At 40.7% G+C, this 72,089-nt stretch overlaps 2 protein-coding genes across 5 annotated transcripts in view; both read left to right on the top strand.

The window, feature by feature from the left end:
• COL25A1 (collagen type XXV alpha 1 chain) overlaps positions 1–10,318 on the top strand; it is a 459,511-nt gene extending 449,193 nt beyond the window's left edge. Inside the window, exons 37-38 of the mRNA XM_073892101.1 lie at positions 1,009–1,047; positions 5,065–10,318. Of these exons, the coding sequence (XP_073748202.1) occupies positions 1,009–1,047; positions 5,065–5,067 (42 nt within the window). The 3' untranslated portion in view covers positions 5,068–10,318. The remainder of the gene's footprint in view (positions 1–1,008; positions 1,048–5,064) is intronic.
• A 27,647-nt stretch (positions 10,319–37,965) lies between these two features.
• On the top strand, positions 37,966–58,138 carry ETNPPL (ethanolamine-phosphate phospho-lyase). 4 transcript variants are annotated; one of them, XM_073892098.1, is made up of 15 exons: positions 37,966–38,184; positions 41,397–41,515; positions 41,783–41,942; positions 43,793–43,867; positions 46,572–46,662; positions 47,601–47,717; positions 50,066–50,148; positions 50,753–50,978; positions 51,889–52,043; positions 52,696–52,785; positions 53,217–53,347; positions 54,761–54,828; positions 55,961–56,069; positions 56,569–56,668; positions 57,213–58,138. In XM_073892098.1, exons 1-14 carry the CDS (start codon positions 37,994–37,996, stop codon positions 56,634–56,636), a joined length of 1,683 nt encoding a protein of 560 aa, XP_073748199.1. In that variant the 5' UTR covers positions 37,966–37,993; the 3' UTR covers positions 56,637–56,668; positions 57,213–58,138. The 4 variants fall into 4 exon arrangements, with proteins under 4 accessions (XP_073748199.1, XP_073748198.1, XP_073748200.1 ...); XM_073892100.1 differs by adding an exon at positions 39,583–39,777 and having other exon boundaries at positions 38,050–38,184; positions 56,569–58,129; XM_073892097.1 differs by having other exon boundaries at positions 37,967–38,184; positions 56,569–58,129.
• Positions 58,139–72,089: the final 13,951 nt, after the last annotated feature.

Genomic DNA, 72,089 nt, shown 5'->3' with positions numbered 1-72,089 from the left:
GTATAAAAGAAAACTTTAGAGTGGTTTTATACTTCTTGATTGTTATACTTGGTCTGCATGTTCTTATATTATTCTTCAGTGCTAAGCATGATTCTTTAAAGACTTTCTTAAGGCTTTTAAGAGATTATATTTATAGGAAAAAATGTATTTGGTAAATAATTATAATTAAAAAATCTCAATATGAGTCTTATTTGCTTGTCATTAGTAGTAAATAATACCTTACAATCATTTTGTTAGAGGAAAACACAAGCATGCCTCATAATATATCGAGTCTTCCTGCCTTATTTCTATCATTTGTATCTGAAGAGTGCTTGCACTTTAAATGAAAGTAAATTGTGCGATATTTTAAGAATCCTTTGTTGAATCAGAATTGGTTAACCGACTTCTAAAGACTTTTTAATTAAAAAATTGATAAATGCTATGGATAACATCTTACTATAAAGATATAGATGGACTGCCTGTCTTTTAATTCAATTAATAAAATGCGTTCTACTATATTGGCTTTTAGTATGGAAAAATAAAAGATACTGGCATGTGAAGGGCTATGAACTTCAGATAGAAATGGTTCATCATTGATTATTCATCATTATCATGCATTCAACCATAGACCACAGTGACCAGGAAGAGAAGTTGTTTTTGTTTATTTAATAAAGATAATTGTGAAATGTGTTTTAACGAAATTAAGAGGAATAGTACAGACTTATTATCTAAAGGTGGAACTGGGTAGGCCCCTATGCTTTGTAAACTACTTTTTCAAAATTAGGCGTAATTTTTTCTATATGTATTTTCAAAATGTGTTCTCACACTAGAAAGCATTTGAATTTTCTTCCTTTTAACTAACGTTGGGTATTCTATTGGGACTTGATAATTAGAAAAAAAAAAAAAAAACCCAAGATTACAGGCACCTAAAGGGTAGAAATCCATTTTTTAAGCTTGTGAGCATGTGAATTGTGAAGTATGTTCACTTTTGTGGAGCCTGAAGAATTCTTACTCTTCTTTTTAAAATAGGGGCCAGATGGATTACCCATGCCTGGCTGTTGGCAAAAGGTAGGCTTTATGGAATTATTTCTAAAAGAAGCATTTCCCCTATCTCTTCCCCTGGCTTGATTTTTTCCATTTAGAATAGACCTTTTGAATTTGACATTCCTGAAAGTTGTTTGGGCATTAAAAAGCAAAAGATTCTGTCTCTAGAATATCTTTTGATTAATATATTTACTGCTGATTTCCTCCTAAACTGATGAGTGAAAATAGTTCTTAACAAACACTCTAACTTGGAAACCTTCCTTATCTAATCCTTTTTGTGGAATGGAAAGGGGCAGTGCATCTTGACAATGGTTTGCTTACATAATAAACTCCTTGTCCTCCTACTATTTAAAACTACTCTTAATTGTGGTTCTTTTTCTATTTATGCCCAGTTACGTAGGCAAACATGCAAATACGTGGTAGAACCCTGTCAATATTAATCACAAAGCTGAGAAAGCAGAAAGTGTAAGCATGATTTTTTTTTCTTCAGTGATGATTTATTTAGGAGAATCTGTTTATATTTAAGCTGGTGTTTTTTATGGTATCCATTTATTCTAGCCTCTTCATATGGCTACCCATGGTCACTGTGTATATGTTCAGTATGGAAGGGAACTTCACAGAAAACCTTCTCTGGACAAAGACTGTATGAGGAGCCCTTTCATACAGGGGATAGCATTTTACTTAATCCTCATGATAACCCTAGAGGGTATTATTGTCCTGAATGATGCCGATGAAGAAACCGAAGTCCAGAGAAGTTAAGTCACTTCCAAGGGCAAGAGCTAGGACCCAAACAGAACGAGAAGTGGGCGGTGGAAAGCAATGGCAGGACCTGAAGCAGGGAAGAGGCCTGTAGGTGCTGTCCTAGTCCAAGAATACCAACCCTTTACACACTAACTTTGAGAACTTAATCAGAAAGAACTGTGCATATATGCTACTGACGGATAAAGGAACTCCACGGATGGAAAAATGAGCTAGGGGGAAGTATCATGCTGCTTTGACCATTTTGAAGTTTTTTTCTCTAATGCCTTGTGGCTTATTGAGTAACTTTTGACAGGCATGCCTCATTGGCAAAACTATACAGAACTCCAGGATTGCAGAGAGATGGAGAGAAACTTGACTCTCCTCAATGTGTCTCATCTCCTCAGCTCCGTTGGTGAGGAGATCCTGTGTAACTCACTCTCCCGCTTAGCTGTACCCCCCACTTCACCTCCACCCCCCCACCCCCACCCCCGGCCAGGGAAAGAAAACCTTCTCTGTCAGGAGTGTCATTTATATTTAGCAGCTCCACATACTCACTTTCAGCCTGTCAAAGAATTAGCTCAATCACAGCTGGGCTCAGGGGGTTCTCAGGAAGGTGGGCCTATCATCATATTCTTCTTCACCTGAGGAAAGTATCCTTTCACCTTCAGAATCCCTGTTTTCAGAATCTTGAATACCATCCTGAGCTGGAATTACCATTTACTCTTTAACCGTTGACCTGTAATCTAATACTGTAATGATTTTTTAATACAGTCCTAGGTACACTTCACATAGAGGGAGATGTTGAAAGGCTTACTTTATCCAGCCTTCTGACATAACTCAGAACTTGGGTTTACATAATTATTGGCTGCTTCTAAATCACTTCCTTTTTGTGAGGGCCTAGTAATCATGGCACCAAGCAAAGGACTCATCTTTTTGGTTCATGAAATGGCCAAACCTGGTAGTAATATGAATAGCATTAGAAAATCAGAAATTTCCCTTTTAAGAACTCATTTTTCCACAGAATAGACACTATGTTCTACCTAGGATTAAGGACTTCTTTAACAACTTTTTTTTTTTTTTTGAGAGAGAGAGAGAGAGAGAGGGAGTACGTGGGAAAGAGGGAGAGCAGGAGAGAAAGAATCTCAGGCAGGCTCCATGCCCAGTGCAGAGCCTGATATGGGGCTAGATCTCACAACCCTGAGATCATGACCTGAGCCGAAATCAAGAGTTGGATGCTTAACCAACTCAGCCACCCAGGCGCCACTCTAACATCTTCTTATACAAAGAACTCAATAAGAAAACTTCAGTACAGCTTACCACATCCCCAACACACCCAAATGCAGATCATTGTGCGCAACCTTGTCTAACACCTCCTCACTCCAAAAAAAAAGAAGAAGAAGGCGGGGAAGAGGAGGAAGAAGAAAAAGAAGAGGAGGAAGAAGAAAGAAACAATTAGAAAAAGAAAATGTTCTAAAATCTCTTATGTGGTCAACTTAGCTATCTCAAATTATTTTTTAAGTGATATTTTTTTAAAGAAGGCTAGCCAATTATTTTAGTTAGTCCTGTTTTACATGGACTACCCTTTTAAACACTGTTAAAGTTATTAGCCTCTAGAGCACAGTGGTAAATGTTTGAAAATTCAGAATGTGGTAGCAACGTAAATTACTGTGATTAATTGAGAGTATCCTTGGTCATGATATTCTAATACTAATACTTTCATGCAAAACTGTTTGGTGTTTGTTTAAATGGCTTTTCTTTCTAGATATAGTTCTGTTTTCTAAATTTTGAAGAATAATGATGTAGCAGTTCACAGTGTAATTTGTACAGTGAATAAATGGCAGAATTTATGATTAAGAAAGTACTTTCAGGGGGTGCCTGGGTGGCTCAGTCAGTTAAGCGTCTGCCTTCAGCTCAGGTCGTGATCCCAGGGTCCTGGGACGGAGCCCCATGTCGGGCTCCCTGCTCAGTGGGGAGTCTGATTCTCCCTCTGCCCTTCACCCAACTCTTGTGCTCGCTCTCTCTCCCTCTCTCTCTCAAATAAATAAATAAAATCTTTAAAAAAGTACTTACAGGCTATTAAAGTTATCCTTCCTCATCCAGAGATTAAAAACTATGTAATAGGAAAAAGACCTATAGGCTTCATATTTTTTATTCATCAGATTCCTTTATTTATTTTTCATATTTTTTAATGTTTTACTAACTTTATTTTGTGAGGTAGGGCTGACAGGTTTGCAGCAAAACCTTCCTAAAGCAAGGTGACAGATTTTTTTTTTAGTTAAGTTTTAAAATCTGGAAGAAGAAAACAAAGAATCTTTAAAATTCTGTAGATTTTTTTACAAAACACTGTACTCAAAAAAATACATCTCTTTAAATTTTGAGTTTGGGGCAAAGAATACTTCCATAGTCACATTCTCTGGTGTTGCCATGACATGCAGAAACATTGAGTGAACGCCATCTTCGAAGATCACAAATACCTGGCCTCTTAATCCCACCTGCTATAGCATCTGTTCTTCCTGGAGAGAGAAAAACAAATGTTTTTAATTAATGAACTGGGCATTCTACTTTTCTCAATGGGTTTTGTTTTGTTTTGTTGGGTTTGTTTTTTTTTTTTTTGTAAAAGTCAAGTCCCCAAGATCTGCAATATAAGTTTATATCTCAAAGATCATTGTCCCTCAGTTCTCTCAGACTTAACTTTAGTTCTAGGAAAACCTTAATAGTTATGGAGGTTCAAAACGAGCAACAAGAGATTTATGGTACCTTAGATCACCGTGGAACCTCCAGTAGAGCTCGAAGACCTGAGAGCAGGCAGGTTTATAGTGCACACCATCCGCGTGGAGCAGGGCTTGCAAAAGGCCAGAGGAAATCAGAGCCAAAGGAGAGTAGTATTATAGTCAGGTTGGGTGAAGTAAACAGTACCACCGAGGGCAGAGTCCTCAGCCTCTTCCCCAGTGGCTTTTAATGTTTGGAGAAGATTATGTAAGTATAGGACATGTATCTTAATTATGGTACATATGTGATAAAATCCTAATTTTCTGCTTTCCCAGAATCATTACTGAGAAACAGACCATAAACTTCTCAGTGGCAAAAGAAAAATGTGGGTTGAACCCAGGATGGAAATTTTAATAACACCCTGGAGTTTTAGAAAAGTAATACTTGGGACACACATCACTCAGCTTATTAATTAAAAAAAAAAAAACATTCAGGGTTCTACCAGTTTTCTTAAAATAAATGTTAATTTGGAATTTTTATTCTAGACCACTAATCCTATGTATGTCTTTTCTGTTGTTTGTTTTTCTGCAGTGATGAATCTAACCTTCCGAGCATGAAGTTGTATATATAAGGGTCCACTTTTTATATTTATAGTTGAAAATCGAATTGCAGATTTTACAAGTCTGAGATATGTTTACATATAGCTGCTTCTTCCTGTTTGCAGTAGTACACATGTCCATCTTTTCTCCACTTACATCTGAAATTGGGCAATATGTGAAACCAGTGAGAAGCCTGCAAAAAAAATATAAATCAGTATCTCTTTATCTTATGTGAAGATATGTATTTAAATGGACACATCAGTGATACAGAATGATTGTTCTTGCTCTTTTCTGACTTTGGGCTTGTTAATTGCATGGACAAAAAGTGCCATGAAATAGTTTACATGAAATTGTGACCAAATATGGACTCAAAACTATGAAAATGTACTATACTAACTAACTGATTTTAGGGTTTATCCTCGCATCCCTACTCACCTTCACTGTTAGCATTGATTTGTGCCCACACCACCCACTGAAACTGACTAAAAAAGCATGACCGTGTGCCAAGCCTGCTTGTCATTCAGATGCTAGCATGCCGCTTAGTGAGTCCTTTGATCACATCTGAGCTTTTATTTCTTTTGTCATCTCAAGGGGGTTACACCATGGCTTATTGCCAAAAAGAGATAAGGTGGCGGAGAGCATACACACAAATGGTCTTGTATTTTGAGGGAGTTGCAGTCCCAACTGCAGACCTTCAGCTTCCAGTATTGCGGGCTCACATGGCCACCTTGGTTGAAATATCAAGGGGTTGAGCTGGTTGCCGCCACCATTTTTCCTTGGGCTGCCCTTGACAGTGAAGATAAGGGAAGAGGACCGGTTTGGCATCCTGCACTGTCTCTCCTGTGACCAAGTAGGAAAGAGGTTTACACATGGCGGGCACCCAGAACAACAGACTTTAAAAAAAAATAAACTGTATTCCAACAAGTGTTAATATGGGTGCTTTTGGAAACTGACAGAGGCATATAGCATTTCTTTTGGATAGGAGATTCTTGGAATGGCAGCCCCTGTTCCCGCAGACAAAGGATGCGTACATCCCACCAAAGAGAAGGGGTACCACTCCCGAGAATAGATTGGCTGAAATATCCTCTTCTGAAATTGTAGGGGAGCTTACCCTACAACCTCTATTGAAGCTGATGCTCTCCTTCCTTCCAAGATCCAACGCATTTCGAACATTTTCTACAAAGTTCTAGAAACAGAAAGATATTTTTCATCCTTTTTTTATGCTTTTCTTTTCTAGTCCCGGGGAATATTAAGAAAAGATTTGTTTCAGTTTTTGTCACATTTGTTTAGAACAATTTTTTTAAAGTCTTCAAATCCTAATAACTTGGTAGCAATAGTCAAGATGACGTTTTACTAACTTCTCTCTTGTTTTGAATAATTGAAGAGACTATAAAGGAAACTCCACTTTCAGTTCAGTCATTGTAAAGCATCAAAGTTAAGCAATTTCTTGAGTACTTTTTGACTTTTTTTTCATATGATGACTGTAACTTACATAGTGATCATCAGTTAAGTCAAGATTTGGTCACATTTGATAGTATTAACTCTTTTCTATTTCTTATCATTCTATTTAGATCTAAGTTTTGTCCATATTTAGATTTCTTTATCTTTTTTTACATTTCTAAATGTTTGTCTTATGCACAGACCAAATCTGTGTGTCAGAAAGCTGTGAAATATAGTTGGCATAGAGTATTTTTTCACCTATTTGCTCAAAACTTACTTAATTGTATTAGACTGAGCATTTCTTTGCACAGTAAAGAGTTGGTAATATGTTTTGAAATGCTTATTCTGAGTGGAAGGGTTACATTAGGAGAAACACCATCAAAGAGGAGTAGTCTCTCTTTCAGCCCATAGGACAATATACTTTCTCTCCTGACTTAATGCCATTTTGTGGGAAAATTTCTAGTTCCATTCATAAATTTCCACCACCAGAGGGGAAATTAGCTCATCACTGGCTTGTGGTGACAACAGTTAAGATATGACTATAAGACAAAGATCCTAAGATGCTTGTGATCTCTTTCATATTGTATAACCAAATGTTCAATTATACAAAATGCCTTCTTTTTATTTCTAATAAGTTTTTGAGATTGGAAAGATGTCCAAATTATTAGATCAATCTAATTGGTAACATTTCTAGTAACATTCCACACTTGAAGCCAGTTCAGCATTTTTAAAACGATAGAGGGCCTTCCTTTTCCAACCATCTCTTGTTTCACGTGGTTAGGAAAAAGTATTGTTCAATGTCTGAAGCAATTTGTCTTACATGGTTTGGAAACATGAACCAAAGCAGGTAGAACTACTGTCTCTTCAGGAAAACAAACAGCAGTGTCTTGAGAAAAATCTGGTGGCTATATTTCTTTCTATCTTTCTTTCTACTCCTCTAGTAGAAAGAGGTATTGAGATGAATCACTATTGAAAACTTGCACAGCTTCAAAACAAAATACCTCAACATCAAAGAGAAACACTTTATACACACAAAAAAAATTTTTTTGAACATAGCCCTTTAAGAATACTCTTCTGTCCTATGTGTGTACTGGGTTTTTTGCTCTACAACTGATATGACAACATTGATTTTTATTCTATGAGCAAACGAAGCTGTAGACTCCTGTTACATTTATTTCCTTGGGAAAAACAAAGAGATGATAGTACTTCTCCTTGTTCCGTGGAATTATTAGGTCTTAACCACCATGGATAATCTTAAACTTTTGGTTACTAAAATATTTCCAGCCATCTATTTTGTCATCAATATAGAGAATCCTCAAATAATTGCTGAATGAACTAATAACGTATATCTGCTGATATATGTGTTGGCAGATATCTATTTTTCTTTAAGATTTCAACCCTTAATTTGTATTATTGGGTAGAGGATTGAGAAAAAAATACATGAACGATACATTGGAAGTAAGTCAAGAGCTACTTCTATTTCTGATAAGCATCCTTTAAGGATGCCAAATTGGTATGTGTTTTAGCTTTGAAATTGTTTTCCATTCATGTTGGTGCTAATGCATTTTTTTTTCTTTATGAACAATGCAACTCTACTATGGATAATTTCATTTTTCTGTTTAATAGCATTCCTAAACTGTTAGTGTGTGATTTTATTTTTAAAGTTCATGAATTTGCTGTAATATGGTTCAATGACCAGTCTTTCCTAATGTAAAACAAAACAGTGTACCTATAGATGATGTGTGTTTACTTGGATCATGGATCCTTTTATTTCATGTTCATTTCATGTACCATATGCCTTTATCAACTTTCTTCCTCATATTTTAGCTTATTTCATTTGATTAAGTCTGACAAAACCAATGTTAGAGAAGTCTAACACATTCATAGAGTACCTGACACACAAATACGCCCCAATTTTTTTTCTAGCTTTCATTTTCCTTATGAGAAGCTGTCTTGGAGGATTTTTCTTTCTTGTTTGATTTTATAGAAAACATAAGAATATCTAGGATGTCTACCAAAAACAAAAAATTCTGTTCTTGAATTTACTTTCTGTGCATGATGTTCTGATGGGACAGCAAGAACATATGCATCCATAGTTCACGTTACAGGTCCTCTGTCTACAACGCATACATATATCTGCTAGTTTGGAAAATGCTCAAAACAGCGTTCAAGACCTATGGAAAAATTGTCCGGTATCTTATGTTTTTATCACTTAAAAAAATGTGCTTAATTTTCCAAGCTTTTTTTATGTTACTGTTGTACCATAAAAAGCTAATACTGCTTTTCATCCTTTCTTTTTTGCCACTATATATTATCTTACCCAGAAATAAGTTATGCTTGAATGGTGGGCAGTGTTTTAATCTTCTAATAAGCAATCATAGGAACATACAGAGATTGATATTTGAAATCTTGTTTTTCTCTATGTCTTCATAGCCAAGTTACACTAATAATTAATGTTACTAAAGTGAACTTTTTAAATTTCTACCAAAACAAACAAAAAAACCTCTGCTATCTCTGAAAAATCAAATCCATAGCAATCTAATCTTGTGTTCTCAAAAATAATAATTAAGAACAAGCACATGTGATTCTGGCAATTAAAAAATCATTTCTAGTGGAATTAACATACCTAAAATTATTTTAAAATGTAAGGACCTTCCATCCCTACTTTTTCCCACTTTGTGGACATATCTTCATATTGGCTAGATTTACTTTATGCCATTAGCAGAGATAAGCTTCCAACTTAAACTTTTGGTGGATTTTGTTTTGCTAATCCAATATTGAAACATTTTAATGGCATTTCTGATTTTTTAAATGTGTTTAATGCATAAGATTCCCTATGCTGCTTTATTGACAGAACTGTCCTTTGGGGAATAGGAAGACTTTTGCAACCTGACCTGTTATGTTTGATTTATCAATAAATTACCAACATTTCTCAAAATGTGGTAGATATTCTCACGTATTTCAGAAATATTAATAAATTGGATTCACAAACGAATGTCTTACCTATTGTTGACATTTATGTGAATATTCTTTATACTGTTGTAAATGTTTCATGCAACTTAATAACATTTTAAAAAGATGTATGTATCTGATTTTCCATTAGAAAATATTATATTTTTATTTGTATTTTTTACATTTTAAAGTTCATCTCTACGTGCAGCTATTTTTATATTGCCAAAAAATCACATAAATACAAAATAAGAGGAAAATGCAAAAAAAAAATATTTTGGCAAGCATTACACTGCATATTTTTCTTAACATTTTGTGGGCCAGTCTCATGTAATTGATTATTCTAAGAATGTGTTGTGTCTTATCACTGTAAATATGGCACAAACCTGATTTTCTCAATAGTGTACATAATTGAAAGATTGAATTCTCCCTGTTTGACTTCTTATTTCAATTTTGTTATAATTTCTCCAGCTGACAGTGCTGAATCAAAAGACATGTGCGGTTTTTGATGTGCAGTTTGGAGATAATTGCATTGTGTTCAGTTTCTAATTTGTTTTTATTTGCTTTTTTAACTTGTTTTCAGGGTTCCTAGTTTGTGAGAAGTTGATCTTCAGAATTATTTTTACACTATTTATGACTTATTTTCATAATGTAAAAAGTGTGTAATTATTACAATATTAATCCAAACTATGGTAATGAATTGTATTGTTATAAAGCTTTATTAATGTTCATGAACACCTGGGCCTGTTTTCTCTGATTTAAACACAGTCCATAAAAAATTTTGTTCTATTCTTCTACCATACTGTAATGTCACCATTCAGCTTAGTGCACATAACTAGCTATGGTGATTTTCTATTAAAAACAACAACAACAACAACAACTAGCACTTTCTGTTTATCAGGTTATGCCTCTAGGTCGGGCTTCCCTTCAAAACTCACTTTTTTTCCCAGGATTCTCCATTTTGGTGAATTAAGATTCCATATACCAACTGACTCTTAGCTCTACCACATCGAATCAATCATTGTGTGAGTAAAATGCAGTACATAGTAATCACTTAAATGTATTGAATAATGAATGACTGAGTGCCTCCACTAAAATCACCAGTTGTTTCCCAGTCCTGAGTAAAAGAGCATACTTCCCAGTCCTTGCCTTTCCTGCCCTCACCAGCACCACCAGATGTAGTTGTCCAAGCTGTCCTCTTAAACACCCTGCTCTTTAGTCCCCAGGTCCCTCTCCTCGTCATTTCCTCCTGTTTTTCTTCCTCATTTTCCTTTGCCAGTTCTACCTCCTCTCCCTGCTTGTTAAATCGTGACCCTCAGAACTCTGACCTGCATCCTTTCTTTGCTTTTGCTCTTCTCTGACACACTCTAGGAAAGCCTGTTCATTCCCATGAAATCCAAGTTTTTATCTCCATCACAGATTTCCTTCCAACTTCCAGACCAACTGTGATGGGCATGTACCCACATAGCTTATCACCTTCACCTACACACCTGGTTCTCTTCCAGACTTAATATTAGAGTGAACATATGATCCCCACCTGCCATCTAAGCAAACATGGTAGAAACTTCCGAATCATTCTGGACACTGCCTACTTCTTGTCACCGACCCGTTCCCTCACATAGCATCTAATCCATTACCAATCCCTTCAATTCTACCTCCTAAATGTCTCTCAGATCCGCTTCCCCCTTTTTTTATCCCCATTACTATTGCCTTGGTTCATCTCCCCTCCCCCCACTTTTCCCTTGGACTTTTAGAAAAGCCTCTAGTTGGCCTCCCTGCCTCTAATAACCACCTCCTCTCCACCTCAAACTCTGTAACACCCTGAAGGCGATGATTCAAAGAAAGCAAATATGGCCATGTCTTATTTACTTGTGAGTTCATCCTCCCATTTCATTTCACATAGAATTTGAGGCAAATTAAAAGAATGCTTATAAAGTAAAATATGTAAGTTTAAAAATAACCAAGAAAACTATGTCTAAACCAAGTTCAAGATCACAAAGAAAGTTGTGATGAAAAGGTAGAAGGTTTAAAATTTTATGGCTCTGAGCTTCACAGTGTTCATGGAAAAGAAGAAATAAATCAGTAACATGTTTACATCATCCATAAAGTGAAAATATACCACAGTACTTTCTCAAAGAATCAAAGCTGATTGGTAAGAAATTACTTATGTGAGATTTCTTATACAAAATCCTGTCTTTTAGGGCATCCCTATAATGAACATAACAGCAGATTTTTATAATGTTCCTCAATGTAAGCCAAGTGTACGTGCCAAAAACCAACTTCACTGAGAACAGCTCTTCAGGAGAATATGAATCATGCCATTTGCTTGCTTAAAATCTTCCAGTAGTCCCCCATTATCATGCAGATACTTACTTTGGTATACAACAAGAGCCTTTTGGGCTCACGCTCTACCTCACTTTATAACATCATGTCTTGCTGGTCAGAAACTCTCACCCAAAGGTTTTCCATCTTAAACTATTTGAAGATCCCTTTGGCTGCTCCCTAGGCCAGAAATTGTCTTCCTTCCCACCCCACTATCCATCTAAAAGACTTGCTCTTCCAACACTCAATACACACATCAACTTACTAAAAACCCCTTCCTGCCAACTTTAGATGCTCCATCCTCTCTGCTCCAATAATTTTACTTGTCACTGTTAAACCACATATCCAATTGTTAATAAGTATATGTTTGTCTGTCTCCTCCACTAGATGGTGAGCCAAACATGAACCCAACTCATAGGAGGTTCCCAATAAAAAAAAATTTTTTTTTAAGTAGGCTCCACACCCAATGTGGAGCCCAATGCAGGGCTCAAAACTCATGACCCTGAGGTCAAGACCTGAGCTGAGATCAAGAGTCAGACACGTAACCGACTGAGCCACCCAGGGACCCCCCCAATAAATATTTTTAAATGAATGACAAAAGTTGCAACAACAACAAAACTCACTCGGACTTACCAATTTTATCAATATACACATTGAGTAAAGCAGTCCACACAGCGAATTCTTAGCATTCCAAGTAGTTCTTAAACTAAAGATTCTTAAAACAAAGAAAAAATCTTTTTCAAGTCTAAATTAAAAATATGTATGAAGTAGGTTCAGTGTCATCTAATAAGTGGCTAGGAAGGATTCAAAGTTTAAAGTGGAGAGGATTTGAATAACCTCTCCGGAGATTAGGAGCAAACAGCAGGAAACACATGATTGCTGAGGGTTAAGGAGCAGGCAGTGAAGCTGGGAACCATGGTTTTGTTATGGGACCATGTGAACTTCTGTGCGGTACGCTTGGTTTGTCATTTAAATATCAAATGTTTACCTTCTAAGTCTTCTTTCTCTCAATTTGTGTTTCTTATCTTTCCATTGCCTCTCCATATTAGGAAGCTAGATCTAGTTCAGGAACTCTCAAACTTCAGCATTCATCATACTCCCCTGGAAAGTTTCTGAAAACACACATTGCTGGCCCCGCCCCCTGAGTTTCTGAATCAATAGGTCTGACACTGGACTTCAGAATTTATATTTCTAACAATGTCCTCGGTAGTGATAATGCTTTTGGTCCAGGGTCCACTCTTTGAGAAGGACTGTTAGTCTAGTCTATCTTAATGGAATGTTGGTGGCATTAATATGAGGGTCGCAACCTTCCTTTTGTTGTGAACCATTTTTGGAAATTTTCTCTCATCATCAATATCAACTAAAACTCAGCTTGCTCTTCAGCAATTCTCTCAAGTAGAAGATGCTAATTCTCCAACAGTCCTCACATACCTTTAGGATGGAAAGAAAGTTGAGCATCCACAATGCTCCTCATTACCAGTAAAAGACAATCCTCCATCCATATGATACAAAGCCCTACTTCTTTGAGGCTCATATGACCATCTTTTCCCCACACTCTACTTTTCCTCAATACAGTGTCTGCTGGCCCCTAGGCATTCCCCTACATTCACTGAAGACTTTGCACCCTGTTCATGGTGATCTTCTTCACTGTTTGTGCTGCTATCACCACAGGTGACTTCAATGTCAACATGGGCTGTGCAACCCACACATTAGTCCATTATCTCCTCAGATCTCATTTTTAATGACTTTTTGCACCTTCAGTTCTGCCACCCCCTCCTCTGACACACTGATTTTGTCAATTCCTGGAATTATTCCATCTCTGGGGATAATATATTGAAACATCTCACTCTGAGCCCTCTCTCTTACCCTGCCAGAACTTCCCACCCCAAAACTCCCACCATATCTGTTCTGGAATCCTACACAACTTCCGTTCCCTTTATCTCTCAGCCCCCCCTCCCTTCTAGGTCCCACACAAGTCCACTGCCTCTCTTCTTGAATTTAGGTTACACAATTCAAATTTTCATCTGCACTGATGCCGATAACTCCGTTATCTAATTGTTCTTCCATTCGCTCACTTGAGAAAAGCCAACTCCTATAATAACCCATCTGTCCATCTTCTCTATTTCTTTACCTGGTGTAGTTTGCTTAGTGCCATGGGAGAAAATCACATGGCAATACAGATTGTTCTCACCATAAATTCAAAGTCTTCAAATTCACCTGTGCATTCAACAACTACCAACAACGAACAATCTGTGTTTCCCTAGTGAAGATGGGTAATTCAAACGTCTCTCCTTCTTCTCTAATCACCCTTCTTGCTCTCTGTGTCTGGTCTTGCATGCACAGAAGAAAAACAATCCACAAAAGAGACTCCCTCAAATCCTTCCACCAAGACTGAAAATGTGCCCGTATCTTTACCGTTAATCTCTTTCTTCACTTCTATTATGATAGAAAATAATGTCACTCTTCCCACTTAAGGCTAACCTCTGTTCCAAATGCTCCATTTCCACCCCAGGCTTTGCAGGCCTCTTGTTCTGTTACACCAACTTATTATCTTCAGACTCTATCCCAATCACATTTAAATATATTCACGTATCTTCTATTTTTATAAAAGCTTTTCCTCAACGCCATGTACCCATTTAGCTGCTGCCCTCTCTCTTTGCTGCCTCCCCTTCAGAGCTTGGAGGTTGGTTATATACCCAGCCTACCCACTTCTTCACCGCCCATTAACTCCTCAATCCACCAATAAGCTCTGCCCCACCAGTCCACCTAACTACACTATCCTGTAGTAAACTTCTACAGTCCTACAAATTAAGTTACCGTCGATATGCCCCAGTTTCTCTCCAAACTCCAGTTTTGATTGCATCTGCATACTTCCAGATGTGCACCTCAAACTCAGTATGCGCAGAACCGAACTTGCCCTTTGCCTCCTGTGTTCTCCCTCCTGTGCTCCATATCTCAGGGAGTGGGATCGCCACTCACATTGTTGGCAACACCAAAACTTACCCGTGATATCTGACTCAACCGTCTCCCTCACCATCCCAGTTGCTCCCCATGGCCAACTGATTCTCCTGGCTCAATATATATAGACCTATCATCTTCATAGCATTTCTGTGGTGAGAACCAGGTAACTTGTATCTCTTACCGGTATTACTTTTAGTAGCAAATCTTATAATACACTTGATCCTTGAACAATGCATGACTTAGAGGTACCAACCTCCGGATAGTGGAAAATCTGTGAATTACTTTTGACTTCTCCAAAATTCAACTACTAATAGCCTACTGTTCACCAGAAGGCTTACCAATAACATAAACACCTAGCACATATTTTGTATGTTATATATCTTATACACTGTGTATATACACAATAAAGGAAGCTAAAGAAAAGGAAATGTTAAGAAAATTTTAATGAAAAGAAAATATATTTACAGTTCTGTATTTATATTTTAAAAATTCCACATGTAAGTTGACTCACGCAGTTCAAATCTGTGTTGTTCAAGGATCAACTGAAGTTGGTCTTACCTTACACAATAGCCAGAATGATCTTTCCCTGCTTAAAACTCTTTAAATGGAAACTTTCCTTCTCTCAGAATAAATTTCAGACTTCCTGTTTTGATTTACAAGGTCCTCTATACTCAGCCCATATCTATTTCTCCAGGCCTACCCCTCATCATTCTCTCCCTTGCACTTTATCTAGACAGCCTGTACTTATTTTTCAGTTCTTCAACCAGGCTCTTCTCTATCACTTCCAGGTCTTATCTCTGCCACTTCTTCATCCTTTTTTATTTTTAAACTAAAAATCCACTTTATCTCCCTAACTCCTGACAATTTTTCAAGTCTCAATTTAGACATTGCTAGCTCTGGGGAAACTTCTTTAGATCCTCAGATCTTGATTAGGCATCTCTCCTCTCTGCTCCCCTTGCATCTTGTATGTCATTTATCATAGCACTTTTGACATGGTTTTGCTTGATAAAGAGAGAGGTATATCTTTGTTGTTTGCTCTTATGTCCTTCATTCCAGCACGATGCCTGGCATATAGTTGACACTCAATAAATATTTGTTGAATAAACATATGAGTGAAAGCAACTACCCAAAGGCATGCAGAACAAGCTATCCAAGGATAATATAAATAACTGAGTGTGAGACTATGCAATACAACAGTAAGCATATAATTCATGTTAAAATTGCTGTGACTATCCCATTGTTCCAAACATGATAACAAGGAATCCCTTGTTACAAAGGACATCATTCTATATGCATTTTCCTCTTTCTATTCTCTTTCTAATTATAGTATCAACACTAAATAGTGACAGCAAAAAAGACTTAGAGGAACTATTCCTCACTCTTTTTGGTCCAAATTATATTCTCCAGAAAACAGATGTCCTATAAAGTAGTAGGGGGTATTCCACAAATAAGGTCATTAAATGTAAGAATATGATCTGAAATGTCTAGGAAAGGGATAAAAGATACAATTTCCATAGAACAGTTTGGACACTGTTGCTGTACAGCATTATTTGACCTATTCACTCAAAACCTGCCATAGCTCAGGTATGCAGGCTATGCTTCTGTCACAAGAGTTCTTCCAAAGAGTGACTCTATGCAAAGCTGTCTCCAGTGGTAACACCTCATTATTTGGCACCCTTTTCCACTCCCCATTGCTATCTTCAATCCCCTCTCATATCTTCACCCTAAAATGTACTAGGATTCATTTCTCAGCTTGGATTGGAACTTGATTTCAGTGTTGACCCAAATCCATCATTCAAGGGCAATGACAAGATCCAAGAGTAATAAAGTTTCATTTGGGAAATGTGTTTCAGCAGAGTACATAATAGGCAATCAACCAGAAATGAACTTCTCTTGCTAAATTATGAGTTTGTCTTGCAAATTAAAGGGGAGGTTAGAACATGAGAAAAAGGAAAGAAGATGAGCCATATTTATATTGAGCCAATATATCAAATCACTGATTGAAAAAGTAGGAATACTGAAATGGTCAGATTGTGGAAGAAATAGTTGTTGACTCCGCCTGTGGCTGAAACATTGATAGATGGACAAAGTAGCAAATATCTTAGGCATGTTGGGGTTCAATAACTATGGAGTTTCCTGGACAATTTTGCCTCCATTCAGAAAATAAACACAGTCACACACAAAAGCAAGTGATAGTGGGAAAACTGGGGAAAGATGTTTGACAAGAGAATTTATCATTGGACAAATTTTAGCCACATATTTTGCACTATTTGCTGTTTTAAACTTACTACCCATAATTTACAGTGCATAACTTACTGCCATATTAGCTCTCACTTCTCTTCTTTCATTCATCTAACAATTTTGGTGCTGCTCTGAGAACGCCACCACAACAAAGGTATCTTTCCTACTTTCAGGGCTAAAGGATTTATTAATTTTGAAAAAACTGTTTTCCTCCCTAGTTCATCAACTTTCCCAAAAATACAAGAAAGGGAAGAAAGCCTAATTATATTATGCTCTTGATAGAAAAAAAAGGGGGAGAAATATAAAACATTAAAAAGGGGAAATTAAGATATAGCACTCGATGAAAGTCAATAGGTACTCCTGATAAAAATTGAAATGGAATGGAGTTCCTTAACCTGATACAGTAAACATCTGTCTTTTCTAAAAACCACTTATTAAGGTATGATTGACATACAAAAAGCTGCATATAGGGGCGCCTGGGTGGCTCAGTTGGTTAAGCATCTGCCTTCGGCTCAGGTCATGATCCCAAGGTCCTGGGATCGAGCCCCACGTTGGGCTCCTTGCTCAGCAGGGAGCCTGCTTCTCCCTCTCCCACTCCCCCTGCTTGTGTTCCCTCTCTCACTGTCTCTCTCTCTGTCAAATAAATAAATAAAATCTTTTTTTAAAAAAGCTGCATATATCTAATGTTTACAACCTGATTAGTTTGGAGATACATATACATTCATGAAGCCATCACCACAATCTACAAACATCTTTCTTAATAGCAAAAAGTTGAAACATTCCCTTTAAAATCAAGACAAGAAATGGATATTTAATATCACCACTTTTATTAAATATTGTATTGAAAGTGTCATTCAATACAATATTTTATTAAATATTGTATTGAAAATGCAATCAGAAAGGAAAAATAAAGTTAAAGGGTTGAAAAGAAAGAAACAAAACTGCCTGTATTCATTTTCTATGACCGCTGTAACAAATTACCAAAAGTTAGTGGCTTGAAACAACACAAATATATTATCTTACAGTTCCATATTTCAGAACTCCTAAATGGATCTCCCTGGGCTAAAATCAAGTTGCTGGCAGGGCATCATTCCTCTCTGAAGACTCTAGGGGAGAATCAATATCCTTGCCTTTTCCAGCTTCTAGTGGCTGCCTGCATTCCTTGGCTCCTTCTTCTGTCTTCAAAACCAGCAACATCAAACCAGGTCCTTCTGATGTTGCCACTTCTCTGGTTCTCCCACTTCTGCCTCCCTCTCCTTCTTTTAAGGACACTTGTGATTACGTTTATCTCACTTGGATAATCTAGGATAATCTCGTTAGTTTAAGGTTAGCTGATTAGCAAACTTAATTTTTTTCTTCCACTTTAATTCTCTCTCAGCATATAGCACACCATATCCATAGTTTCTAGGAACTAAGACATAGACATCTTTGCGGGGCGGGGGGGGTCATTATTCCGCTTACCACACTGCCATTATTCACAGGTTATTTGATTGTGTATATAGATAAACCTAAAGAAACTACAAATTATCAGATTTTGTAGTATTGACATGTTCTGAAAATTTTAAGTAGTTAACAGCATTGATATTTTTAGATAAAGCAAAAATGCTATTCACACCCCATGTTTCACATGCTATACTACTAAGAATACTTGAAATTCTTCACATTATGCTAATACTTAAATATGCATTGACTTCTATTTATCTTCAAAATATTATGGTGTGTGGTTTTTATTGTTTTTATTGATTTAAACTGGGAAGCTGTTTCTGATTGTATTGTTTTGTTTTAAGCTATCTGAAGATTTCCTAAGAGAGCGTGTGACAGGATACTACTATTATATACTGGCACACTGACTCCTCATAACACTGAAAAATAACTATTAGTCTCCTTCTTCCAAAAATAAAAAAAGCTGAGACTTAGAGAAGTCGGATCACCGGTTATCCAGCCAATAAGTGACTGAGCAAGGATTTCAATGCAGGACAAATGTTACAGCCCTGGAAAGCTCTACCACCTTCCAGCTTCACTGCTCTGCCCTCTGGCAGGGACTCGGTGCTTTTACCATTTCCTCCAACTCTGAGATGACAAGACTCCTTATGTGACGAAGGACAATAATCATTCCATTAATAATTAATTATAATTACACTAAGCTAATTAATAATAAATTAATTCCACTGATAAGTACTCTTTACGCCCCTAGCTATTCTTTTCTTCTCTTCAGAACAAAAGCTCTGCATATCTTTTATCATAGTGGAAAGTTTGCAGTGATAAGAAGGTTTCATTCTATAATGGGAACATGAGCCATTTGTTCTTAAAAACTTAATGCTTTTTCTTGAATTTCAGTGACTATTTTACTGTCCCAAAACCTTCTGTATACCCCATGTACACAGGCCTAAGCACCAGTCATGAAAGGAAAGCTAATATGGGATCTATGTAGTTTTCTTCTTGTGTCTCCGGCTCTACTGAGGTATAATTGACAAATAAAAGTGTATACATTTTACATGCACAATGTGATGTTTCGGTGTGCATGTAGATTGTGAAATGATCGCTACCATCAAGCTAATTAACATTTCCATCACCTCACATGGTGGCCATTTCATGTGTGTGAAAGTGGTGAAAATACCTAAGATCTACTCTTTCGGCACATTTCAAGTATACAACCCCATGGCTTTTCTGGGCCTTACTGTACCAGTATCATTGAAATAAAATATATTTTGTTCCACCAAAAAAAAATTCAAGTATACAGTATAGTATTGACTACAGTCACCATGCTGCACACTAGATCTCCAGAACTTATTCATTCTGCTTAATTGAAACTTTGTGCCCCTTGACCAACATCTCCCCATTTCCCTCAACCCCCAGCCCCTGACAAGCACCATTTTACTCTCAGCTTTTAAGAGTTCACCTGTTTTAGATTCCACATATAGTGAAATCATGTAGTATTTGTCCTTCTGTATCTGGCTTCTTTCACTTAGCATGACATCTTCCGGGTTCAACCATGTTTTCCAAATGGCAGGGTTTCTTTCCTTTTTAAGGCTGAATAATATTACATGATGTATATTTTTTCTTCATCCATTCATCCACTGACAACACTTAGGTTATTTCCGTATCTTGGCTACTGTGAATAATACCACAGTAGTTTTCTTCTAATACCTTGAGTTCAAAAAGAGTGAATGTCACCACCTCCCAAGACACTTAGCAAGTTTCCTTGCGTAAAGATAGTGAACTATTAACAGGAGAGAGATACGGGACTCACAGGAAGGAGCAATTAGAGGGAAGGAATCAAAAGACAGCTGTAGTAAGAGCCATTAAAACAGAGGCATTTTGCGATATTTTCACAGTCCAGTTCAATCGCTGGACGAGCTAGAACTCCAAGGGTTTTTCTCAGGCAGTTCCACATGCCAGAACACTTATATAACCCTGATGCTTTGTGCTACAAGCCTGGCACAATGCGGCATATTATAATTTTAGCAAAGACAAAGAGATTATTAACACCTAGCTTAGGATAATGGGCTTTTCATGACCAGTCTCTTCCTGTTTAAGTTCAATAGCGCAGAACTTTATTGACACTCAGTAAAAGTAAACTCAGAAAAATATCATCACAGAGCACTGCAGCACTCTTTCTTCTGTCATATAACTCCCTAGCAACTCCGCATATAGTTACGTTCTCTTAAAGATACTGACTCTTAAGATACTTGACTAAAATCTATTTAGCTCCGAATTACAGCAACAAGTCAATAAGTAACGCAGGTGATGCTTCCTCCACAGAGGTGATGACCCTTCCTCATATGCCCTTGAGCTGCTTTCTAATACCAGTGATAGGTTTGCAATGAACCAAGAAAATGCTCTTATTCAAGGTCCTTTGAGGCAACTGGCATGAATTTAAGCAATCCACCAATATGTCCAAACCTAACTAGTTCCTTGGCTTTATCTAGCATGGGCACGGTGTGATCAAACTCCAATCGATTAGTTCAGCTCAACAAACAGGTGGAGAGGGCAGCTACCAAGCTCTGAAAGTAAGACACAAAAGAATTCAGGATCTATGCAGGTAAAGAGGTAATAGTGATAGCTGCCATTTAATGAGCGCTTACCACACATTATTATGCTAACTCATCGTACATAATATCTCATTTAATACTAACGACCACCCTGTGTGTTAGACACTTTATTGTTCTCATTTTACACGTTAGAAAACTGAAGCTCAGAGAAGTTAAGTGATTTCTCCAGGTTCACACAGCTAGAAAGTAGCAGAGCCAGAATTGGAAACGAAGCGCTCTGATTCTACACTTTCACTCACAGTGTTGAAACTAATGGCCTTGCTGTCAGTGCCAAGTCTGAGCGGTGTTCAGGGTACAGTGTGGCACAAGGGAGGGCTATTTGGCCTAACCAGCTCCATTTCTCACCCTACAACTCAAAAATGGTAAAAAGGGATGCAGTTGGCTTCATGGGAGGAGGTAACAAATCTACCCAGGACCTGGAAGGTTTTGCAAATATCAGTTCCCAGTATCTGAAATTGATCCATATGGGAACTGGAGGGTGAACTTTACCTTCCTAAGACCATAACCCAAATCAAAATTCATGATACTCACTAAAAATGTTTTCTGTGGCCTCCATCGCATGTATCAAATCCCACAGTAAATCAGGTCATGGTCTCTTGATGAGTTTCCCCAAAACTAGCCATAATTCATGACACCTTTCCTTCCATATGATACCATCTAGTTCTTGTCATAGTAAATCTGAGAGCAGAAAGAAGCCAGTTATAGTGGCTAGCCTGACACAAACTTCAAATGTAACTCGAAACCCAGACATCAAATGCCAGCTTATATGTAAATATTGTATATAAATATTTGTGTGTGTGTGTGTGTGTGTGTGTGTGTGTGTCCACACATGCACATGCATGCTTTGGGGTCTCAACCAAAACCAGTCCTGAGGTATAGAAGCAGTTGATCCATATTCCAAAATATACAAGGATAAAATTAAGATAGAAAACAATAAAAAACAAGTCTCACTACATGATTAAGGTGCTAGTTTTGTTATATTTACTATACTCAGAGAATATTCAGTCATTCACACTAAAATCACAAATGAGAGGTATGAATCAGATAATGAAAAGGGATGCCTAAATTTAGCTAATGCTGAAAATATTCTGAGTTAGAGCACATAACTGCAATGTATCATGTGAGGCTGGTCATTATAATAAAAGCTTCCATTACATAGCCTTCCCTGGTTCACAGCACTGTCCTGTAGAGTAACTCTTAAGAATAATTACATTTGAATTCACCTTGCACTTGCCTTCTAAAGAGCTGAGGGCACCTTCACATATAAAATGGAAGCAAGCAGAACCTCCCTGGGAAAAGAAACAGAGCGTCAGTGAAATGTAAGCAGGAATTCTTTGCAGTGGATTTCAGGACACTAATGAATACAACATTCTGACATTCAGAAATCCAAATCTGATTCATAGAGAAGTAGGGAGATGAGAGGTAAAAAAAGATGAATGGTTGCTGGGGATCATGCGGGGCACCACTAAGAAAACATACAGAAAAAAACTGGCCTCTTGACAGGTTCAAAGTGTTCCTCGCTTCTGGTTGTCTCAGGAGTTCCGTGGTGGTGGATGCATTTCCTCCTGTGGCTTCACGTGGTCTCCCCTCTCCACGGGTCTCCACATGTCCCTTTCTCACACTCACTCAGATTAGATTAGGGCCCAACCTACTGCCCTCATCTCAACCTAATCATCTGCAAAGACTACTTCCAAATAAAATCACATCCACAAGGACTGCAAACATCCTTTAGGGGTACAAAATTCATCCCCTAACAGGGGGATAGAACAGAAAAAGGTAAGTCGAATACAAGTATAGCAGGTATCACCCTGGGAGCTTGGCTTTTCCAGCCCGACCATGGACCATGGTAGCCAGCACACTCCTGTGAAAGTTGGAGTAATGTTCTGGGAGGAACATGGACAGTCCAAAAATAAAGGGCTTGGCATACAGCGTATTGTTTGTTTCTGGCAGATGCTTTTTAAAAAGAGGGGGTTTCATAATAAAGACACTTCAGTTTTGGTATCCTATGAGGTTGTTTATTAAGAACAGATGCTTGGGGCACCCGGGTGGCTCAGTGGGTTAAGTGCCTGACTCTTGATCTCAGCTCACGAGTTGATCTCTGGTTATGAGTTCAGGCCCAGTGTTGGGCTCCACGCTGGGTGTAGAGCCTACTCAAAGAAGAAGGGGTGGGGGAGAGGGGGAGGGAAAAACAAAGAAGAAGAAGAAGAAGAGGAAAAGATTCTTATATAGCTGACATAGGAATTTACTTCTTCTTCAGACTTCACCAAAGTCTACAAGCCAACAACCGGAACAAAGAGATAAATAACTCACAACTTTGCATAGTAATCACGAAAGACAGTTTTTCAACTATGAAAAAGTCTATGTGTAAACCCAGTTTAGTTTCTGAGCCCACTCATGTAGCATTTATTCCATAAGAGTAATATGTCAAAATGGGTTTTCCTCATCCAAGTTTCTCATATATATTAAATTTTTGAATGCAAAAAAAACACATAAGAGACAAAAAGAAGGCAAAACAGTAAGAATAGTATATAATTTTAATATTTTTGCACTTTTTTGTTTAATGAGCCTACTAAACTTTAATTTTTTAATGAAGTTATAACTTTGTTTCATAAAGTTATAACTTCAGTGTAAATTAGAAACCCTTAAATTGGGGGTATTCTGCAATGAACAAAATAATTTTGTATCTCAAAATATTTAGAGTCTCAAATATTTGATAACAAGAGCACTGGGCTTATTATAAGGGAATAACTGGTATGCACAAAAGATCAAGACATATTTATGTAAAGTGTAATAGTGTATTAGGTACATGGAGGCAAATGGAGTGGACTTTACTCCTCCTTCAGTAAAGGTGTCCAACGCTTCATTTGATTCAAGATTTCAAAGTAGTTATTCTTCTGAATATGAAACTGAAGTTTTCCCATAATTTGTCTATGCTTCTTTAGCATTCCCCCAGTCTTTCCTCCTGTATTAACAAGTCCCAGACTAAGAAAAAATTAAATCCAATTTTGAGTTTCTAAAGAGTTTTCTACCTTATTCATACTTGACTTCCCATCAACACTATGCTTAATCTATAAAGTTTATTTCAACCTAACGTAGAATTCTGAGGGATAAAGGCATTTCTTCCAGCACATCTCACCAATAGAGGGCAGACCCTGAATGCCCAGAAAAGTGATGTATCCTTAAATGCCCTTGAACCAGTTTCCTCATAAACTCACAGATGAATGAAGAATTACAGCTGCAAGTTTTTCTGATTATGTTAGTGACCCCTAATGTAATTCACTTATCTGAAATGTAGTCCTTTATAAACACTTCTTTCTCAAATAATGTCCTCTTGTTTTAAGAAAACAGTACCAACAAGCAAGCAAATAAGCAAACAAAATGTTTCTACAAGTCCCAAATCTAAATAACACAAGAATTAGTACAAAATCTTAGGTATGCAACTAGCAGGTTTTCCCAGTAAATCCAAGGGAAGAGGTGTGTGCAATGAAATCCAAAAATCTGTGTGCTAATTAACATAAAGATGTATATTTCAATTTAAAATAAACTCTAAACAAAATATTTGCCCCCAAAAAGCCCACGTATTCGAAAACGAATGGAAAGAATTTGCCTGAATATTAATGAATTCATTGATTTTTAAAAATTAAATGAATTATGTAAGTGCTTTTAAAAAAAACACTAATAGTACATTTTATAGCCATTTTTATTGGACAGCAAACTCAAGCAATTCAATTAACATAACATTATTTATGTTCAGAAAGTGAAATTTGTTTAATATTTTTCTCTGTATTTCTTGATCTAGCTTCCCTGCCCACACACTTTTTTCAAATCAAAAACACTTTAGCACGCATCATATATAAACCTCCAGAATAAGATGACTATAAGGAGGCTCCTGCCCTCAAGCCATTTGCAATCTATGTAAACAAAATCAACCCACTGGAATGCCCCGGTCAGCATAAAATAAATTCTATAATGATGGCACAAAGAAAGTGTTGTGGGGGAAACCAAGAAGAAATATTAAATGGTTCTTGAACTCATGGGTCTTAAGCAGAAGAAAAGTGCTTTCATATTATCGTCATGGTTTTTAAGTCCTGAATCAGGCTTTTCTTAGCAAGTGGGGACATTCTCAAGAGTTTAGCAGAGATTCTGGTACACTTGCCAATCAGTCTGTTTCTACATGTAAACTTTTATATAAAAATTTTATATAAGAAAGGGATAAAAGTACAAACTTCCAGTTATAAAATAACTAAGTCACGGAGATGTAACGTACAACACGGTGACTATAGTTTATAATACTGTATTGTATACTTAAACGTTGTTAAGAGAGTAGATCTTAAACGTCCTTATCATAAGAAAAAAATTTTCATAATGACCTATGGTGACAGATGTCAGCTAGATTTATTGTGGTGATCATTTTGCGATATATACAAATATTGAATCATTGTGCCGTACACCCGAAACTAATATAATGTTATATGTCAATTATATCTCAATTTTAAAAATTCAGTTATTTGAGTGTAAGCTGTGTTAATTTTACTAATTCATAAAGAATTGGGTAATATAAAAATAACTGCATTTGTCAGGTCAAAAAAACAAAGAGAGAAAAGAAAATGTCTTCTCTGACACAATCCCGCCACAGGGTCATTGTGTGATCTTGGGCAAGTCACCCCATCTCTCTGGGCCTCAGTTTTGTCATATTAGTGTCAAAGAGTTGAAAAAATATGGGGACAACTCGTATGGAAGAAAATAAAATTTCTGCCTCATAGCATATAGAAAAGTAACTTCCATGTGGATTAGTGATGTACATGTAAAATAGTAAAACTCTTAAACTTTAAAAGAAACAAAGCTCTAGAAATAGTACAGTAACATAGCATACTCCATAGTACTATAGTATAGTGCTGCTATAGGATAGGAGTATAATCACATAGTGGAATCCTATACAGCAGTTAACATTAATTCACTAGCTCTACATGTAAAAACATGGCTAAATCTCAAAAACATAATACTGAGGAAAAGCAGAAATTACAGAATTATATGTATTGGATGGTGGCATTGATATATAGTTGAACACAAAGCAATACTAGATTGTTATGGATGAGGAATAAAGCAAATATAAAAGCTGGGTTGTAAAGACAGTCTTGGAGCTCAGGATAGGAGTTACTTCCGGGAGCGAGAGAAAGGACTGAGGGGGGCAGGGTTGGAACAAAGGAGGCTTCGACTGTATGGTAACACTTAATACAAGGAAGGAAGGAAGGAGGGAAGGAGGGAAGAAAAAGACAGGAAGAAGAAAGGGAGAGCAACACATTACTGTCAGACACTGTACCACCAGAGCAGGGACCTGTCCTGGAATGGACTGGAGTCCTAGGGCTGGTCTCTGAAACCATGGGTGGCTCTGGGCCCTGGTGACCCCCAAAGTCAGAAGAATTTGAAAGGCGTTTTCCCAGCAAATGGAACATCCAATAGTTCTGCTCAAACTTACGAACACTCTAGGACAAGAGTAGAGTTAGACTAAAGCAAAGAGCATGAACTTTCTCCCTCAACCTCAACTAATTATTAGCTGTGTTTACTGAGGTACAAAAGAGAAAGTGGATCGAGAATTCAGAAAAAAAAAAAAAAACCCAGACATTTGGAAATAAAGTGTATTTACATTCATTCCTGAGCTTGAAATCAAGGATCTATAATATGTTGCCTTATATGAAGTCCCTTCTACACTCTCCAAAGTCATCCAAATTAAAGCACATGGATAGTTTAACTTCACATCATAATCCCCCCCAAATCTGTTTTTCTGCTTCAGATCATTTACGGTGGCTAATAATTAGCAAAATTTGACTAATATACATTTTATAGCCTTTCTTGTATCCAGGACCTTGCCCAAATGTCTCAACACTGTAAATGGAAAAGATGAGCTGCCTAAGATCACCTGCATCATTCCCAAGGGAAGAAAAACAAGTTCTAAGCAAGCCTGAGTATTTATTTCTATAAACATTTGTATCAACTTATTACAAAATAACATATCTTTTTAAATATTTCCCAATTTAAAAATCATTTCACATCAATTATGTCAGCTGAATTTTACAGAAGCAATAAAAGCAAGCTTAGGAAAGTGAACCCTTGGCTCTAAGTCCCCCCTAGAAAGTAAGGCGTAGGGACTGGAATCCAGCTCCAGGCAGAGGGATTTCAGATGTCTGACAAGATCCTTCCCCAAGCTGCAGCTGTCTGCTGGGGAGTCGGGAGTCCCAGCACTACTATCAGGGGATTCAGAACGATCGAATTCAAGATCACAACAGGGTGCAGGGTGGCAACTTTTCATGGCTGGGGAATACAACCAGCCCCTTGCGCTCAACCTTTCCCAGTGATTCAGCACTACTGGATTTAATTATTTCCTGAAGGAGGGCTGAGAAAGAGTCTGGTTTGGAGCCTGAAATCATTCTTACTGCCTAGCAAGTAAGCAGTAAGAAATGGCACTTACAGAGCATTTACCATATTGTCAGGATGATATAGGTAATTTACATACCCTCCTCCCAGAATCAGCTGCTCTATTTCAACTGAGGAAACCAAAGAGAAAAATAAGATGATTTGCCTGTGATCATATGCATAAGTTCAGAGCCAGGACTTGAACCCAGATCCCCTGCCATAAAAGCCCTAACTCTCCCCCCGAGCTGTGCCTGTGCTCCCTGTGGGAGGGTGCCCCAAAGTCAGCGCTAAAGAGTTCTGCTCCACAGGGACAAGGGGTGGAAAGCCTACTTTTCCAGAACCTGCTTTTATTTTTTAGCTTGTTTCAATTTATTTATTTATTTATTTGAGAGAGGGAGAGAGCACAGATGGACAGTGAGCAGGACAAGACGACTCCCCGCGGAGCAGGGAGCCCGACGTGGGGCTCGATCCCAAGACCCCGGGATCATGACCCGAACCGAAGGCAGACGCTTAACCGACTGAGGCACCCAGGTGCCCCTTTATTTAGTTTTTTTTAAAGACTTGAGAGAGAAAGAGAGCGTGTGAGTAGGACGAGGGGCAGAGGGAGAGAGAGAAGCAGAGAAGCAGACTCCCCACTGAGTAGGGATCCCCATCTGGGGCTCCATCTCACAACTCTGAGATCATGACCTGAGCTGAAATCAAGAGTCTGATGCTTGACCACTGAGCCACCCAGGCACCTCCACTTTATTTTTTTATTATTAGTTTCAGAGGTAGAATTTAGTGATTCATCAGTTGCCTATAACACCAGTGTTCATTACATCAAGTGCCCTCCTTAATGCCTGTCACCCAACTACCCCCACCCACCTCCCCTCCAGCAACCCTGTTTGTTTCCTAGAGTTAAGGGTCTCTTATGGTTTGCCTCCCTCTCTATTTTCATTTTTATTTTTCCTTCCCTTCCCCTATGTTCATCTGTTTTGTCTCTTAAATTTTTAAATTCCCCATATCAGTGAAATCATATAGTATTTGTCTTTCTCTGACTGACTTATTTCACTTAGCATAATACCTTCTAGTTCCATCCACGTCATTGCAAATGGCAAGATTTCATTCTTTTTGATGCTGCATAATATTCCATTATATATATATGTATATATATATATATATATATATATATATATATATATATATATACACACACACCACATCTTCTTTATGCGTTCATACAAAGATGAAGAGAAAATCCTGAAAGCAGCTTGGGGATAAGAGGTCCTTAACCTACAAGGGTAGACACATAAGGGGGCAGCAGACCTGTCCACAGAGACCTGGCAGGCCAGAAGGAACTGGCATGACATTCAACATGCTAAATGGGAAAACATGCAGCCAAGAATACTTTATCCAACAAGCCCGTCATTCAGAATAGAAGGAGAGATAAAGAGTTTCCAGGACAAACAAAAACTAAAGGAATCTGTGATCATGAAACCAGCCCTGCAAGAAATACTTAAGGGGATCCTTTGAGCAGATAGAGCCCCCAAATAACAAAGACCAGAAAGCAACAATCTATAGGAAGAGTGACTTTACAGAACCTGCTTTTTAAACCCCTTTATTTAGTATGGCATTCAAAATTCTGGAGTGTGGATCTTATGCTGCAAATAACGATGGAAAGTCGTTAACAATCAACCTAAAGCAATACTAAGAAAATGACTGTACATGGGAGAAAACTGACGAGCATTAAGTCAGAGCATCCTCTCGCAGGGAGAGGCTGAACACTGGCCATTCAATTTACAAGGAGATTGTTGAAGTTCAAGGAAAAACAGAAAGCATATTTCTTAGAACTGATGGCATCTTTTTGCAAATAAAATATACTTATATATCAACAGCATTTAAAATCTCCATAGCCAGAAGTCTTTACACAGGATAAAGTAAGGGGAGAGAGGTTTAAGGCTTCTATGAACCTTCATCACTGATGTTTGCAATCATTTGGTTCTCTTTTCGTTAACACTTCTGGGGAAAAGAGGTGTTGGTAGCATAGGAATTCCCCGATCTTTATTTCTATAAAATTAACAGCAGAAGTCAGCAATTAATATTCTACCAAGACCAGACATTTTATATATGTAATAATAATAAAAATAGTAATGGTGTTAGCACTTACTAAACACTTGCTGTGATGTCAGGCACTATTCTAAATGCTTTACTGTATTATCTCATTTGATCCTCCCAATGACCTACTATTTGCCCTATTTTCCATAAGAGGAGGTTGAATAACTCACCCAGAACTCATGCAGCCAACAAATGGTGGAATCAAGCAATCTGACTCCAGGCCCTGAGCTCTAACCCAAACCATTTAATTTGAGCATCTCCAGGGTGCCTGGGTGGCTCAGTCCATTAAGTGTCTGACTCTTGATCTCGGCTCAGGTCTTGATCTCAGGGCCATAAGTTGAAGCCCAACAGTGGGGTCCTTGCTGGGTGGGCATGGAGCCTACTTAATAAAAAGAGAGAGATGATCATTTGAATGGCCCCATAATCCTGTATCCTGTAAGATCCTTTTTATGGCTAACAAAATTGCCCCTCAAGTGGGTTAAGCCGTTGAAACAGAGCTCAGCTTCAAATTCAGGTCAGTCTATCTCCAAAACCTTCTACCCCAGTTTCCCTAAAAAGAAATGAGGTCGCAAAGGCGGAGACAAGAAGAGACAGGTCTGGGGAACAAGCCCTATGGACGCCTCCCAGAGGTCAGTGGGGTTTCTCCCGCCCCTCGAAATCTAGACAACCGTGTCTACAAACCCCTCTGCGCTTCTCGGGAGGAGCCCCAGGAGTGGTCAGGGGTGCTGTTCCGTCCCGGCCGTCTTGGCCTCCAGGGTCTTGTCTCTGCTGACCGCTATTCCCGTTCTCCCCTGTGCGCCCAGTTCTGGAATCCCGCCCTGTCCCCATGAGTTCCACAGTGGTCCCAGGTGCATGTACCAGACAGCCCTGTTCTTCTGCTTAAAATCAGAAAGGTTTCCAGACCTTTTCTCCCACCCCAGCTTCCCATCAGGATATTCATCTCTCTCTTCTTCACCCTCGGGTCCTCTCTCCTTGAGCCCCCGTCTCCGGGGCAAGGATTCCTTCCCCTTTTCCAGGTACAGCCATTTAGTCTCAGGGCCCCGTCTATATAAGATCCCCTCCTGAGGGCTGTAATGTCATATCTAGAAACCTTCTCAAGGGGTTTTTGCTTCCCCAGCGGAGGTGCAACTCTGGCTTTGACAGTGGCAATCACACCCAGCTACCAAGCTGACCGCAGGACTTTGTCATCGGGAAACTATGGGCTGGGGAGTAATGTCAAGGCTACAGACATTGCATGTCAGGAAAACCTCAGGACACTTCTCTTTTCACAAGTTTATAATGCCAAACATCTAACAGCCCATTAGACACTGCTTTATCTCTATTGCTAAAATTAAACATACATCTTATATAACTTTGGCTGCGACTGACCTGGAATCTTGTTGGCCAAGCACTTGGCAGCCACGTGGCTCCCGGGCCTGCCAGTTTCCAGGGACGCCAATCCTGGCAGCCCGCCTAGAAGCCTCGGGGCTCCTGGGTCCCATGCCTAATCTTGCAGGGTCACCCGAATGGTGACTCAAGAAGCTTACTGACGTTTCTGGACTTTTTTCACATAAGGGCAAGCTAACACATCAGCTGAACGCTGTCTCAGGTGGTCTTAATGATTGTCTTTCCATGTCACTATGACCCCCCCAACATAGATTTTCTCCAGGAAATGCAGCTGATGCTATAAGGCTCCACCAACCCTGCCAGGAGCCATGGTAACCCTCTATCAGCAGAACCAGACTGGCAGTGTGAAGAATCTTGTCCTCACTCCACCCCAAAGCAGCCCTGTGGCCTGGAGCCAAGCCTATGACCCAAGCCTCCATTCCTTTCTCTGATAATGGAGATAATAATTTGTTAGCTATAACTGCTGTTACACCGGTAAGCAAATATGATCTTTACTTTAAAAGTATTTATTGAGTACCTACTATGTGCCGGGCCCTGGACTAGACACAAGGGATACAGCGGGAAAAGGTCAGACCCAGGCTCCGGCCCATGGAACTTTCATTTTAGGGAGGAAAAACAGACCTTCAACACACAATGATACAGCTCATTTATTAATTAGTTACAATTGTGACAAGTTCTCCCGAGGGAAAGTATGGGATCCTGTGGAAATACCAGAGATGGGTTGGCTGGAGTAGATTTCCTAAGGGGATGCGTGGGGGGGGGGGGGGGGGGCGGTGGCTGACAGTGAGCAAGCATTGCTGAGGCTGAGGCTTGAGTGAAGGGGGAGCCCCACCTCGTGCTCCCTCCCTCATTTGCTATAATATTTTCAACGTTCAGATTACCTATATTGGTGTTTTTTAAAATGTGTTCCTTGAAACAGGAGTTTTTGGAGCACTGATAGATATAGAGCTGCCAAGAGAAGCGAGAAGTGGGCACTCTTTGACTGCAGAAGCTTCCAGGGGCAGCTGCAACAGAGATCAATGGAATGGAACATTGGTTTTGTTCTACATTCTGGAAGCGTCCTGCAGAGCAATGCACCTCCCCAGCCCAGAAGTAGTTGAACTTGGGACTTTGTCACTTGCCCCCAACTCCTGCCAGCTCTTTGGAGGAAAACAGCAAGACTTCACATGGATTATGTCCTTAGAAAACTCTTTTCGGTCCTGGCATAGTTGCATATTATCCAGTTGGAGTGAGAAGGAACCTGTTTGCAGTCTGTCCAGTTATCCTCTCTATCAATTCGCCCAAGACACATTTGTATTCATTTACGGGGAAGCACACAGGAAAATGTGACTCGACCGGGCAGTTAGAATCTGGAGCTTATATACCATCTTTTCTTTTTTCTAAGATTTTATTTATTTATTTGAGAGAGAGAGAAAGATAGTGAGAGAGAGCATGAGCAGAGGCAGGGGAGAGGGAGAGATGTGGGGCTCGATCCCATGACCCTGGGATCATGACCCGAGCCGAAGGCAGACACTTAACCGACTGAGCCACCCAGGCACCCATACCATCTTTTTATTTTTTTATTTTTATTTTTTTAAAGATTTTTAAATTTATTTTTTAACAGAGAGAGAGACAGAGAGAGAGGGAACACAAGCAGGGGGAGTGGGAGAGAGAGAAGAAAGCTTCCCACTGAGCAGGGAGCCTGATGCAGGGCTCGATCCCAGGACCCTGGGATCATGACCTGAGCCGAAGGCAGACGCTTAACGACTGAGTCACCCAGGAGCCCCCATACCATCTTTTTAAAATAAGATTTATTTATTTATCTGAGAGAGAGAGAGAGGGTGGAGGGGCAGAGGGAGAGGGAGAAAGAGTCTTAAGCAGACTCTTCATTGAGCATGGAGCCCAGTCCCACAACCCTGAGATCACAACTTGAGTCAAAACCAAGAGTCGGTCACTTAACCAAGTGTACCACCCAGGCGCCCCAGAGCTTATATACCATCTTAATGGGAGAAAGGGAAGGGGAGAAAGAGTATTTATGGGAAAACATTTAGGAAAGCTAAATGGGCCCCTAGGAGAATAGATGGTACATATGGTAGTTTTGGGACTGTGTCACTTCAGGTGGTCTCGTATCCAGATGGTAAGATTGCTTCCCTGCTTGTGAATACGAAGAGATGATTTATGACAGTTGAGTTTTTGTGGGGGTGGGGCGGTTGGGGGGGCAGACTCTGCTGTTAGACAGATAAAGGGAGTTCAGGGAAAAGCCCCTTCCTGCCTCCATTGATTCTCAAATGCCCACAGCTCAAAATAATTTTTATGCCCCAGTGGCATATTCTGAACTCTTTCACCGCTAGAAACAAACTCACTAGAAATAAACTGAGGCCATATTCTAGATCCTCGTCTGCATCTAGAGCATCACAAAGTACAAGTTCCAGCACCTGCCTCTTGAGCGCTTACGTGGTTTCCGGGCCGACTACTGTTCCAGTAAGTGTAAGATGAGCCTTGGATATTTAAAATATCACCTTACTCCATTACCACATACACCCTTGGAAGACTCCCCCTGCTACACTCAAGCACAAGTCTGGAAGACTCCTGAGGGCTAAGTTTGGGGGGAAACCTCAGGATGGAACAAGGAGAGGAATAGGTTTATACGAGCCTGACGCGCTGTTGGCATACAGTAGGAACACACACACACACACATTGTGAGTGGTCGAATGGCTCCATTAAAGTGGTGTTGAAGTCCCAGTGGTGGAAGGGCCTGTCAGGTTCTTCCTGCTGTGAACTAGGGGCTGTGCGCACAATTATACACACATGCTGACATCAGGGTGGACTCTCAGGGGAAGTTAAGATGTGTGATCTGCACTCTCATGCAAGGTCTATTGGGGCAAAGGAGACCCTCTGTGGATATCAGGTGTCATGCCAGAAAAACATCACACCCAGCATTTGTCCCAGATGATGTATGACTTCAGGATAGACAAATCTCCATGAAGGGCAAGGTAGGTCAGGGCAGGACAGAGTAACAGGAATGAGTGAGGAACTAGTCAAATGCCCACATTCCATCTTGAGTATTGTATAATAAGCTGGAGAGCCTCTGCTGTTGTGGACGTAGAGTTCACTCACCTTTGCATGCTTCTCACTGACAAGAAAATTAAAACCTGCCACTTAGACTCTTTTAATCCGACTATTGAGTGGAATTCTGATTATCCCAAGCTTGTGCGTGCTGTGTCTTCTCATTTCAGTCATGCAGGGGTTGGTTTGTTTGGCCAAGCCTAGATGGTTGAGTAATCTGTGGTCTTGAGGTCAGAACTCACTCAATAGGGTGATCCAATCAATAGGATCTTGACCAAAACTGAACAAACATCTACTTCTGGGAGGAAAGGCACTCCAGCCCCCACTCTTACCAAATAGTCATATGATAGAGAAGTACACGAGAAAATATACTCCCCCAAAAATACCTTAGAATTTGTTTTTTGACAAAACACTGTAGAGCGTGAACTGTTGACTTTTATCCATCTTTATGTTGGTGCTATTATATGTCTGCTCTTTCTTTGAAGACTGTCCTTGGTACTTCGTTAATATCATACATCCCACATTGTGAAATAAGTAAAACAATGGGGAAGTCATTTTTTTTGCAATGGTAATTTGCTTTCCCATAAAAGATAATGAATCTGAGCATTTTTCTCCTAAAGAAATGGTTGAAACGTAAGTTGGCCATCAACTGGCAAATAGAGGGAACAGTTTCGAGGGCTATACGGCCGGTAAGAACTTTCATCTTCAAAATAAGGTATTAAGTCTTTAAATAAGTCTTTGCCGTTTCAGACAGTCAGTCAGTCAGTTAACAAATATTTATCAGTCTACCATAGGTCAAGCGCTGCGGTAGGGCTGAGGTACACTGATGAACAAGGCAGATAAAGACCAAAGAGGGGATTTAGACAGAGGAACAGGGCAGAGATTCGTGTTTTCAATTCACTGAGAATTATGTGAGGCAGAGTAGTCAAGAATGACCTCTCTGATGCAGTCTTTGAAGTCATTAAGGACAAGGAATACCGGTGTGGGCCGGGGGGAGGCCAAAATGAACCTGGATAGGAACGCTGGAAGTCATTGCTAGGTTTTAAGAAGGGAAAGGACAGAATTGTGCCCGCACAGGGTGGGAAGCGGGAAGCAAGGGAATGCGTCTGCATATATCTTGGAGGAGACGCAGAAGGCTTCCATACGGTGGGAGTAGATAGAGTGGGAGCAGATAGATTTAGCATATATTTTGAAGTGGAGTCAACAGGGCTTAAAAATAATTTAACATGGGGATGGAGTTGAGAAAAAGAGAGGAATTATCCAGGACGCCTATGTTTCTGGCTTAGGATCATTTCCCTTAGTTTATTTCCTTTAAGGCCCTTACCACAATTAAAGAGACTTAAGCTGTCACCTCGTTAATTTATTTTGTTTATGTGTTTATTCTGTCCATCTAGAATAATCCTGTCCAATAGAAAAGTAATGCAAGGGGTGCCTGGGTGGCTCAGTCATTAAGCGTCTGCCTTCGGCTCAGGTCATGATCCCAGGGTCCTGGGATCGAGCCCCGCATCGGGCTCCCTGCTCTGGGGGAAGCCTGCTTCTCCCTCTCCCACTCCCCCTGCTCGTGTTCCCTCTCTCACTGTGTCTCTCTCTGTCAAATAAATAAAATCTTTAAAAAAAGAAAAAAGAAAAAAAAGAAAAGTAATGCAAGCCACAGATGTAATTTTAAATTTGCTAGTAATTACATTAAAAAAGGTGAAATTAATATTAATGATATATTTTGCTTGATTCAATATATCTAGAATATTTTTTCCAACAAGTAACCAGTATAACACCTAATGAGAAATTTTACAGGTGTTTTTTTTTTTGTATTAAGTCATCAAAATACAGTGTTTATTTTACACTGAGAACACATCTCAATTCAGATTACCACATTTTAAGTCCTTAAGAATCACCCGTGGCTAGTGGCCATATGCTGGATAGTGCATACCTAGTATGAGCCACCGAGGGTGCATCCATTCAGTCTAGTTCACTGTTATTTCCTGCAACTGAAACATTCAGGGGCATACAGTGAGCACTTGATATATTTTGAATGAGTCCATAAATGCCTGGTTTGGGGGGCCCTATCGGAGGCAGTCATTTTGGGGGTGGGGATCAAAGCTTTCATTTTGGATTCGTTCAGTCGGAGATATCTGTGAAGCATCTAAGTAGAGAAGTCAAAAAAAGAAGTAGATATGAGAGTCTGGGACTGAGAAGATCTGGGTGGAGAGGTAAATTTGGCACCTTGATGGGTCCTCAATCCATAGGAATCATGGTGGATTACCTTGGGAAAGAGCACAGAGAAAAGAAAGGGCCTAAGACCTTACCCTCAGAGATACCAACATTTCAATGTTAAGTGACAGAAGAAGAAAATCAGGGAAGTGCGGTGGTGCCAAGAAATCAGAAGAGTAAGGGCTTTAAGGAGAAAGGAGTGGTCAACTGCTGAGAGATCAGGTATTTAAAAAAAAAAAAAAAAAAGGTAGGCGCATTGAGATCCTAACAATGATCCTGCCACACATTCTACAATCATGATCTCTTTTAAGCCCTCCTTATAATGCTTTGAGTCAAAGAGAGTTTTTTGGGTTTTTTTGTTGTTGTTTTGTTTTGTTTTGTTTTTAGTATAAAGAAATTTGGTCTCCAAAAGGTCAAGAAGCCCAACTAATTTATGGAAGAACCAGATCTAGGCCCTAAGACTCTTGGTCCAGCAATATTTACAGAACATATTTTAAAGCACTGGGAATAACAAGAAACCATGAAGGTTTATAGAAAAAGCATGACTTATCTGTGACTTCACCAGGTTTAGGTGTTTTGAGAATAAATGTACATTTGACATCATCTTTCAAGTATGGAACTAGACCAAGATTACATGATCGGGATTTCTTGTAAGTTTCCAAGCGCCTTCTGCCCTTCATTCATAACACCTAGAATTCTTACCACACTGTTCCTCATAGGACTCGGTTTCTCAACTTATCTTAGGCAATGCAGTAATACTGCTTCTGCAGTGCATTAATGTAAATTAATAACTTCATTCAGGAGAAAGATAGTCTGCAGTTTTCAAGTGTGTTGTTATAAGTAAATTAAGCTTTCTTTGCTGCCTTTCAAAACACAGAAAGAATGAAATGATCTAGTTTAAACTCTATGGCTAAGTAGTTGCATGACCTTGAATAAGACTACCTTTCCTGTGCCTCACTGTTCTTATCTATGGAACAGGGGAGTTCAGTCAGAGGATGTCTAGTTCTTAAAATAACATGCTTAATGTTATAGTTAATTAGGGTTAACTTTGTCCAGATATTGAACTTCCAATTTAATCAGTGTGTGAAGATCATCCCAAAGGAAGTCAAGAAACCTAGGAATGAATTCCAAGGGCACCACCAGGTAGACATGTAATCACGGGACAGGGAATAACCTCACTTTCCCCGTATGTTAATGGCATGATAAATCTGATCATCTCTCAGGGTTGTTTCAAGGACTGAACCAGGTAAGGTATGTTTTATCATCTCTAAAGTAGAGAAATTAGAAGTGTAAGTACTGTTAAAGTGGATCTTTGAAACACTGTATACATTATCACTCCCAGCAAGTACCAGACTCAGTCCCCTGTTACTTATCATTAGGGCCATTACTTTTGTTGAGTTACAGGTTATGGTATTGAAATATGCTCAGTGTGAGAAAGGAGAAAACTGTAGAGTCTGGGTATCTCCAGAGAGCGCCCATCTCTGAACGTTTACAAGAACATAATGGGATACACCAAAAAGAAACGAGAAAGAAAGGGGGAAGGAAGGAATTCGCGAGCGGAAGAGAAAGGCAAGGCCACGTTAGGGAAATAAAAGGCGAGTCCGGAGAAGTAGCAAGGATTAGGAGGGGAAATGGGAAGGGCAGGGCAGGAACGGGAGCCAGTTAGACCAAGGACAAGGGTGGTGGCGAACGAGTGGCCAGTCCGGCGACTTGCCAAAGCAGGCGCCCGGCGGAGGAGGGGAACGGGAGGGTGGGGCTTGGCGAAGGGCAAAGGCAGGGCAAGACTTAAAAGGGGATGACCCCAGCTAGTTGATGCCACCGGTGACTTCCAACGCCCAGGGCAAGGGGACCCCACGAGGGAGCACGGCGGAGGCAGCCCGCGGGCTGGCGAGGCAGGCGCGCACACGCGAGAGGGAGCCCCGGGGAGCGCCCGGCAGCCGCGCCGCCATGTGCGAGCTGTACAGCAAGCCGGACACCCTGGCGCTGAGGAGGAAGCACATCGGGTGAGGGCTCCGAAGCCGCGAGGAAAGGCGCAGAGGGGGCAATAACTAGCGCAGGGGGCGGGGAGCTGAAGCGGGGCAGGTGGCCGGCGAGCGGGAACGCGCCGGGGCTGTGGCCGGCGGGGCGCGTGCGAGACGCCACCGCCCACCCGCGCCGCACCTGCGCACGCGCGCCGCCGCCCGCCCGCCGCGCCTCCGCCCGCGCTGTCCTCGCGCTCCGCCGCCCGCCGTCCAGTGGGGGCTGCGGGCGGCGAGAAGAGCTGACCCACGAGGGTTAATCGCCCCAGGAGGGGAACTCCAGTCCGGGGACGGGCGCTGCGAGGGAAGATGGGTAGCTCTCCGCCGAATGCCACCAACTCGAACGTTTCCCCAAACTATGAACTCAAAAATATTTTTGACAATGGCTATGAAAACGAACTAATTCTGACAGCTTTTGCTTAAAGTGAACTTTTTCTTCTTGCATGCTTGGTTAGATAAAGGGTTAATCCAGGCAGTTAAAAAAAAAGAAAAAAAGAAAATCCTTAAAACCACTTTCTTGGGGCGCCTGGGTGGCTCAGTGTGTGGGATGTCTGCCTTCAGCGCAGTCATGATCCCAGCCCGCATCGCATGGGCCTCCCGGCTCAGCGGGGAGCCTGCTTCTCCCTCTGCCTCTGCCTGCCACTCTCCCTGTTTGTGCTCTTTCTCTCTCTCTCTTGCTCTCTCTCTGTGTCAAATAAATAAAATCTTAAAAAAAAAAAAAAAACCAAAAACCCACCACTTTCTTAAGGGTAAAATGCCACTTACCCACCTTGGTCTCCCAAGCTGTGCCCTCATTACAATTAAAAAGTGCCGTGTTCTCTCCTGTCTACTTTTGTTTTGCCCGTGTTATAAACGCCTGGGTGAAATACTGGTAAGCGTACAGAAAGCGTACAGAACTGAACGTTAAGTCTGACCTGGGCTCTGGTCCTAGTACGGTATCTCGTTACCGGTGTGACCTCTGTCAAATTACTTTAATTTCCTCTTCTGTGGAAGTAGGAATAGTTTTCTGCTTCACGGGAGCGAGCAAGTGAGATTAGTAAGCGGGATCTGGTTTTTAAAAAGGCACATGTAAGTATCAATGATGATTGTGGCCACTGGCAAAGGCCTGCAATAGTCACACTTAATTAACAAGCAGTGTCGCTGGTGAACAGAGAGAGGACTGGGGGGCATAAAAAAGAAAATAACTGGTATCCTCTCCTGAGAAATGCTGGGCGGCTCCTCCTACTCATCTCCTGGTCTCAACCCGGGAGGTTTCTAGATGGGCTTTTAGGAGACCGGTTGGAACTTTCTCATCCCTGCGTAGGGAAAGCCAAAATGATCTGATCCCTCCCTCATTACCCAGTCACCCCTTGTCCTTTTCTAATCACCACTCCTTTCTGTTAGTTTTCAATCCCACGTAGTTAGATTCCAGTGCAAACCCAGTGACTTCTAACGTGAACTGAAGAAATTCTGTGAAAGGAGGAATGTAGCCATGGACAGCCTGAAAGAATTTTACCTGAAGTCTGAGTGGCGAGGTGGAAAGTACCCTTAGCAAGGGAAGGTGAAGTCTGCAGTTAACAGCCCACATTCATGACAAAGGTTTTCTTTGGCTTTTAACTCAGTGGTATAAACTAACAGCTGGGATTGAACCAATAAGAAATTCTCATTAAATATTGTTTTGATTTTAACTGATGATGCTTAATCTGAGGCAATTTTAAATTAAGATTACATATACACAATAATTAAAATACTTTCTAAACAGTTGCTTATCAATTTAATATACAAGCATCCAGTTACCCTCCAAAATAACTCCAATGCATGTGACATTTTTTTCTGTGTGTGCATGCAAAATCACCAGAATAAAAATAATATATTCCAGGGATGCCTAAGTGGCTCAGTGGGTTAAGCATCTGCCTTCCGCTCAGGTCATGATCCCAGGGTCCTGGGATCGAGCCCCGCATTAGGCTCCTTGCTCAGTGGGGAGCCGGCTTCTCCCTCTGCCTGGCGCTCCCCCCTACTTGTGCTCTCTCTCTCTCTAACAAATAAATAAAATCTTTAAATAATAATAATAATAATATATTCCATTTTAGTTTCTACGTGTCCATAGGACCAACATCAGAAAACTTTGTGATGTTTCTATGTTGCTAAAATTTATATTCCAGACATTCATCCAAATAACCAACAATATGGATGACTTTTTATTATGTTCAAAATAATGGATTAAGAGGTTAGAAGAATAATTGGATTTCATTATTTAAGAATGGAAAAATCCATTTGATACAGGACAAATACCACTCAAAAGACTTGAAAATGGTCTCCTATAAAATCTTTTGTAGTATTTATTACCAGTTTATTTGCATTTAGCTTTCAGTGCTATTCATTTCTTTATCAATTAGATTAGAAAGAGAGAGAGAAAGCAAGCAAGCACTGTCTTGGGCTGTGGTATAGGATAGTCTATTTTCTTTTTTTTTTTTTAAGGATTTTATTTATTTGACAGAGAGACACAGCGAGAGAGGGTACAGAAGCAGGGGGAGTGGGAGAGGGAGAAGCAGGCCTCCCGCGGAGCAGGGAGCCCGATGCGGGGCTCGATCCCAGGACTCTGGGATCATGACCTGAGCCGAAGGCAGACGCCTAATGACTGAGCCACCCAGGCGCCCCTAGGATAGTCTATTTTCAAATTCTGGTTTTTTTCATTTACTGGCTGTGTAATCTTGAACAAGTTTCTTGATTTTTCTGTGTCTCAGTTTCCTCACCTATAAAAATGAGAATGATAATAACTTCTATTTCATAAGATTATTGGGAGGATTAAATGAAATGATTTTGTAATATTTGTCAGTTCCTGACACATAGTAAACCTCGAAAAAAAAAAGTTTGTTTTGTTTTCTGGTAGAACAAAACTTCCCAGAAGAAAATTAGTTATTGGTTTGTGTAATTAGAGTTTTCAGAGTTGATCCATGTGCCTCTAAACAGAGTTGTCAAATCATGGCAAATTTAATATAACAAACATATGAAATGTGAGGAGTGTCACCAATGGGGGGGGTTAAGGTAAAAGGTTCCGGGCTAATATGAAATTAAAAAAAAAATAACGTATGTCACCCAGGTTGTGTTTTCCCTTTCCTTTATGTAACTGTAATTTTCCACTGATCATGACCCTCCTTGAGAAGGAAAAACACTGAGCAGTCCTTCCAGACCAAAGTGTTTCCTTTCATTATTTCTAGACCCTCATGCAAAGTTTTCTTTGCTGCGGATCCCATCAAAATAGTGCGAGCCCAGCGGCAGTACATGTTTGACGAGACAGGTGAACAGTACCTCGACTGCATCAACAACGTTGCCCACGGTAAATGTCCTGTCTCTGTAGTGCTGGGAAGGGTACATTTGTGGAGTAGGGCAGACACAGCACCACTGATATTTGCCCCAGGAGGTGCAGTAGCTGCTGTTCCTTGGCTGGATGGGGCCAGTAGTCCTAGCCCGGCAAAGTTACAGCGCAGTGTGGGAGAGAAAGAAACTCAGCCTTTTTTTTTTTTTCCCTTGCTTCAGAATCCCCATCACTCCGGGAATTTAGAATTGTAATTCCTTTTTGGGGTTTTTGTCTTCTGAATTTTAGTGGGACACTGTCACCCAGACGTGGTCAAGGCTGCCCTGGAACAGATGGAACTGCTAAACACAAATTCTCGATTCCTCCACGACAATATTGTGGAGTATGCCAGGCGCCTTGCAGCAACCCTGCCGGAGAAACTCTCTGTTTGCTATTTTACAAATTCAGGGTATGTTTCCAGGTTTCCCACCCACCCCCATTCCCACCAATCTTTTTTTTTTTTTTTTTTTTTTACTCTCTCACGCACACCTTTCTTCTTGATTCCTGGGGGAGCCCAGACATCTAAGGTTTCCTGAGATTCTTGTCATGTACTAAGTGACCATACGATGGGACCTTGATGGTTCTGGTTCTTCAGCTTTACTTCATGAGCTTGTGGTCGATAGGATACCCAACAGCGTTTTCTAGAGGTTTTGACCCAGCCACTGATGATTAACATGTGCATGCAACTCAACTTCTTATTACCATGGCTTCCTTGGTGAAAGATGGGGAAAGCTTACCTAGCATGCTTTAGTATCCCTGCAGGTTAGATACTTGGGTCATAACCATGGCAAAAACATCCAAGCCTGGGGTTCATGTGAGAAAACCTAACCCGTCAAATAGCCCTCACCTCCTCAGGAAGTAGAGTAAGTAGCTAAAGAGTCAATGGGCCTACGTAGTTCCTTTAAGGCATGAATGAGGGGTTTTAGCAAAGGACGAATTCTACTAAACAAGCTATAACTTTTGTAAGACTTTTGATTGACTTGTTTCTTAGGCAATTTCCTCAACACAAATACAAAAAAGGGAGGAGTAAATTCAAAAGAATAGATATGTCCCAACTTTTAAATTCTGTAAATTCAAGTTATATATCCATTCTGTGGAATATTATGCAGACATTAAAAATATGTTTTTGGACATACACATCTAATGACATGAAAAGCTTGCAATGCAACGTTATATTGGGAGGAAAGCTGTGCACACGGTGTACACTCATATTTTTTAAAATTAGGTATATGTATAAATGTATTAAAACTATTAGAAATTCTGTAAATGTTCGATTATATGATTCTGTGATTCACTTTCATCTTTGCAATGAGATTTTAAAACCAAATTTATAAGGAGAAGATCGTCCCTTTTTCTTTGTAAAGAATTCAGGTATTTTAGGATCTACCCTATTGTTATAAAGCATTTTTGCCTTCAGTAAATAAATGCCATAATATTTGACTTTCACTTCTAAAGAATCCTGTACTGTCAAAGAGGGATTGCCCCAAGGAGCACTGTCACCAGAGACTGAAGGTGATAGAGCCTGGGTTAGGACAAAGAGTAATCTTGAAGTTAAATAGACTTCAGTCTGAATGCTGGCTCTACCTCTTATTAGCTGCGTGAACTTATTCTGCCTCCTTAACCTCTCTGAGGTTCTTTCTTCATCCATATAAAGGAGATGGCAACCCTTGCCTTACAAAGGAGTTACGAGAATAAATGCAAGCAAAACCCTCAGCATGATGTCTGGCAGATAGTAAACATCCCACAAATGATTATTTTCTTCTTCTGTGTCTGAGTTGTATATATAGACTATCTAAGCCAGATAGAAAAATTATGATCTTTATTTTGTCGGTAAGGAGCTGATCAAATATTGGGTCAGGACAACATAGTTTAGTGGTCAAGTTGACGGGCTCTCATGCTCCCCTTCCTCCCTTTGAGATCTGGCTTCATGGGGGCTTCCTAACATCCTCCAAGTTAGTCACCTACTCCTGTAACTGAATTGGGCGGAAGTTTGAAATAAGCAGCGTATCCTTTGCATTGGGTTTCTTCCGTGTGTCTCATTCTTTATTGAAGACATCTGGGGAACTTGTATGAGAAGGATGAAGTGAGATTGCTGGGGGGGGGGGGGTGTGCAGACTAAAGGGGAAAGAGAGGACTTGCACTTATTTCCCCCATACATTTCTGGAAAAATGGGATCTTACAACTTTTGTAATTAACATTTGAAATATTTTAAAAAGAGCTTATGTCACCTTGACCCCTCTTTCTGTGATCTCTTAATAGATCTGAAGCCAACGACTTAGCCTTACGTTTGGCTCGGCAATTCAGAGGCCACCAAGACGTGATTACCCTTGACCAGTAAGTTTGGGACGCAAGACTTCTAAGCAAGAAGCTCTTTCAAGAGACAAAATGGTGTTGATCCTGTCCGTACTAATATTACAAGCACACGGGGAGGAGGGCGGATATATGGCACGATGATTTTATTATGTAGTAAGGTATCAAGGCCAGCTGAGGCCTGAAGGACACTTAATTCCGTCCAAGTTCCTGCAAACGGGGGAGGCTCTCTTGGATGCTCTGTCATGGCCTCATGGGCTTTGCCTGAATCGTTATTTATTGAGCCACTCTAATGAGTAACTCAGTATTTTCCAAAATAAAAATATGATTGATTTCTTTAAACTCTCTACGTTCACGTCACTATTGTGACTACCCACTGTAATCATTTAAAAAGATAATAATTTAGAGCAAATTTAAAAAAAAAAATAAGAAACCCAAGTAAAAGATCGTACTTTCTTGTTAGTTTGAGACTATTACCAGCCATCATTTAGTCTCATCTCCTTAACATGAATTTAGTACATTTTAGACAAGAAAGCTGACAACCCCCGTCTTTATTAAGATCTTTTCTTTTAATTTTTTTTCTACCTTTGCACCCCACTCATCTCAGTCACAGAGGATTAAATTGAACGCATACCTCATTTCTTGCCCTTTTATAGGCTTCTCTTGTTTTATGTGTCGGATCATCTCTTCATTTTCTATTGCTGCTATAACAAATGACCACAAATGTAGTGGCTTAATTACCACAAACGTAGTGGCTTAAGCAACGCAGATTTATTTCCTCACAGTTCTGTAGGTCAGAAATCCAAATGGGTCTTCACTGGGCCAAAATCAAGGTATCAACAGGACTGTGCTCCTTCTGGAGGCTTCTTCTGTTTGCTTGCTTTGCCCAGCTTGGAGAGGCTGCCTGCGTTCCTTGCTCAGGGTCCCCCCTTCATCTTCAAAGCAGCCATTCTGCCAGTCCTGCCATGGCCGCCATCCTCACCTCGATTCCCCTGCCTCTGACCACCATCCTCCTGCCTCCTTCTTTCACTTGTAAAGACTCTTGTGATTCCGCTGGACCCCCCCCCCAGGATTATCTTTCCATCTCAAGATTCTTAATTTAATCACACCTGCAAGGGCTCCTTTGCCATGTAACATATTCCTAGGTTCCCAGGAGCAGAATGTGTATTCCTTGCCCATTTTTCTATTGGGATTCCCATCTGTTTCTCGTTGGTTTGTGTTTGCTTATATAGTCTAGATCAAAAGATCTCAACATTGACTGTGCCTTAAAATTATCTGGGAAAAATTTATTTAAATGCCAATGCCCAGGCCCCACCCCAGACCAATTAAAGAAAATCAGTGGTGGGGGCGCCTGGGTGGCTCAGTGGTTAAGCATCTGCCTTCGGCTCCGGTCATGATCCCAGGGTCCTGGGATCGAGCCCCGCATCGGGCTCCCTGCTCAGTAGAGTCTGCTTCTCCCTCTCCTTCTCCCCCTGCTTGTGTTCCCTCTCTCGCTGTGTCTCTCTCTGTGTCAAATAAATAAATGAAATCTTAAAAAAAAAAAGAGAGAGAGAGAGAGAAAACAAAGTCAGTGGAAGATCCCCAGAAACAGTATATATTTTTAAGTTTCCCAAGTGATTCTACTGTGCAGGCGGAGTTGAGAACCACCATTGTGAGCATTCATCTTTTGTAGTTTGAAACATTTTAAATATCTTTTCCCACACTATCATCTATCTTTTAGCTTTGTCCATGGTATCCTTCAACCAAAATCTTTAATTTTCATCAAATCAAATAAATAAAATTTTCATCATATGGTTTATGTGATCTAAGTTTTGTTAATATCTCTCCCCCTACACCCACCACACCCCCCAGATCACAAAGATGTTTTCTCTATTTTCTTCTACTACCTCATATGAAATCCACCTGGTGTCCACTGTGTTAAATTTATGTGTGGAGGTGTCCCTGAGCTGGCCTTCTGTCTAAGTCTTCTCTTTGTTCTCATGCTGATACATACTTACTGATACATACATATCATTCTGATACTTACTGTGGTGCTGTAGCATCTTTAATCTTGCTAAGGGAAGTCCTCTCTCTTTGATTTATCTATTCATGGGCTTTTTAAAATTTCTTTTCCAGATCTCCCACTTATGCCTCTGGGCAAGAAACAGAAAAGGGAATATTATAGCCACCTGTATTTTAAGCAAGCGAAAAGAATCTCATAGCCACTTGGTCATCTCTCAACCTTAGTTCTTCCTGAGGAGACATCCTGCTCTTACTAACTTGTATTTGCCCAGCATATGCAATCTGACATCCCATAGAAACCGTTCCAGACAGAAACGCAGCCCATTCTGTGATATAAGTTGTTTTAAAGTTCACTAGAATGTAACTGTCGAATACATTTAAAGAATACTTAGTTAGCAAGTTTTCCATAAAGCTATAGAAAATAATTTTTGCATTTAGACAATCTAATTTAGCACATCTAATATCATCCTAAGAAATTAAGTTTTCTTTTCCTGCTTAAAAAAATTGTCTGTGAGGATCCATATTTGGTTTCCTATGTGTTTTATCACATGAATAAGGAGAACTGGACAAATTAAATGGCCAGTCTTGCCATGAAGAATTAGATCTTGTATAGTTAAGTCTGGCATTAAGGTTAAGATTCTCCTAGATGGTGTACACTACTGTTTTTCACATACTACAAAAACTTCCTTCTCTGAGTGATTTTGGTTCCTGTTCTTTTTCTTTCCAGTGCTTATCATGGTCACCTATCATCTTTAATTGAGATCAGTCCATATAAATTCCGAAAGGGCAAAGATGTCAAGAAAGCATTTGTGCATGTGGTAAGTATCTTAGAGTCCAAGAATCAGAAAGCTGCTACTGGAAGAATGCCTAATGATAATCCAGTCCAATCCTTTGATCAAAATGAAACTACGAAAAAGAAACTAAAATCTAGAGCAGTTACCTGACTTACTAAAGTCAAAAAGCTAGTTAATGACAGGATGTGGCTTAAAATCCATTGATGAGTATCACAAGTAGCAAATTAGTATGGTGGTAGTGAAGGCTATTATTCACAGCTATCATTTTGTTTTTCTTGCCTTTTGATCTTTAATTACTTTTCCTATCTACTGATACCGGCTTCAATTTGGAGTTGAATCTAGTGTGTATGAATGTCTTAAAATTACACTGTTCTATGCTAAAGTATTATGTAGAGTTATGAAGTAAAATAAATAGTAAAGAAGATAAAGAAACCAATCAAGTTGTTGAAATATTAAAACTCCTTTGGTTTAATTAAGGATCAGTAGACTTTCTTAAGTGAATCGTCAACTCCTTCTTTCAAAATGGTAAGACCTCATATCCGTGCTAAGGCATTCTAGTATTTGGAATGATCGCAATTTGCTATATCGTTGGTAAGTGTTGGTTTATTTTCTGTATAGAATAGTTAATACAATTTTCATCCATTGAAATTTTCAAATACAATAACCACATTTGTCATTTGAATTTGCTCTTGATTCAAATAGGGATGTAGTCTTGACTTATAAAGGTCTAGGAGCGAATCCAAGCTCCTGTTCACAAATGCAAAGATCTTAGTTTTCACAGAATTGAGAAACGTTAAGGAAAAAGAACAAAAGAACCTAAGTCACTTAAACCGACATGGTCACCTTTCCAACATGCTCTTGTGGGGAAATGCCTTTTCTTTCTTTCTTTTTTTTTTTTTTTTTTTAAGTTCATTTGTCTGAGAGGTAAATCTTGAGAAACTCTACCGCTTGGTTGTTTCCAGGCACCAACTCCAGATACTTACAGAGGCAAATACAGAGAAGATCATGCAGACCCAGCCAGCGCTTATGCAGAGGAAGTAAAGGAAATTATTGAAGAGGCTCATAACAGTGGAAGGAAGGTGTGTATTTACAGCTTTGGAAACAGCATAACGTCTTTTATAAAGTGGATCGAAATCACTGTGACACCTTGGAGAGGTGGAAAAGGATTAGATCTCCCTCCCCTTTCTGTTTTTCTCTGCTTGCTTTTCACTCGATTCATATCTCAAAAAGTGCATTATTATGATCATTCCTCTAAGACTATCTGTTTTTATTTATTCTGGAAATGCAATCACTATGCCTGTTCCAGAACTGGTGGCCTAATTTCTCACTTTCCCAGTGGGTTGCAGACTCTGGCCCAAAGGGGGAGAGGGGAGGGGGGATTAGGAAAGGCCCATGGACAGACTCTTCCAGATGAAAGTAGCATTGGGGGGGGGTGGGCTGCTATATGAGGAAGGGAAGGGAAGAGGCACAGTGGCCCTGGGACCTCTGAACCAGTGCAGGTTCCCGGGCCCAGGAAGCCATGCTGCTTCCCTCAGACTGGTACAACTTTCCCGAAGCTGCAGAGCTTGGGTTAGCCAAGGCAGATGTTTCTCCAACCTGAGCCTGGGCTTCGAAGACAGAACCAGAATCTTCCAGAGTAAGAAAAAAGAGTTTCCATTTTCTCGGTCTTCACCCTACTCTCTTCAGCCTAACATAAATTTTCAGCCCGTTTGGGGGTTATTTATGTGGAGTTTTAAAGTGATTTGACACATGCTTTGCCTTTAAACTGGCTTATAGCATCAACAGGGCAATAAAATTAAAAAAAAACTTAAACTTTTTTTTAAAGATTTTATTTATTCATTTGAGACACAGAGATACAGAGAGAGAGAGAGAGAGAGAGCTCATGAGCAGGGGCAGAGGGAGAGGGAGAAGCAGGCTCCCCGCCGACCCAGGAGCCCGATGCGGGGCTCGATCCCAGGACCCTGGGACCATGACCTGAGCTGAAGGCAGACACTTAACCACCCAGGCACCCCCCAAAAAAATCTTAATTGAGATAAAAATGAAGCCTTTCCTTTTTCCAGTGCAAATACTTTTATCTTAGTGATTGGAGAGCCATTTGCGTTTCTTAACTGTTTTCTTCCCATCCCATTCATTTTTCGTATCTTCAGACGTCACATCTGTGCAACTAGCCCTAAGAGCTACCTGTTCTGGGGACCTTCATATGCTTTTCTTCTTCAAGGGTAGCCCATCCCTCCTTCCACAAACTGTAAAGAGTGCTTCCAGAAAAAAGTTTACATTACTGGGCGCCTGGGTGGCTCAAGTCGTTAAGCGTCTGCCTTCGGCTCAGGTCATGATCCCAGGGTCCTGGGATCAAGCCCCACATCGGGCTTCTTCCTCGGGGGGAAGCCTGCTTCTCCCTCTCCCACTCCCGCTGCTTGTGTTCCCTCTCTCGCTGTCTCTGTCTCTGTCAAATAAATAAAGTCTTAAAAAAAAAAAAGTTTACATTACCAAGATCACATGGTCTTCTTGCTGCCAAAAGTGTTCAGATAGCTTTTTGAGAACATTAGCATCGAGTAGTTACGGACCCGATGCTGTCCTGTTAACAATGCTGAAAGTAATGAGCAAATATAAGATGGATGCTTCAGAATATTAGATGGGCTTGAAAAGTCAGGGGATTTTAGAGAAGCAATCGCTTAGGTCCAGTGGCTTCATTTTATAGCTAATAAATGAAATATTTAAAAGTGAAGAACTTAAGCCAAGGTAATATAGTTCCTGAGATGTAGTCTGGACGGAAACCTCGGTTCTCTTGACTCCGTATCTCATCTTGTCTATGCTTTCTCTTCTTGATTTAGTGTTACCTATCTTCTACTCCTCCTTTCTTCCCCTCTAGAGCATTCCCTCTGCAATTCCTCTTGTGAATTGCCTGATTCCGTTAAGTCCGGTTCAGGGTAAGAACTAGAAATACAGCACAGTAACTAACCTGTGTGGCCACCAGTCAACCTCCCCTTTCCCGAGAGCAAATTCCAGGCGCAGGCAGTCCTCATCACCCCGCTGGGGAAACGGGCACCTCAGTAATGGGGTTAGAACCTGGGTAATTTTTTTAGAAGTTGATGTCAAAGACCAATCGTCATTCTTGCTCAGTTGATCCTAATGAAAACACTGCATTTGAATTAATAATGGAGAACCGGAGGTTGCTCTCTCTTCCATTTCTCATGGTAGTAGCACCGGTACTCTAGAATTTCAGAAACGGATGAATTTCATATCAGTTGCTTTTCCAGCATGGACATCTCTTCTCTTCTTTGTCATCAAGTGGCCTACTTGCCACTTGCCACTTGCCACAGGCCCATTCCCAACCATTTTTAAAAATAACCTGCTCTGTAAGAAGTCCTCTTTTTTAGGGGGCTCAAGGGGGACCTAATGGACTTTGACCCCATCTTCTCTTGTATAGATTGCTGCCTTTATTGCTGAATCCATGCAGAGTTGTGGCGGACAAATAATTCCTCCAGCAGGCTACTTCCAGAAAGTGGCAGAGTATGTACTTGACTTGGGCACTCTGGGTCAAACTGAAGGCTCTGTGACAGTTCTGCAAGGCCATACTGGTTAAAATGTTGAAGTACTTCCAGACTAGCTGGTAAATAGCCACTTCGGCATGCCTGCACACCAGGACTCCCCAGAACCCCTCCACCTTCCCAAGATCCAGCAAATAAAGGGTTTACACATGGTCCAGTGAGGGGTGGGGCCTCCGGGGCTCTGCACCAGTTCCCAGCCTGACATCCTCTCTGGCTGGTGCCCACGCCTTACCAATGAGTAAACATTTGAAGATTAACCCTGCTAAACACTACTTCTTGTTCACGTCTTTCTCTTCCCACTTAAAATGCCACAGTAGAGCTTATTTGAAGCAGCACAAACCTGAATAATAAGACTATGTCTACTCTGGAAAGTATGTGATTATATTTCAAAGTCAGTGACATCACGTAGATGTCACTGGGGATTCGAGCACAGAACTGTTTTTGACAACAATTCCAGACCTCAAGTTAACAACATTTTTTTAAGTCCTCCATAATCTGTATCTTTGTGGGTGGGTTTGGGGACTCTCAGTGACCTGAAGACGTTAGACTTCCCTTTTGCTTTTCAGATACGTACACAGAGCAGGAGGTGTGTTTATAGCTGATGAAGTTCAGGTGGGCTTTGGCCGAGTTGGGAAACATTTCTGGAGCTTCCAAATGCATGGTGAAGACTTTGTTCCAGACATTGTCACAATGGGAAAACCAATGGGCAATGGCCACCCAATGGCATGTGTGGTAACAACCAAAGAAATCGCAGAAGCCTTCAGCAGTTCTGGGATGGAATATTTCAATACGGTAAATGTTGGCTTCCCGGTTTATGCTTAGAGGGAAAAATACTGTGTGTTCTTACACTTCTTGCCAATGTAGTAAAGAATAAAGAATAAAGTTCAGTATCGCCAGCTAACCACCCCAGGACTTTAGCCAAATTTTGATCTAACCATATTTCATTCTATCTGGCATAATTCTCCTTGTATTTTTCCTTGTGTATCTTTCCCCTTTCTGAAATGACTAATTGTTCCAGTGATAAATGGTTGCCTTGCTAACTCTAGAGGTTGTGATGTTTCATCCACAGATGATATGATCTTCTTTATTTTAGATCACATTTAAATTCCCCAAACATTTCTAAAGTGTTTAGATGATACAGAACTATAAATGTTATATGGCTGTCACAGGAGATACTAAATTTTCTATCTTTGGGAAATTTTCTTTCCTTGGTTTTACCCCCATAAGTCGTGAACTTTAAGCTTGGAAAAATTATTATAGTTTATGCTGTGTGTGTAATAGGACTTGTGACAACTAAAAGTAAGATTCGAATCTAAGGACATAAATTATTCAGAGAAAATGTCATTGCTTAGCTGTTTTCACACAACTGTTCAGGGGCAGAAGCCCGTATCCCCCTCACTGAACCACACTCTGAAATTCTTAGTTCCCAAAGCAGTGTCTGGTTTTTGTCTGGATGAACTAACAAATTCCCTGATAGTCCTCCATACCAATTAGGCAGGATAGAGAATATAATTTGGGATGAATTTTTACTCAGTTGTAAACAAATAGAATCACATTATATTCTAAATCTAAAAAGTTTACAGCACAAGGGAAAAATTTATTGAAATTATAGCTCTACCTGCCTATGTATGAGCCAAATTTCTCATGGATGAAACAATACCACTAACTCAACTATTATGGTTTTTCAATCTTTTTTCTGCAGTATGGAGGAAATCCGGTATCTTCTGCTGTTGGTTTGGCTGTCCTGAATATAATTGAAAATGAAGACCTTCAAGGAAATGCCACTAGAGTAGGGGATTATCTTACTGAGTTACTCAATAAACAGAAAGCTAAACATACTTTGATAGGAGACATCAGGTATGTTTATCATGAACTTGTCATGTGCTTATTCATTTTTCCAATGAAAATGGCTTGAATTTTATCTTATAAACTTAAAATAAATTACATAAAACCAAATCTAGAAAACACTGAAAAACATAAAAAAAAAAAACCCACCTCATTCTTAATCCAGAATCCTGATATCACCACTGTTAACTTTTGGGTGTATATCTTTCTCAATTTTATACTTAAAAAAAAATAAAGCCAATATAATTTCAGTTCCTGAAAGAGGAAAAGAAGGAACTTAAAGTTTTAACTCTAAATGATTTGTTAAAAATTATCTAAAATGACATCCTGGAAAACTCGATGTTTTTCATAGATATATGTAAACATTAAACATCATCATTAATGTCCTAAGAAACTAAATAGCATAAAAGATTGTTTTTAAGATTTTTTCTTTTACAATTAAGTAAAGAAAAGAACTGGATGACAAAACCAACTTGGTTCAAAAACTGGAAAGATCTGTGACACTGGATTGATATCTTGGATTAGTTAGAATCAATAACAGTTATGCCTACGGGGAATCATATCCAGCTTCGAATTAAACTGAAGTTTGGGAACAGTGTTAATATTTTATGACAATGCGATTCTAATAGAGCATCTGTCAAGTTTCTTTCTTTATCTTCTTCAGAGGCATTGGCCTGTTTATTGGAATTGACTTGGTGAAGGACCGTCAGAAGAGGACCCCCGCCACAGATGAAGCTCAACATGTCCTCTACAAGTAAGTGCACCCCCACACCTGACGGATGTCCCGGTTTGAAACATGCCCCTCCCCCCTTTGAAAGCTTCTCTTATTTCCTCCCATCTCTCCAAATAAGGGAAGTTGGAGATGCATGCAATTTATAAATGTGGGCTGCTTGCATGAGAATACTCAACTGCTCTATGTTCACATCATTCTTTTTTTTTTTTAAGATTTTATTTATTTATTTGAGAGAGAAGAGAGCACAAGCAGGAGGAGGGGCAGAAGGAGAGGGAGAAGCAGACTTCCCTCTGATCAGGGAGCCCAATGTGCCCCAGGACCCGGGGAGCATGACCTGAGTGGAAGGCAGACGCCTAACTGACTGAGCCACTGAGGCGCCCCTCTTCACATCATTCTTAAATAACCTTAGTTACCAGTTGTATGTACTCACGCATATTTCCTGCCCAAATTAGGATGAAAGAAAAGCGAGTCCTTCTGAGTGCCGACGGACCTCATCGAAATGTGCTTAAAATAAAACCACCTATGTGCTTCACGGAAGAAGATGCGAAGTTTATGGTGGACAAACTCGATGAGATTCTAACAGGTCTGTTCAAAGACATTTCAGATGCCTCCCCCTCTCACACCTGGTCATACATGATGGTGCGTGTTGTTCTTCATGACAGAATGGAAGGCGTTTGGAAATGAATGTGTAACTTTGTAGGTAGCACTAGAAAAGGCTGAAAAGTAATAACTATGTAGACTCTTAGTTAACTCTAAATTTTCTGTTTGCCCTCCCACAACTCCAGATCTGGGTTTTTAAGGACATGACACAGCCTTATTTTTTCCCTATTTTCACTTTAAAAAAAAAATGCATGTCTGCCTTGCACCGTGCCCCACAGATGCTGCAGTGTATAGGGTTTTAGCATTCTACCAGGGAAATTTGAGAAACATTATTAATAAAAATTACAGGATACAGGTAACAATTCTTTGCTATATGCTGAATCGTTTGACTTGTGTGTATATTTCACTTATTACATTTAACTTTTGAGGCTTTTTGTTTGTCATTCAGAACTATCCCTGTCATAGGAATTTATCTTTTGCTTACCTATATTATATAATTAGGTTCATTAGGTTCGTTTGGTTTTTTATTATGAGCATAAATTGAGCTTAAAAGGTAAACTAGCAAGGGCACCTGGGTGGCTCAATTGGTTGAGCGACTGCCTTTGGCTCGGGTCATGATCCTGGAGTCCCAGGATCGAGTCCCGCATGGGGCTCCCTGCTCTGCTTCTCCCTCTGACCCTCCCCCCTTTCATGTGCTCTCTCTCTCTCTCTCACTCTCTCTCTCAAATAAATAAATAAAATCTTAAAAAAAAGTAAACTAGCGACATAAAACCCTGTTGGAAAACATAACATACTGTCAAATGTTAGAATACTTTTGGTTTTGCTTTAGTTATATTTTTAACATTCAACTTCTTTGCTCCCTTCCCAGACTTTTGGGGGTTAGGATAAAGCTGATAAGCCAGGAATCGATATAGCATACAAAATAGATTGTCAGTGTTGGAAAACTTGAGAGTCAGCCCAAGTTATCTGTAGTACGGTCACTGTTTTTGGATTAAGATCACACCCACACCTGGCAAGCATTCCTCATATACCTGCATTTCCTCTGGTCCTCTGAAGGGCCAGGTGGAAGGAAGAGTATAGGATGGGGCAAGTCTGTCACCATTGCTTCAAAGGCATCTCAGAACTTGGGCATTAATAACAGTGGGCTGAAGAATTTCCTTTGAACAAAGGGAACGAGGCATACCTAACCCAGGTTCAGTGCCCCTTGTAAATGATAATGATGAAATGTGGCAATAAAAGTTTAAAAGCAGCAATTCTAATAGGGACAATGTTTTAAACACATTACATTTACTCCTCAGTTCTTCATTAAAGGTATTTCTAAAGATACCAGAAGGGTTTTTTTTTTTTAAGATTTTTATGTTGTTCTGTCTTCTCCATTGTATCTTCCTTGATGTAGTTTTAGAAGAAGCCATCGGAGTCCAAAGTGAGAGTATGATCTCTGAGAATTCTCCATGCAGAGCAAAGGTAAGAAAGAGTCTGCTACTCTATTTTTAGGGGAAAAGTTTAAAACTTTGGAAAATTGACTAAAAGGAAGGCAAATTTTTAAAAAGTTGTACAATAACCTTTAGAATAAAATCCACCTTTGCTGGGGTTGGCTTATTGTGGCAATTTTGAGTGCACAATTACATTTCAAAGCAAGTGTCATACTGTTTGAAAGAAATAAAGCCAAAGAACCATTCTTACAGGATCATTCCCATATTCCCCTAAAAAACCCTCAGGCCTGCCAAGGAAACCAGCAAAATATAGAGAGAAATGATAACAAATGTGCTCAGCTCCTTCCTGTCTGAGGGCCACCTGACACTGGCTCGGATTCCCATACATCACTCTTTAAAATCAGCAGAAGCCTTAGCAGTGTGGCCCCAGAAGGCCCGGGTTCAGTCTCGGATGGTGGCCGGGGCCTGGGAACCCTCTGGCACCGAGTGTCCTAGTTTCTGCATTTGATGTGCTTCCAGCAGAGGGCCTTTCCATTCTCTCCCCGAGCTGCCCAGGGTGTGAGAAAGCGCTCCCCGGCTCAGGAAACAGAAAGGCGAACACTCAAGAGGCTTTGTTGCATAATTTGCTATTTGTTTATGACTTCGATGCATAAAGGAACACTCAGTGCCTCGAGCCCGCCTGCACGTACGGAGCAGTCAGCAAAGCCCTTTTCCTGGTGCAAAAACATTAGGCTCTTTGAGAGCAAATGGTTTGCTAACAGGACTGCTTCTGTCTCTTGGTGGAACACAAACCAATTCTAAAAATCAATTCTTATCTGTAGTTTGAGATTCGCTTATCACGTCCAGGACAGAATCGTAGCTGAGAACTGAGCACGCATTGACAAGGAGCTTACAGAAGAAGGTAGTTCATGGGAAATCGCACATTGGAGTTGGTACACATGTTCCTGAAATTTTGGCTGGGAGTCCTGGATTTTATGTTGATGTTACATTTCAGATGTCTATGGAAGAGAATAGCCAGGGTTCGGGAGGACGGCGCAGCAGTGTAGTGTTGTGTGGGGCTGAGCTGCCCCACTGGCCCGCTGAGTCAGCCCCGCGGAGGCTGGGGGGGGGGGGTTGGGGGGGGGGGGGCCTGGCCCGCTGCAGTCTATGCGTCTGTCTTGCAGTTGCCGAACGAAGCACACTCAGAACAGCTCGGTGACGGCACCTCGGACCCCAGGGAAAATCCCAGCCCAAAGAGGAACGGACTGTGCACAGATAAACATTCCTTGCTCAGTAAGAGGCTCAAGACATGAGAGATTAACACTGTAAAGCAGGACAAATGTCCAGGGTTATAGAGAATCATTGGAAGTGTCTCTTCCCTTAGCAGCTCTATCGTACCCTCTAACGGTAGAATTTGCATTCCATTTTGGTGTGTTAATAAAAAGGTAAGGGAGTGAAAAGAATAAGCCAAGTGATCATCAAACCATGTCAAGATGATTAGTTCAGCCTCTAGCCTGTTAATCCCTGACTTGAGATTTCTGAAAGTGCTTTATTTATTCTACTAAATTTATGCTTCAGATTGAAAATGAAGTTGGCAGTTTTACCTCACGTGTTTTAATGTTTGAAATGAGAGAGCAAAGCACAATAGGTTCCTTAATTCTGGAGACTTAGTGTCTTAAAATACTAAGGAATCATTCTTTACTGTTTTAATTTATATATATTTGGGGGGCTATAATAAAAGATGTTGTAAACCAAAACATTTTTACTAGAAAAATGTACCCTTCTTTTGCAGAGAGTATTAGGGCTGGTAAAATCAAAGCCATTTGGAAAAAATCACATACAGCAAGTGTTAAGAAGTAAGTGGATAAATCAGACCTCTGGCTGAGGACCAGGTTAGTCAAGATCCTGTGGAGTCGTGGTGGGGGCCTGGCGGTAGCCAGGAGCACAAAAATCAACTCAGAAGCACACAGACGTAGCTAGAACAGAGGCAGTAGCCAAAGCACTGTGTTCAGTCAGGTGACCTCAGCTCTGTCTACGTCAGATTGTGTCACCTTGACAAGTCACTAACCTGTCAGGTAGGAAGTTACCTTTCAACCAGCCATCTTCCTTTCTCATCAAGTTTATCAGTACCCAGCACACACCCCACCCCCAACCCCCACCCCACCCTGCACATGCACACGCATACGTACGCGCGCACACACACACACACACACACACACACACACACATATTTGTAACCAGACATTGGCCAAGGGAAGTGAGGAAATCTGGAACCTCAAGGGTCTCTTTGTAACATGCTGGTATCATGAGACATTCACTTGGAGGCCAATGTACTGAACTGGAAGAAACTTAACTTTTACTATTCACTTCCCATTCTGTCTCTATGGCCTTCCTAAGACTTATTAAACTTTGTATTTTGGTTTTTGTTCCATACAGGAGAGAGAATAATTTTGCTATGGCTGTTTCATGACAACTGAGAGGGATGTTGAGAGGGAAATTAATTGTAAAATCTTCCTTTCTGAGTTCATCATTAATTAAAATGCTGTTTAAAAAAACAGGGCCTTGTTATTAAGTACTTTTTCCTCCTAAAAATATCACTGACTCTGTGAGTTCTGGCTGGATAGTACTGAAGTTGGTTCCCCAGGAGATGGCAAAAACGAGAGAGCATAGCGGTCTCTGTGGCTGGCTTCTAAGGGACAGCTAATCAGATCTTCCACAACACAGATCAACACCCCCACGAGTACCACTTGTGGGCAAGCTCAGACAGTACTTGTCCTCTTTTCTTTTTGGAGCAGGTATGTATGTTCAAGAGAGGAAGGAGAAAACCACCCATACCTGTGTTACAAGTTTTCCAAATATAAAATAATAGAAAATTAAGACTTTCTTCTTTGATATACTCCACTCTTCTTCGTTGCCTATAAGTTAGGTTTCCATAATGAGGAGAGATCTAGAAATAAGTGACAACTTCCAGAATGCAACAGTGACTCTGTGTGAGGTTCCTGGTAACTGCCGCATTTCTGTGGCGTCACAATCGAGGCTGTGTCAGTTCGGGTCCCCTGGGTCTCTAGATCGAGTCCCAAGATAGATCTAACACCAAGATCGCCGGGCACACAAGCGATGGACTAGGGGTAGCACCTGTGAAAGATAAAGGAGCAAGGAAGCAGGACTTGTCAGGAAAATCTTCCGGGTCTGACACATACGTAAAGAGAAGAGCCAGAGAGGAGATCTGAGTGGGAAGCACCTCAGACTGAGACGCAGCTCTGTGGAAGGTCTCTGCCAGTACGCTGGGGACCCACAGATGTGCATACAGAACTGCAAGCAGAGATGACAGGGCCCTGGGTGCCCCTACTGACTTCCCGCCCTGACAGGGAGCGCCCAGGGAGCACATACCCAGCTCAAATGTGGCTGTGATGCTGTAGCTGGAGGCTGTCAGCGGACTGCATTCCTCACCACAGGCTCCCTCTTGAAGGGGAGCTGAGCAGCACACCCCCCTTGGCTGCCATGGTTGGCCCCTTGTGCCGCACAGGTCCACTTCCCCACATGTTTGGGAAGTAACTCTTCAATGGTTCCTGTGCATCTCTCTTCCTCAGGGGAGACTTAGAATTCTGGGTGAGCTTAGTGGAGCAAACTACAACTCCTGTCACTGCCAGCAGTCTCAGGGCCACACCTGGTACTCATTACCTCCCTTCTCCACAACTGAAATTCCACTTACCCCTCGGCCATCTCTTCTGGATGTCCTAGTAGTGGTGCATCTCAGGCCCTCCTTCCTAAGACGTGTGAACCTCTAGAAACCATGCCTTCCTCAGGCCTGGGCTGAGGCACAGTCCATTCACAGTCACAATTAGGTAAGGAATACCAAGAGACCTCAAAGCGTACCATCTGAGTTCCACACGTATGTATCCTGCCTCCCCCACTGTGGAACAGTAGCCCTACCTGCTCCTGCAGATCAAAGTCATGAGCCCTTATGAATCAGCTCCAGCAACACCAGCATGCCTAGCACGGCACCTGCAGCTGGGGCTACTTACTGATTGAGCTTCCAATAGTGTATGGTCTTTTCCCACTTGTCACCTAGTTTCTGTAGAAGCCAAGTCAGCTAATTACGAGGAGAGATGGTAGGCACAGCCACCCCTACATCCTTTAGATTTTCTTTAAATTTTATTTATTTATTTATTTATTTAGGTGGAAATACAGTTGATTTTCGCATATTGACTTTCGTTTCAGCAAACTCACTAAACTCACTTGCAGATTCCAAAAGTTTGCGAATTCTTTTGGATTTGTACATATATAATCATATCACCTGAGAATAACGACAGTTTTCCTTATTCTTGTGGGAGGCTTCTATGTTTTCCATCAATGCTATTGATGGAATTCCTTTATGGAATTCCTTTAATTATGTATTCTCTTAAAGTCATTTTACATTATCCCTTGGATTTCATTGTTAATTTCCTTGACGTCAATAAGCACTTTATATTTTGTTACATCATTTTATTGTATTTTACATTTTATTCTACACTTTCCCCCAAGTTTTTATTTTGAAAAATTTTAAACCTTCAAGAAAGTTTCACACAGTAATGCAAATTCCATGTATCTTTCACCTGGATTCACCGATTGTAATGTTTTGCCCCACTTCGTTTCCTACCTATATACTGTTACACACAAACTTTTTGGCTTTGGTTAAGCCATTTGAGATTTGTGGCTGATATCAAGGCAACTTACCCTAAATATTTCACCTTGTTCTTCTCCCAAACAAGGGCATCCTCCTACAAATCAATTATCACATTAGGAACATTTAGCATTAATTTATAATATTATCTAATATACAACTCATATGCAAATTTCCTAAATTGTGTCAATAATGTCCTTTATAGCCTTTTTTAAAAAATTCAGAATCCTATCAAGGATCCTGCAAAACATTTAGTTGTCACTTCTCTTTAGTCTTTTTTTTTTTAAGATTTTATTTATTTATTTATTTATTTATTTATTTATTTATTTATTTATTTGACAGAGAGAGACACAGTGAGAGATGGAACACAAACAGAGGGAGTGGGAGAGGGAGAAGCAGGCTTCCCGCAGAGCAAGGAGCCCGATGCGGGGCTCGATCCCATGACCCTGGGATCATGACCTGAGCCAAAGGCAGACACTTAATGACTGAACCACCCAGGCGCCCCCTGTTTAGTCTTTTTTAATCTAGAATATTTTCCTATTTTTTCCTCTTGTCACACTGACACTTTTGAAGAATCCAAGCCAGTTGGACATTTTGAAGAATGTCTTTCAATTTGAGTTTGTATAATTTTGCTCATGATTAAATTCAAATTAAATATTTTGACAGAAAAATTACATGGGTCATATACCCAGATTTATTTTCAAGTGTAAATCTAACCTGAAATAAACTCAACTTCATCATGATGCATTGCTTCATATAGAGAATATATGTAGAATTATATCTATATTCTTATACATGTATTATGTATTTTGTATTTTATTTTATATTTATATATATTCTATATATAGAATTTGAGAGAACTGTATATCTCAAATATATACATGTGCAAAAATCCTAAACTAAATTCTGGCAAACCAAACCTGTACTTATTAAAATTCAACAATGAGGGACGCCTGGATGGCTCAGTTGGTTAGTGTCTGCCTTCCACTCAGGTCATGATCCCAGGGCCCTGGAATCGAGTCCCAAATGGGGCTCCCTGCTCAGCGGGGGAGTCTGCTTCTCCCTCTCCCCCGCCCTTCCCCCTGTTTATGCTCTGTCTCTGTCTCTCTCTCTCTCTCTCTCTGACAAATAAATAAAATCTTTAAAAAAAAAAAATCCAGCAGTGCAGTAATGACTAGAATTTTTATCCCCTTCCTGTTCAATGCAGAGACTTTAGAATATTTTTATTTTGTTTATCTCTCTGAATGTTACTGTTTTATATTGTAAGTCCATAATTTTAGACATATATGTGTATATATGTATTAATGTTGTTTTATATATATACTTTTTGTTGTTCTTCATTTCTTCCTTCCCTCTGCAATTATTTTCCTTTTCCCTTGTAGAACACCCTTTTAATATTTCCTTTAGAGTGGGTCGTTGGTTCAGCTCCTTTGTTTGATCAATGGATAAACTGAAGGCCATAGATGTTAAGTGACTGAATGAAGTACAGTCTTTATAGGCCAAGCTGGGCTTGGCACCCAGATCACTCTGACTCTTAGGCCAGTGCTTTTTGCTCCACATCATTTTTAAATGTTGGGATCAGGGGCGCCTGGGTGACTTAGTCAGTTAAGCGTCTGCCTTTGGCTCGGGTCATGATCTCAGGGTCCTGGGATCAAGCTCCACATCTGGATCCCTGCTTGGCGGGGAGTCTGCTTCTCCCTCTCCCTCTGCCCCTCCCCTGCTCATGCTCTCTCTCTCTCTCTCTCTGACAAATAAATAAATAAAATCTTTTTAAAAAAATAAAAATAATAAAATGTTGGGATCAGAGGCATAATATTGACAATTTTGACATAGATGGTTAGATCTCCTAATGAAATGTAAAACCAGTTATTTTGACGAATTGGCTTTGAAGTATTAGAAGCAAATGAAAAGCACAGTTTATCAGTCAGTGACAGACACAAAAATATTAATTAGGGGAACTCACTCAAGTGATACAGTAACAAATACACAATAATTTTACTCGGTAATATGGACCTGAACATAACATTGGCCACCAAATGCTGGCCTATGCATCCTGGCTACTTTTTATACCAATAACAATATCATCTGTGAATGGAAATAAACAGCTACCCCCAAGGAAAGTAGAAATCCAGGATGCATTTCCCACCCCCCAAAGGAAGAAAACTGCAGTCATAACACAGGATTTGAAGGAGAAACAGGACTCTGGGAGCAGAAAATGCAGATTTAGAAAGCAAGAATGATTTGCAGGGAGCCATGGTCCCCTAACATCTGTTCCCTTCAGAACACGCTGAGGACTCTCTGAGTGTAACCATATTGCCTCATGTTTCACACATGGTTTCTGGTCTTCTTGGTGTAAGAATTATAAAAAAAGAAGGAGAAAAGATGGAGAGAGAAAAATAATCACCCATTCCTTTCAAATATTCAATAATTTGCTTTTCTTCTTCACTGATAATATTGTCATGTGATATTCCTGAGATTACTAACCTATGGTATCTATCTAGATCATAAGTTTGTTTCTTTTCCTTTTTCCTTCTAGAACTGCTTCTTTATTTAATCCCTCTTTTCTAAAGGGTTTCAAGTATACAGACTGGTTTTATAGAAACACCAATTTCCTCATGATTGTTTGATTCGGTCACTCCAGTCATTGCCCAAAGGGGTTATGAAAGAAATGGCCATGGCAGCAGGGATAGGGGTTACATATGGACTCTGCAACATGGACTTCTGTTTATCAGGGTCAGTCTGGCTACAGCTGCTCCTGATTGCCCAGTCAGCCAACAGCAGAAGTCAATGCTGAACCTCTAGGATGGCACCATTCCCCAGAGAATCTGCCAAATACCTAGTGGCAGGTTGATTAAATTATACTGCTTCAACCACGGAAGGGTAGTGCTTTATTTTTCCTGGAGGAGATAGTTAACTCTGGATGTGGATTTTCCTTCCCTGCCTGCAATGCTCCTACCAAAACTTATTCATAGACTTCCAGAATAAGCCCACTGTCATGGTACTACACACTGCATGACGACTTCTGACACAGGAACTCATTTCACAGAAAATAAAATGTGGAAAAGGGTCCATGATTGTGGAGTTCACTAGTCTTCCAAAGTTTTCCATCATCCTAAAACAATTAGCTTACAAGAATGGGGGAGCGGCCTTTTTATTACCCGATTATGGTGCCAACATCTTGCGAGGCTGGAGAAATGCCCTTAGGAGTGGCGTAAATGGTTTATATTAGTGACTGATATATGGTGTTCTTTCTCCTGCAGCCAGGATTCACGGGACTGGGAATCATGGGGTGGAAACGAAAGCGAATCCTCTCACTGTTAACCACAGAGATCCACTAGAACAATTTTTGCTTCCTATCCCTGTAGCTTTAGGCTTTGCTGGTCTGGAAGTCTTGGTTCCAAAGGAAATAATCCTTCCACTAGAGGACACAACAATGTTTCCTCCTAAAAATGGAGATGGCCACGTGGCCGCTTTGGGTTTGTCATGCCATTGAATCAACAGGCAAAGAGGTTGGTTGCTTTAATTCATTGGGGTGAAGGATACGGATCGTTAAGAGGAACGAGTGTTGCTAAGATGCAGTCAGGGTAAGGAAGAGTATTTCTGGAATGCAAGAGAAAAGTAAACATCACCCAAGGACTTTTTTGCGGGGGAGGGGCAGAGGAAGAGGGAGAGAGAGAATATTGAACAGGCTCCATGTCCAGTGCAGAGTCCCATGCGGGGCTCGATCTCACGACCCCAAGATCATGACCTGAGCTGAAATCAAGAGTCAGACACTCAACCCACCGAGCCACCCAAGCACCCCTCACCCAAAGATTTTTAAAAGAGAAGACATGGTCCATATATACAGTGGAATACTACTCAGCCATCAGAAAGGATGAAGACCCAACTTTTACATCAGCATGGATGGGACTGGAGGAGATGATGCTAAGTGAAATAAGTCAAGCAGAGAAAGTCAATTACCATATGGTTTCACTTATTTGTGGAACATGAGGAATAGCAGGGAGGACGTTAGGAGAAGGAAGGGAAAAATGAAGCAGGGGAAATTGGAGGGAGAGATGAACCATGAGAGATGATGGACTCTGAGAAACAAACTGAGGGTTTTAGAGGGGAGGGGGTGGGGGATGGGTTAGCACGGTGATGGGTATTAAAGAGGGCACGTTCTGCGTGGAGCACTGGGTGTTATACGCAAACAATGAATCATGGAACACTACACCAAAACCTAATGATGTAATGTATGGTGATTAACATAACATAATAAAATAAAATAAAATTTTTTAAAAACTGTGTGTTGGAGTGGATTTTGTATCCTTTTCTGGGGAAAGGGGTGTGTGTTTGGGGTTGCATGGTGGTATAGGTGTGTCATGGTCAGTGGAAATATGAAGTTGCTATTGTCTTTATTTGGAGATTAAATACGGTTTAAGGAGATGTGCATAGCTTCCAAGCTGAAGAAGGAAGGACCGTGGTGGCTTTGTAATGTGTCAACTTGCCTAGTATGAACTCTATTTCCAAGAATTCCTTTTCTGGTTTGTTTTTGGTTAGGGTAAGCCATAAGATAGATTTGGGTTTGAGACTTCGAAGGAGGCAGCAAAGCAGAAGTCACTTTGAAGCTAACACCCATTGTCACCAATGTGCTAACTCACCTCCCCGATGTAAGGCAGTGACTGGGCTGCAGCTGCCCCTCTTCCCCTGGGTCCCCCTTAGTTCCTCCAACTCCTGGATTTGAGGTACATGTTGAGAGCCATGATTAAGGACCAGGCTAATTCATGACACTCACACCACTAGGGTCAGAGGCAACAAAAACCGACAGGGGTTTCAGTCTGTCCTCATGGGCTTATGCTTTGGATTCCAGATTTTGCTCTTCCCATATTACATCTGCCTTCCCTTTCCAAATAAACGCTTGTCCTGCCTTACGGAGATTGTTCCACAATTGCACAAGGTCAGATCCCTGTAACAAATCCTTATAACTATAAATGTAATATAAGCATAAACATATGTGTATGTATATGAAAAGCAGACTCACTAGGATATATATGTGTGTGTGTGTATATATATATGTGTATATATATATATATATACACACTCTATTATATATAATATATAGATAGATATCCTAGTGGTTCTGCTTTTATTATTGGACCATGACTGATACATGCTACAGAGTATGTTGTCTTATCATAATGGAATTAATCTAAAAATCCTTAAAAGAGTGATTACAGGAAAATCTGCAAACACTAGGAAATTAAACAACATACTTTTATTTATTTTGAGAGAGAGAGAGAGAGAGAGAGAGAGCACAAGCCGGGGTGGGGAGGGACAGAGGAAGAGTGAGAGAAAAATCTTAAGCAGGCTCCACGGTCAGTGTGGAGCTGGACATGGGGCTCAATCTTATGACCCTGAGATCGTGATCTGAGCTGAAATCAAGAGTTGGATGTTTAACCAACGGAGCCACCCAGGCGCCCCAAAACAACACACTTTTAAATCACGGGTCAAAGAAGTGAAAAGTCTCAAAAAGAAGTGGTAAATGTTGAACCAAATTCTATGTTGAATCAAATATACCAAGTTTTCAATGCTACTCTAGAGCATCTAGAATGCATTAATACATTCTCTATTAATTGAAGGCTATCTTAAGAGGGGTTCCCCAGAAGCAGAGCCGAGACAGGGATTCTTGTGCAAGTGATTTATTGGAGGAGCTCTCAGGAGGAGATTCCTCCTGAATGGGATTAAGGAAGTAAGGGGAGAGGAGAAGTCAGGGAAAGAGGCAGCAAAGCTATTCTCCCTAGCAGAAGCCAGCAGTACTTTTGGAACATGAATGACACCATACAGTTAACCCCCTTTCAGACAAGCGGCCGGGGCCTTTACGGTATCAGGTTAGCTGCAAGCTGATGAGGGGGCTCTTTCTAGACATCCCTGGGATAGTCGGCTCCCTCGGGCAGAGGTCAGTTCTCCAGAGAAAAGGAAGCCCTGAGCCATCAGGAGGCAACACTTAAGAGAAGTTGGGAGCTGGGGGTATTAATTAGCCTGAAAAAAGGGTCTGTCCGGGCAGGGCATTAGCGGCATCCATTAAAAAGGGTTTCAGAAGAGATTTATTTGTCGTGAGACCTCCAACACATTATCTTTTATTTTGAGACACAGGGGCATGATCCTTCACTATGATGTCTGAGCATGTAAAAAGCATTTTAAAACATGGCTTCGTTCTCCTGTCACCAAAAACAATTCTTTAAAAAAAAAAAAATCTAACAAGAGAGCAGCTGTGGACTGGCCACCGCAAGAAAGCCGTCTTTGCAGTTAGACACACATCTAAGGAGACCGTGAGGTGCGCTCAGCGGCCTTAGGTTGCCTGCGCAGGTGAGGTGAGTGTGGGGGGGCTGCTGCCCACCAGCCCCGGGGGGTGAGGGGGGTGAAGGGGGTGGGGGGTTGGGGGGACGCTCAGGCTCCCGGCTCCCAGAGGCCACCGCAGCGCTCCCCCAACCGGGTGGGAGCCAAAGCGTCTCCTCAGGTCTGCCACTTAATCACTGTGTGACCTCGGTGACCCAGGTTTTACTACTGTTGACTCCTAGGACCAAGTTTTCAAACACCCACACAGCTGACCGGCGTTGCTGAGCGATCGTTGATCCTTCCCCCAGAGGCAGGAGTTGAAGGAACCACGAGAGGAAACTGAAACTTGCGTGGGTGGGGGTTCTTTGACCTTGGTATCTGAAGAGGGAGGAACAGGGTGGTGGAGGGAGGCCCGCTCAGCTGCTCAGCTCCGTGGAGAAAAGAGGAAACCCGAGGGGAGATCGTTGGGCTCCGCGCTCACCCACCCTGGCCGTTGCCTTGGGTCGCCTGGTGAGTGTCTTCAGACCTCAGCTCCAGGGGTCCCTGGCCCGAGAGTCACAGTTTGAAAGGTCACTAGGAGAACTGAGAACTGTAGGTGGGGACTCACTGACCTCAGACAGCTGTTTTACCTCCCTGCTTCCTCTTCCAAAGCCTTGGGCTGGGAATGACAGTCTAAGCGTTTCTTCCTTTCAGAACTGCTCCTCCCCCCAAGCAAAACCAGGGGGAGTCCTTGTGAGGGATGGCAGCGGGGGCCTGGATTTGTGACCACCCCCCCGTTGGACCTCAGGCTCTTCCACCCCCAACCCCACCCCAGCCCCATTCCCTGAGTTTGAGGGTTCCGAACTTGTCCCAAATACTCCACTCCACTGTTCTGGATATTCATCTATACATCTCCGATTGCACATTGCCATAGTTTCTGTTGAGTGTGTGCTTAGGGGTGGAATTGCTGAGTCCATAGGGTATGTGAATGCCCAGCTGGGGTAGATAATGCCAAACTATTCCTACCAAAGTCATTACCTCAATACCCATTCTCACCCGCAAGTTGGAAGAGATCCTGCAGACCCTCCTCCTCTCCCGTATTTCATGTTGTCACTAGTGCTGTTCCTAACAGCAAAAACCTGGAAACACACAAATTTCCCCTCAGCGGTTGAGGGGATTAATAAGCTATGAAATATGTACACGGTGGAATACAATACAGCATTAAAAAATGATCAGCTGCAATGCCACACAATATGGAATAACCTTATCAATATAATCATAGGTGAAAAATGTCTGAAAGATTCCAGGCAACGTGAGACCCCTTCCTATAAACACTGTACACACACACAATGTATTCTTTAGTAGTACACTTAGATACCAAAAAGAAGTCTAGAGAAATCAAAGCAGGTAGTGACGAGCACAGGATGAGGGTGAGGGATGACAAAGGATAGTTTGATAAAAGGTATCACGTAGTTAATTGTAAGTTATTGTCAAGGCCCTAGCTTTCCATTTCGGTGTTATGGTCTTGGGTATTTATTGCATTATTTAAAATATCTAATTAAATAACTGACTAAAGACCATGCATGAACCAATGATGAGGCTATTTACAAACCAAGGATAATGTTCATTCAGTTCTATACACATATACACCTAAATTTTTTAAATGTAAGAAAGGCGGGAAGGAAGAAAGGACAGATGGATAGAAGCAAGAAACCACTAACCTTAGAGAACTAAACAGAAATCATGCAAGGCAGTGCCCTAGCCAAATGCCCTACACACATGGGTTGGTTGGCTGTTTGTGCCCCATCTATTCCTTTGCCTCCCTTCGTGCTTGGCCCCCCCCTTGTGTCATTTCATAAAGATGGACATCCACCTCCATAAGGAATCTTTAGAATACATGAACTACTCAATTTTGCAAGTCATTCCTAGGACCACACTCTCTCCCAACTAAAATGGTGGCAGGGAGAGTTTGCTCTTGTTTTGTATCCAGTAGAAAGAGAAAAACGTTAATCCTTTCCTAATAGTTAAAATGGGTGTTCTCAAGTCTTGGTGGTATAATTATCACTGGAGACTTTTTTTTTTTCTTTTCTTTTAGGAAAGGAGTAGGGGAGGGGCAGAAGGAGAGGGAAGGAGAGAGAATCTTAAGTAGGCTCCATGCCCAGCACGGAGCCGGATCTCCCAACACTGGGGACTTTTTAATATACAGATTCCTTAGAAATTCACTTTCAGGCATCTGCACTTTTAACCACCATTCCAAATAATTCTGATGCAGGTAGTCTGAGGACCATAGTTTGAGAAATATCTGGTTAAAGAACTGAAACAAGTGGAGTTTGTATAACTAAGGAAGTTGCCCTTAAGGGGTCAGTAATGGAGCAGTGTAGGCCAATTGTATTGTGAACATACAAAACCTTGTAAGTTATGAGTCAATTAGAGAAATGATTTTCTTTTTATGTGTTTAGTACATATTATTTCTGAGAATTTGTATTGGTCCTTGGGAGGTGTGTGTGTGTGTGTGTGTGTGTGTGTGTGTGTGTGTGTTTATTTTCCAATAGGTACCTCAAGGACACTTAAAAGTATACCAGCATATCTGCAAAATTTATCCTGGAATCCTTAGAAAGGATTAGATTTAAAGGGATCAACAGCACCCCCCATGGGGGACTTCTGGACTGGCATGCCAAGCCCACTGCACATTGTCTGAAGCCCATAAACTAGTCATGGCTGAATGTCATTTTCCCCCCTTTTTACCAAATATAATGGTGCAGAATGACCCTTAAAGTGGAGGGGAAAACTGGAATTTGGATTTCCAATATTATTAAAATGCTTCCAAATTTGTCTTTTTTAAATTAAATAAGCCCAGTTATTCCAGGCTTTTCTCATAGAAACCTGTTTCTTAAGCGTTGGTTTTTTTTAAATTCAAAGTTAATTATAATATAATAAATAGAATTCATACACAGTAAAATTGACCCATTTTAGGTATATCGATTAACAGTACACTTCGCATTTGACAAACATACACGAAGAGTATGGAAGCGGCCCAAACCCCTTCCTTCTGGTCTGTGGTCAGTGTGTGTTTGACTCCAGGAGCCATGGTTGTCAGGATAACTATATGTTTTAGGAAAAGTCTCAAAGAGAGAGGTAAGAATATTTGAGTTCTCTACATGTCTAAGTGGTGCTTCTGGAGTTTATATTCGGGTATTATTCAGCTCAGGCTGCCCCACAACAAAATACCATAGACTAGAGGGCTTAAACAACAAAAATTTATTTTCCCACAGTTTTGGAAGCTGGAATTCCAAGATCAGGGTAGAAGCGTGATTGGTTTCTGGTGAGACCCTCTTCCTGTCTTACAGGAAGGCTAGCTGCTTTTTCACTGTGTCTTCACGTGACAGGGAGAGAGAGACAGCAAGCTCTCTGGTATCTCTTCTTACAAGGGCACTAATCCCATCAGGAAGGCCCCACTGTTATGACCTCCTCTAAACTTAATTCTCCCAAAGACCCCATCTCCAAATACCATTATACTGGGGGTTAGGACTTTCACAAGGAATTTGTTGGGGGTGGAGAGAGTTCATTCCTGCCTATGGCATACCCACGGAGTGTACTTCTGGCTCAAATCTTCAGACCTCGACTGGGTTTGGGAGAGGAGGGGTAAAGAACCTCCTACTTCTAGAGAAGCGCTCAGAGACACTCTTTGCCCGTGATCAAGTCTTAATGGGGAAATGTGAGGATCAACTCTTTCTGTGGGCAACACAAGAGCTGCGTGTTTTCTGACCCCTTTCCAGGTCAAAGCGTGTCAGGCTGAGACTTCACCTAAGTCCTCAGTGTCATCACTTGAGTCAAGAGTCAAAGTTCTGTCCTTCAGAAAGTCAGGACCTTCACTGCCCTTGGAGTCCACAGTCAGATGCACAACAACCTGAGGTTAATTTTAGCATCTTTATTATAACCACTGAGGTCTTGATGCATCTGCTTTAAAAGGAACAGTGTGATGAATTTTTTCTGATATTAAAAGTTATAAAAATAAATCTCAAGAAAGTCAAGATGCCTCTGATGTATTAGAATAAAGAATAAAGCCCCTATAGCTGGTACTTTATAGGTAGTTGGCCTTTCCATGAAAATGTGAAAAGTTGTCACTGTTACCAAGAACTGCTTTGGGTTCCTCAAACAAAATTGTCAATTTACATATTCAATAGGAAACATCTTCCAGTGAATCAGACAAAATTCCAACTGAACCGTCGAACTGAGTCACTTTATCTCCACCAAATAATAATAATAATAATAATAATAATAATAATAATAAATTATTGAATAAGAAATCTGTAGCTCTGAAAAGAAAACCTATGAGTTTCTCTAAACGTTTCTAATGTGATGGGATCCAAATATAACGATAATTTGAATAAATAAGCTTTGCTCCAAAAATGCATGAAATCCTTTCATTGTGATTATTTCCATGTGTCTTTCTGAAAGCTTCACAGGTCAAGTCCAAGAATGATAGAAAACAGTCTTTTTTTCCTTTTAATGACATGTTTGCATTAGATAGTCCTACATTAGTTTTATATCTGATCTGGCGTGATTCTGGGTGTTATAACTTGGGAGTGCGGACTGACAGGGCCCCTGGAGGGGGAGTTGCTGCCAGTCAGGGGGAAGAGAAGCAGAGCATTGTCTAACTTACCAGATGCTTAGGGTAGGCAGTGAAACCTCAAAATGAAAGAGCAACATTTTCTTATCTCCATCCCGTAATTAAGTCATAAAAGTCTTGACTTTCCCAAATGGGTAGCCATGTGCTTTTAAACAGTGACTTAGTTTGCGTTTTCCGAAAGCGGACCCTGAGACAAGGACCTGGGGACGGAGAGTTTGCTTTGGAGATAATCCCAGGAAGCTGAAGTGGGGAAATGGGGAATATGAGCCTGGGAAGTGAGAAAAAACAATAATGGAGGGATCACCACCCTCACGTGGGTTGTTTTTTTTTTTTCCCAAAGTACTTTCAAATCATTAGCTAAAGGCCAAATATTAACTCTAACAAACATCCCATGATTTGTAATTTTTGTCTATCTTTTCTTCTAAAAATAGTTCCATGCTGGGCCTGCTGTCCCTGCATTTGTGTCCATATGCATGATGGTTGTGTTCCAACTAAGAGCATCCATGGGTCTGGTCTCCCACGCCAGCCTCTCCTGGAGCATTTTCTCTGGCTTGAAAGCCTGTGACTGAGATGTAGGTCTGTTTGGTAAATGCCAAGCCCGAGGAACCATTTTAAAGTCCATCTGCAGTGTGCTAGAAGGGGAAAGGAGAGGCGGCCTGGCTCCCCGGAGACCAGGCTGGGGTGATGCAGGCGTGAGCACTGACACCTTTGGCAAATGTTTCTTGGATTCTTCCCGGGCTCCTGCTTAGGCTCAGTCCCTGCCAGGAGATGGAAAGAGCACAGGGACAACACAAGCTGCCGTGTGCTACGAATCAGCAAGATGCACAGAGAGTGTGCCGGGCTCCCTGGAAAGGGAACAGTCGACTCTGTCCAGGGCAGTCCAGAAGTCTGCCTAGGCCAAGAGATGTGGAAAGGGCAGAGGAGGGTAGACACCCCCTTCCAGACGGCGAGACAGTACGTGCAAAAGCCCCGGGTCTAGAGTGAGAACCAATGAAAGAGCAAGGGAAGAAGGAAGACCAGAGGACGAAGAGAAGGGTTGTTGTGGAAGGCGAGGAAGGAATTGTAAAGGAATTTGGACATTATCTCCTAAACCATAAGGGGCCTTTGAAGAGCTGTTAAGCAAACAGATGTGCATTCTACAAAGATCTCTGAGGCAGCCTCAGGGTAGACAGCAAAGAGTTGAGTCTGGAAATAGGGAAGAGAGGCTGGGATGGTTCATTTCCTTTGCTGCTGTAACGAACTACCACAAATGTAGTGGCTTAAAACACACATGTATTCCCTTAGGGTTCTGGAGGTCAGAAGCCCACAGTGAATCCTATGAGGTTAAAAGGCGAGATATTGGCAGGGGTGGTTGCTTCCACAGGCTCCGGGGAAGAATCTGTTTCCTTGCCTTTCCTTGTCTCCTCTGGCTCTTAGAGACCACCTGCATTGCCTGGCTCCTGGTCCACTTCCTCCACCTTCAAAGAGCATCACCCCAACTTCCAGATCTGTCTCCTCCTGTCTCCTGTCTCCTCCTCCTCTGACCTGCCGGCTGTCCTCATCTGAGGACCCTTGGGATTATGTCAGATTCACTGGATAATCTAGGATAATCTCCCCCATCTCAAAATCCCTAATTTAGTCACATCTGCACAGTCCCTTTGGATATAAGGTAATAGTCACAGTTTCAGGCATTGGGACAGGACATCCCTGGGGGACCATTACTCAGTCTACCACAATGATAGTTTCC

This window comes from Callorhinus ursinus, unplaced genomic scaffold (genome assembly GCF_003265705.2).
Source record: "Callorhinus ursinus isolate GAN/ISIS: 27379988/994484 unplaced genomic scaffold, GSC_fseal_2.0 scaffold4, whole genome shotgun sequence".
NCBI classification, from domain to species: Eukaryota; Metazoa; Chordata; class Mammalia; order Carnivora; family Otariidae; genus Callorhinus; species Callorhinus ursinus.
The sequence above is the reverse complement of the archived record's forward strand: the minus strand, read 5'-3'. Positions and strand labels throughout refer to the sequence as shown.

Excerpts from the sequence above, each read along its gene's own strand:
- ETNPPL (XM_073892098.1), top strand. The coding sequence starts at position 37,994 with ATGCCACCGGTGACTTCCAACGCCCAGGGCAAGGGGACCCCACGAGGG. Across the intron at positions 46,663-47,600 it reads AGAAAGCATTTGTGCATGTG|GCACCAACTCCAGATACTTA; the intron begins GTAAGTATCTTA and ends GGTTGTTTCCAG. Across the intron at positions 52,786-53,216 it reads GCTCAACATGTCCTCTACAA|GATGAAAGAAAAGCGAGTCC; the intron begins GTAAGTGCACCC and ends TGCCCAAATTAG.